This window comes from Lepus europaeus, chromosome 18 (assembly GCF_033115175.1).
Source record: "Lepus europaeus isolate LE1 chromosome 18, mLepTim1.pri, whole genome shotgun sequence".
NCBI lineage: Eukaryota > Metazoa > Chordata > Mammalia > Lagomorpha > Leporidae > Lepus > Lepus europaeus.
In genome coordinates this window covers 17,341,167-17,409,822 of record NC_084844.1, presented here as the reverse complement: position 1 = coordinate 17,409,822, position 68,656 = coordinate 17,341,167, and the positions used below count along the sequence as shown (strand labels likewise).

The 68,656-nt window shown below is 61.8% G+C and overlaps 1 protein-coding gene across 1 annotated transcript; it reads left to right on the top strand.

Annotated features, from left to right (window-relative positions):
* The first annotated feature begins 31,304 nt into the window (after window positions 1–31,304).
* On the top strand, window positions 31,305–65,496 carry CRHR1 (corticotropin releasing hormone receptor 1). Its single transcript, XM_062175044.1, has 14 exons — window positions 31,305–31,337; window positions 31,653–32,129; window positions 46,442–46,529; window positions 53,087–53,206; window positions 56,150–56,235; window positions 60,867–60,973; window positions 61,589–61,709; window positions 61,893–62,046; window positions 62,120–62,180; window positions 64,269–64,341; window positions 64,535–64,620; window positions 64,703–64,838; window positions 64,926–64,967; window positions 65,356–65,496. Exons 1-14 carry the CDS (start codon window positions 31,305–31,307, stop codon window positions 65,494–65,496), a joined length of 1,725 nt encoding a protein of 574 aa, XP_062031028.1.
* The last annotated feature ends 3,160 nt before the right edge of the window (window positions 65,497–68,656 follow it).

Sequence of the window (68,656 nt, the reverse complement as noted above, 5' to 3'; positions counted from 1 at the left end):
TGGGAGTGGGAAAGGTTCACCGAGGGCCCAGAGGAGGCCCTGCTGCCCACGGAGCCTCCCTCACCCTCCCAAGCCTCCCAGACATTCCCAGAGCCGCCTGCACTCTCTAGGGATGCCTGCAGGCCAAGGGAGGGGAGAATGGCCTGGGAACCAGAGCCTGGCCCGGAGCCCAGCTGTGTGGCACCTGACTCTTGGGGAGGGTGACAGAGAGGCCAGGTCCCTGGGGCCTCCCAGGACAGGTGGGGACAAGGAGGAGCAGCTCAGGTTTCGCCACTGCTTGGCTTATGGCCTGGGCTCCAACTGGCCAGGCCCTAGCCCCTGTGGGTGGCGCCTCCCACCAAGAAACGGCCAACCTTGCCCTGCTCCAGGGGCCAGCCTGGGCTGGACCGTGGGCCCTGGGGCCTAGCGGCAAAGGGCCCAGATGTTGGTCTTGGGAACGGGGACGCTCGGAGGCCTAGATGAGGAAAAGAAGGCAGGCGAGGGAAGTGTGCACCTGTGGGTGTCTGCGGGGGTGAGGGGCACCCTGGGAGACTTGGAGCCTCCCAGCTGGGCCTTGGTTTATTGTTTTTTTTTTTTAACTCCAAATTGTATTGAACAACCCCAGCATTACCAGGGTTTTGTTTTTAAAAACTGTGAATGCCCGGGCCCTGCCACAGAGGGCTGAATTAGCATCTCGGCCTGGGTCCCTGCATCTGGGTGTGGAACCGTCGCAGACTGGTTTCCGTGTGGCTGGGCTGGCGCCGGCACCTGGAGAACCCTGTCCCGAGTCCGGCAGCCTGGGGCAGTCTAGGTTAGAAGACAGGGCGGCTGGTTCAAGGAGGTGGGAGGAGCCAGAGGGGGGACCCAATCAGGAGCAGCAGGTGCGGTAGGGTGGGGGTCGTCTGGAGGGAGAGGGAGCTTCAGCGGGGCGGATGGAGCGCTGGGGCTGGGTCCTGGGAGAGAGCGGCCTGCACTTGGGCTGCAGGACCTCCCAGCACCGCAAGTATGGCGGGTGGTTCAGAAGGGTTGGCACACCCCGTTCTACTTGGAAGCCCGCAGGGGCTCTGGTAGCCCCCTCTGCCTGCGAACCCAGAGCAGCCCTGGGCCCCCGCCGGTCCACCTCCCTGTCTGACGGGGCTTGGAGGGCGAGAGCCCCAGCTGCTGCCTGCTGACTGTGCCACGTGCAAGTCACTGAACCTCTGACGGTGCTGCTGCCTCTGTAAAGCGGGGGTGACAGTGACACAGCCCCCCCCCCCCCGGCGTTCCAAAGAGAGGCCGCAGAGGTGACAAGTGTTATGTGAATTTGGTGTGACCCTTGACTTTTTTTACATATAAAATAATGTGCCCACAGAAAAAAAATATAATATAGTGTGAGTGTGTGTGTGTATGAATATGTGTGTGTGGCTGATTTTACACAAAGTGTCACAGCTCCGTGTCATGCAGAAAATGCTTCTTTGAAACCCAAGGCTGTATGTTTGAGGTCTAATTAGGGCATTCCTCTTATCTGCCAGGTAGCAGATAAAAGTCCCGTCTCTCCCACCCATCATCTGTGTTTGCCTGACATTAAAATTGAGGTTTATGGCACCTTTGTTGTTTTGCCTGGGCCTTGCCAGATGGGCTGCCTTCGGCCACAAGCCTAGTAGACTTGGGAGAAGCCAGAGGCTGCTGGGGAGGCGGAAGGGTGAATGTTGCCTCTGAGCCTGGAGACATGCTGCCCACCCCGGGGCTGCTGCCTGGTTATTCCACGTCCTCCAGGAAGGAGACAGAGAGGGAGCGAGGGAAACTGGAGTGGAGAGAAGAGGGATCACCGTGATCCCAGAGAGGGGGCCGGGGTCACAGGGTGGTTGTGCCACCACCGCCCCCTGCAGGTGAGCCGGCATTTAGCCCAGTGGTTAAGATGCTGCGTCCCACCTGCACTGCTTGGCTTCTGGTCCTGGGTTCAAATCCTGCCTCCAGCTTCCTGCTAATGCAGACCCTGGGAGGCAGCAGTGATGGCTCCAGCGATGGGGTCCCTGCCACCCTCATGGGAGACCTGCGCGGAGTCTCTGGCCGCCTGCTTCAGCCCAGCTCAGCCTCAGCTGTTGCAGGCATTTGGGGGAAGGAACCAGCAGGTGGGGGCGCGCTCTGTCTCTCAAATAAAAATGAATAAAATGTTTTCAAAATCAAGATGGGCTACATAATTTGCAAGGACCGAGTTGAACTAGAAATGCAGGGCTCGTGTTCAGAAAGAAGGTCTTCAGCCGAAGCAGGCGCCTTCTAGGCTCTGGGTGACTACACAGGCTGCATCTCCACGAATCGGCCTTGCCTGAGACTCCCCCAGGGGGTCCTACTGGGTGCGGAGGAGGGCGCAAAGCTCTGTAAAGGGAGTGTTGTAGGGAAGCGCTGGGGGCTTTGTGTGCTGCAGCAGAGCTGGGGAGCTCACTGCCCTGGACGGGTTGTGGAGCTCTGGTCCGCCCACTGTGGGCTGGGATCTGGCCCTGGGAATGGGTTCAGGGGCCCAAGCACTTGGGCCATCTTCCACTGCTTTCCCAGACCACAGCAGAGAGCTGGATCGGAAGTGGAGCAGCCGGGACTTGAACCAGCACCCATGTGGGATGCTGGCACTGCAGGCAGCAGCTTTTCCCCACTACGCCACAGTGCCGGCTCCCTGGGTGTCTTGTTAAGATGCAGATTCTCATCCAGTGGGCCAGGGGTGGAGCCTGAGTTCCTGGTTGGAGACACTGCATGCCACCAGCCACAGTCTGAGTGGCACGGGTACTCTGTGTTGTCCCTTTAATGGGTGCTGAAGTCTGGAAGAGAACTGGCAGTGACGGCCATGGCTTATCCAAAGGCGTGACTACCTAACAGTGAGCCCTGGGGTGGTGCTGGTGCTGGGGGTGGGCTCTTCAGGGCAGTGGGGACTGGGGACCGGCCTTTTGGGAGGCTGGTTTGTCTATCTGTGCAGCAGGCTCAGCCTTCCAGCCCTGGCTCCTTAGCTCCCTACTGCGCCTGCCCAGCTGGGCCATGGGTGAGAACATCTGGAAGGGATTTCCTGGAACTGGAGGGAATTTCCAGGCAAATGAGGCTCTGTCGGCGCTGCCGGGAGCACCCACCCCTGCCATCTGCTCCAGACGTCAGTGCAGTCTCTGTGAGAAGTGGCAGTTCCCAGCTCCCGCCTCTGCGCCTGGTGGCCCAGGGTCCCCAGCGCTCCTCCCAGCGGGAAGCAGGCCCCTCCCTTTTCCCTGCAAGGCGAGGTGCCTCCAGATTCCAAAAACCATGGTCCTGGGACGGTGTTGGCACTCAGGATTTTCTCATCCGCACCCGGTCAGCCTGGCTGCGTGAGGTGTGCGAGCTCTGCCCTGCGGGGCGTCCCCCCCTACATGCCCACCTCCGTGCCTGAAGGCCTGGGGGCCAGGGGCTTTCCTATCTGGCCTTGTGTGACCCCCATGGGAGCTCTGAAAACTGCTCCTCTTCCAGAGGCCAGGTCACTGCAGCGAGGGCAGAGCCAGGATTTCAAACAAAGCCACTTGCCACCAAAGCCCAGGGTGAAGCCCTCGGTCACTGCCTCGCTGCGTCCTCTAAGAGCAGGTGGTGGCCAAGGGGACAGCAGGATGCCTGGGAACCCATTCAGCCAAAAGCTCCCCCCCTACTCCCCTCCAGCCCCGAGGGACCTGTGGGCACCGGGTTTTGGGTGAGCATCGGGTTTCGAGTGGGCGTGTCCCGCCCCGTGTGTGCCCCTTGCTGTGTGTACAACCAGGAAGGACATCAAGTCAGGGAGGTGCCCAGCCCCGAGGCTGGGGCCGCCAGAGGCCCAGTGCCAGTGCGGGAACTCCCCAGGGACTGCTGGGAAGGGCTTGCTCTGTGCCAGGGCAGCAGGTGGGAGAGCCAGGGCCTGGGACAGCCGCGGGTCCACCTGCCATCCCCTACCACAGGGACTGGGAGGGGTCATCAGATGCTAAGCCCAGGTTACCCCTCTGTTATTCGTACCTTTCCCCACCCCATCTGCCTTGCCCCTTCCCCCTGGCCTGCGTGCCCCTGGCCCCGGAGTCCTGTGCTTATGGGCAGGTGGGTGAACACGTGTTGGTGTGTGGACCTCGGGCCAGCTGCTGCGAGATACACCCCGCGGGTTCCCAACATCCGACCTGTATCCCAGCCTCTCCCTGCAGGCAGGCTGGGGCTGCGAGGCCACACAGGCACCACAGCAGCTCCGTCTGCACCTGCCCTGCTGGCCTCTCTGTCGGCTCTGCCCCCGGCTTTAAACCTGAGCTGGGCAGGTGTGCCGGGGAAAGAGGGCCCCTGGCCACGATTGCCAAGAGACTGAGGGCCCCTGAGGATCAGCCTTTATTCCCGTCCTCTGGTTTCACAGCTTGGGGAGATTAGAGACAGCTCGCATTCCCCTGAGGCTGTGGTTCTGCAAAAGGTGGCCAGCAGGGCCCCTGCCCTTAAATGGGAGGACAGACATGGTCACTTTACAGGGACGGCACCATCTCAGCCCTGGGAGAGAACAAAGGGGCGGTGGTCACTGTGTCAGGCTGCCCAGGGACAGGGCAGCCAGTGGGCCACCTCCCTGGGCCCCAGAGCCCATCTGGAGGAGGGAGGGGGGCAGTTCAGAAGCTCTGAGCGTGGACACGAGGGGTGAGGGTCGGGGTGCAGTGAGGAAGAACAGGCGCCAGGTTGCTTAGCAGTGGCCGGGAGATGGCACAGGCCGGAGTGAGCAGCCCCGGAGGCTGAAGGGCCCTGTCAGTTCTTTTTCTGTTGCTGTTACAAGAACCTGAGACTAGGGACCTTACAGAGAAAGAGGTTTATTTTGGGCTATGTTCCTGGAGGCCCAAGAGCATGGGCGTGTGCAAAGGGAACCGTGTGTGCGGCAGCGGGGGGTGTGGAGTCAGCCTCGCCCCCACCACGGCCACCTGCTCCTTCCTCCTGGCCAGGGTGCCCCTTGTGCCGGCAGCTGGCACTGAGCTGGTGCTGAGCTGGCAGATGGGTCTCCAGGTCTTGATGGAGAAGTCACAGCAGCCGCAGCGACGCGGCCCTGGCCCAGGGCTGCTGGACATCCAGCTGCAGGGTCGGTGCTGCCCCCGGCTCCGCTCCCAGGTTTCCCGGGTTTGGTGAGAGCTGCGGAGTCACCTTGCATCTTCCTGGTTCTAACCTTCACCCCGGGCCCAGCTGCACAGTTTTCCCCACACCCATCTGTGCCCGGAGTCCCAGCTGCCGCCTTATAAAGTGAACCCAATCACAGTGCCTGCGGCCCGGGCGTCTCAGGGTTGCAAGAGCTCCCCGGGGCTGCGAGCAGCGCACCTGCCGCGGTCGGCGCTCCTGCTGTGTTATGGCACTCCCTTGTCCCTTGTCGTGGCCTCCCTGCCTTGTTTACAATGGCCTGGTCCCATCTGTCCGTAACTGAGGGGTGTGGGGTGACTGCCTGCCACCCTGTCGGCGGCACAGGGGCGGAGCGACTGGAGCTGTCATGTAGTGAGTGCTTTGGGAGGACGGACCCTCTGCGTACACAGTCACATTGTGTTCACAGCGAACCTGCCAGGAGGCCTTGCTTACGCCTGTGTCAGAGCTGAGGGCACAGAAGTGCAAGATTCTCAAATACGCTATCTGCGTCCCACAGCCAGTGAGTGGTGGAGCCTGGATTCAAATCCAGCCCTGATTCCCAAGCCAGCTGGGCTCTTTGAAGCACCCCACCGTGTGAGAAAGGGTCACCCAGCAGGCGGGTGGCTGCAAGCAAAGTCCCCCGAATCCCAAAGCCAGGACAGCCAGACGAGCTCAGGTGAGCCCAGAGACCAGGAGCAGGGCAAAGCAAATGGCCCTGAAGACCCCAGGGCTGCCAGAGTGGGCAGCAGGCCCACAGAGGTTCCGCCTCTACAGAGGCCTGGACACAGCCGCGGCTGGTGCAGGGGGAGAAGTCTGGGCCGTGGTGGCCGGTGTGCAGACAGAGGGGGGCCTGTGCGATGACCCCGGGCCGCCCGTTCTCCCCAGTCTGGCAGTAGCTGAGAGGATAAACTCTTGGCCCCCAGTCACCATCGTATTTCTAAACCAATCTATTTCTCCCAGAGCCCGAGAAAGGGCCAGGCGACATGCAGACTCACCTAAGGTCAAAGACACTATTCCAGGTATGACTGCTATGGTAACCAGGTGACAGGTGAAGTGGCTCAGGAATCGGGTGAGAGAAGTCCCTGCTTGCTACTACGTAGCACAGCCTGCAAGGAAGAAAGGGCTCTTTGTGCGGCTGTGAAAGGCGTCCAAGCCCTGCCCTCCCCACCAGACACATCTTCCCGGGCAGCGGGCGCTGCCCTGTGCGGCCTGGTCCCGAGCCACCTGGGCCCCACCGTGTGAGAATGTCGCCCAGGAGCTGGGTAGGTAGGAGCCTCCCGGGTAGGTCGGGGAAGAGCCGGGGTGTGTGTGTGGGGGTGCCTAGTGAGGCTGAAGCAGCCGCAGGTGGGAAGGCGTGAAAGCCCACATGCGCGTGACACTGCTAGGCAACTTCCTCTGTGCAGGGGCTCCCTCCACCCAGCCCCCTCTGCTGCTCAGGGCCAGCATGTCCGGCTGCCTGCTGGACTCTCCCCTCCTGAACCAAAGCCTTCTCCACCCTTAAGGCCATCGCTGGCCTCCCTTATGTCTGCCGGGGGTGGGGGCTGCAGAGTCACCAGGGTCCCCTCAGGTGTGGGCATCCAAGCCTCCAGGGATGCAGCCTGCCCAGCTGGAGCCCGGGCCTGGAAGAGCCTGCCCAGAGGGCCGGAGGTTGAGGCTAGGGGCTGGTAAGTGCAGGTGGGGGTCCTCTGGGCAGGGTCCGAGAAGGGAAGACTGGCGGCCAAGGTCACAGGCCCCCCCAGGCATCCCTCCTGGGGAATGAGGGCCACGTAGCGGGGAGCAAGGAAAGGCCCACCGGAGCCCCCAGTACCATCTCCAAGTTAACAGTCACCCTGCCTCTCCACCACCTCCCACATCTGCCACTCCCAGCTGCACGCCCAGGGCCTCACTCTCTGCCTTTCCTCTCGGTTCCCTGGGCTGGGCCGGCTTGTGCGGGCCCCACTCCACCCCCACTCCCCTCCAGCCCATGCCTGCACCCCCTGCACTGCTCTTCTGATGCCTTCTTCGCCACGGCCTCCATGTGCTCACAGTCCTCCCGCTGTCTCTGGGGTAGAGCCCGACCCACCCGTAGCCCAGTGGCCTCCGACCCTGGACCCTGCCTGTCTACAGTGTGGCCCCTGCGTGACCTTCTGCCTCCTGCACTCTGGCCTCCCCGTCGGGCCCAGCCCTCCTCTGCATGGCCCCACTGCTCCGCCCTCACACCCCTTTGCCCCCTAGTCTGCCCGGCCTGCACCTGCTGAGGCTCCAAGCCTGCTGCCTACTCCCCCCAACCCCGCCCTGGGACGGAGCACTTGGACTATGGCTGGTGCCACCGAGGAGCGAGATTCTGAATTTCATTTACATTCCTCTAAATTTATCACTGTGGTCTCAGTCTAGTCACTGGAAAATGTTAAACATGTTTGGAGCAATATGGGTAAGTGTTTAAACTGGAAGTCTAATGAAACCTCAGCACAAGGCCCGTCAACCCACGAAATGCTCGCGTCTCGATTTGCCATCCGTGGAGGTGCACTCGCGACTGTGACACACACTGGGTTTTCAAGACTGAGCACTCAAGAAGAGACCTCACAGTGGAGTTAATCGTGTCCACTGCCTACAAGTCGAATGATCACATGATGGTACATTGAATTAACTCAAAGAGCAAGCAGCAAAAATGTAGCTTAAAATTAGTTCCATCTGTTTGCTATGTACTCCTATATTAAAGATTTATTCACTCATTTGCCAGAGTGAAGGAGAGAGAGAGAGAGAGAGAGAGAGAGGTCCTACATATGTTGGTTCACTCCCCAATGGCCACAAGAGCCAGGGCCAGGCCCGACTGGATCGAGGAGCCTAGAGCTCCATCAGGGTCTCCTCTGTGGGTGGTGAGGGACCACAGCATCTGCTGCCTTCCCAGGACCTGGGTCAGAAGCAGAGCTGCTGGGACTTGAGCCGGTGCTCTAACAGGATGGGATGCTGCTATTCCAGGAGGTTGCTGAACCCACTGCATCACAATGCCAGCCCCTCTATATACTTTTTAAAAAAATATTGTGGGGCTGGTGCTGTGGCATAGCAGGTGAAGCCCCCACTTGCAGTGCCAACATCCCATATGGATGCCAATTCAAACCCCTACTACTCCACTTCTGATCCAGCTCTCTGCTAATGACCTGGGAAAGCAGTAGGAGATGGCTCAAGTCCTTGGACCCCTGCACCCACATGGGAGACCCGGAAGAAGCTCCTGGCTCCTGGCTTCAGATCGGCACAGCTCTGGCTATTGCAGCCAGTCGGGGAGCGAACCAGCGGATGGAAGACCTCTCTTTCTCTCTCTCTCTCTCTCTCTCTCTCTCTCTCTCTCTCTCTCTCTCTCCCTCTCCCTCTCCCTCTCTCTCTCCCTCTCCTTCTCTCTTTGTGTAACTCTTTTAAGTAAATAAATAAGTAAATCTTTAAAAAAATTTATTGTATTTGAAAGGCAGATTGACAGAGGGGGGAGGATTTTCCATCTACTGGTTCACTTCCCAAATGCCCACAACAGCTGGGCTGGGCCAAGTGGAAGGCAGGAGCCAGGAGCCAGGAGCCAGGAGCTCCATCTGGGTCTCCCACATGCGTGGCAGCAACCCAAGTACTTGGGCCATCCCCCGCTGCCCCCCAGGCCCATCAACAGAAAGCTGGATTGTAAGTACTGAGTAGCTGGGACTCGAACCAGCACCTGGTATGGGATGCTGGCATTGAAAGCGGCAGTTTTGGGTACTGGACCACATGGCTCGCCCCTCTCTGTGCTTTTAATGTGGCTGCTTCCTGAGGCTTAGTCCCCGGCCGCATGTGGTGCGCCAGCCTCAGTAGGACACACATGGTTGCAAGTGCACATGTGTATTTATGTGGCCTTGGGTCCACACATGTGTGTGCACAGCTGGCGTGAGCACACAAGGAGGCATGCAGGCACGCCCAGGCAAGGGTCTGCAGCAGAGCCCAGTGCTCACGGGGAGTTGACGTGGGGACAGGGCCTAGGCGTGGAGCCGGAACAGACAGTGTATCCTTGGCGAGTTGATGAGAATGTCATGTAGGACAGAGCCAACGCTGCCCTGGAATCAAGACGGATGACAGCCCCTGCCCAGCGCTCGCCGATGAGCCCTGTCACTCTATCACTGAGCGGAAATTAAATTGGCCTGGCACAGTTTGCTGCTCCCAAAGCCAATTTGGCCGCGGCTGTGTGGTGTGTTACATTCTTCGGGGTGGTGTCTAATTGATCATAAATGACAGAGGTGTGGCCTGCAGCGCTAACCTCGCCGCAGGAAATCCGGAGGAAGTATTTGTTCCTTCTCGAAAGATGTGGCAGCCGAGCCATCCGCCCATCCGTGGGCCACCGAGCCAGCCACCCGTCCACCGGTCCATCCACCTGCCTGTCCATCCTTCCGTCCGTTCACCTACCTGTCCACCACTCCATCCCTCCGCCCACTGAGTCACCCACTGACTCAGCCATGAAGCAGATCGCCTGCAGCGTCCCGGGCAGTGTGCGGAAGAGCAGGCACTAGGGAATGGGTCAGAAAAGCCAGATTCCAGCACCCACGCCCGGGCAGGTCTCTGGCCTCAGTTTCTCTCTGGAAATGAGGGAGTTGGACTGACGCTCTGGAAACCCTTCTGGGTTCCGGGCCACTTTCTGGAGAGACAGTTCATATCCCAGGCTCCAGGGTCCTGGGCATCGCTAACCACTAACCCCCCGCAGGTGGAGAGCTGGGTCGGCAGGAATGGGGGGGCGCTGAAATGTCCAGGGTGCAACTCGGGGGTCTTGTGTGCGTTTGGTGACACCGCAGGCACCGGGGGACCAGGTCAGTGAGCCGAATCTGACATTAGGGTTTTGGGGGGTGCATCTTCCTCACCATCTCCACCAGCAGTGTCTCTGTTGGGGCAATTCCCTTCCGAGGTCCATCAAATGAGCTCCCACCCTTCCTATCCCTACCCCCTGCCCTCTGCCCTCTTCCTCTCTGTGCCTGGCCTCGTCCCTCGCCCCTGAGACTCTGGCCATCTCCCCTCCCGCTGGCATCTCAGACCCCAGCACCAACCCCAGGCCCTGGCTGATGGGCACAGAGTCGCAAAGCTGTGATGATCTGGGCACGGAAGGCTCCACACGGCACGGCGAACAGCAGGCAGAGAGAAAGCTCCCCAGGATCCCAGTCGGGGGAACATCAGTCTTCGTAATGGAGGTGCCGGGTTGTGGCTGTCTAGATTGTGGGTGGGCGGAGACAGAGGCGAGGGGAGACGGCTGCCTGCTTTGATGCTGCCAGCCAGAGCAATTTCCGCTGACTCCTCCTCCTACCTTCCCACCCCGGTCTGCAAACCCAGGAAACTCAAACACCAACCACAGCGATGATGGCGCATTGCAAAATCCTGGCATGCCGGGGAGAGGCTGGAGGAAGAGAGCTTTGAGAGTCCCTCTCCGACTTGATCTCCCCTCTGCCATTCAGCCCACGAGCGGACCTTGCTTCTGCACCCCGGAGCCTGGCCCAGAGCCTGGTCTGCAGTTGTTGGCCGCTGAACCCCGTGCACAAATGGGAGTCTAACTCAAGGATCGCTCTATGAAGATTTCTCCGTGATGAGCCGACGCCGGAGCTGTCAAGGCACGATTCAGTCATTCCTGAAGAATTTGCTAAGCATCATTCATTCCTGGTACCGTGCTGGGTGCTAAGGTGCGAGATAACCAGGAAATTCAACCATTCAAAAACAGGCATTGAGCTCCCAGTGCTGTGCTGGGCCGGGGAGACAGACAATAAGCAAATAAACACCCAAACGAACGTGATGGCTTTGGGTTGTGGAGATGCTGTGAAGGGAGTGTGTGTGTGCGGCGGGGGGGGGGGGGGGGGGGGAGGCTGTGACAGGGAGCAGCTGGGTGGCCCAGTGTGGACAGGGGCAGTTAAGGGAGAGCCCTCTGGGGCTTGAAGTCTAAAGAGGCAGTGCCAGCACATGCAAAGGCCCTGGGGCAGTTCTCAGTGGGTTTGAGGAACAGAGACCAGTGCAACAGGAGTGCAGGACATGAGGATGGACAGGTCACTCCCTCCAGGGGGGCAGCAGACAAGCCAAGGGTCAGTGCGGAGAGGTGAGTGCCTCCGTGAGGGTGGGAACACTCAGGGAAGCCCTGAGCTCAGCCTGGAGGAGGCAGCCTTGGCACGAAGTGCTGACACTGTGTTCAGTACTTGCCTCCAGCCCAGTGGGGCCTCCTCCTCCCATCCCCAAAGACCTACCTTCAGGGACGCCCTCCCTTGCCAGGCCAGGAGGGCAGCGCAGGGGTGGGACCAGCTGCACCTGCTGAGGCCCTGAGGGACTTCCCTGCCCGGAAGTTTCTGGAGGCCTCTTCCGAAGCTGCAGACAGCGGCTGGAGCTGCCGGGGTGAGCGGGCTTGGCGGACGCCTCCTTTCATCTCCCCGGTCTCCCCGGAGCTTTCATATTCTGGAGCACAGCTCCAGCAAATAGCCCCCGTGCTGCCTTTAATCTGCTGGCTTTCAACTGGAGCCGTCCTCTCCGAGGGCCTTGCCCGGCGACAGCAGCACCAGAGCCGTCTGAAACGCCGATCGCAGAGCGGGCCACCCAGGCCTTTGAGTGATGATGAAAAGTGACCATGCAGCGGCAGCAGCAACATCAGCGCTGCCCCTATTAGGGCCCGGGCAGGCAAGGCGCTGGGCGAAACATTTTCCATGTACCATTGCCCCCACGTCCCACTACCACATTACAAGGCTGTGGTAGGAGGCTCAGAGGGGCTAAGTAGCTTGGCCAAGCTTGCACAGCAAGTAAGTTCGCCTGAGGGCTGTCCACTTCCCCTCTCTTTCCTCGACAGCCCCTTGGTTCCCGAGGCCAGCCCAGCTGCACCTACATCGTCCGGGAGCCTTGTTAGAGACGACAGTGTCGAGTCGCTGCTTCCTCATTCTGTAGTTTGGACGAGGCCCGGGAACATCTGCTTTGGGTTGGTTGGTTTCTGTCCCAGCAGGTTCCCACAGCAGATCTGGCTAGAGCCAGGTGCACCTGGGTGCAGGTGCAGTTAGGTGAGCGCAGGTGTACGCTGGCCCCGGGAGAGCAGAAGGCAGCGAGGGGAGCTGGGCTGGGGGCAGGGAGGTCTCTGTGACCTCTGACTGCCCGGCCCCTCCCCTGCCTCTCCTCTCCTCCCCGCCTCAGTCAAGAGCCAGGAAATCCTGGCGGTGGGGAAGCCATGCTGAGAATGCGAGTACAGGGGTCTCAGGGCACACAGGAGGGGCCGGGGAGAGGGGCTCTGAAGCTGAAAGCCAGCCGGGCAAAGGGCAGAGGGAAAGTGGGATGGGGCTCTCTGGGGTCCTGGCCCAGGGTGCCCGAATGGAGACTCTGAAGAACCACACCCGCAGACCACGGGACTGTCCACTGAGCGAATATTCCCGGGGCCCGACACGTGTACCTGTTCCACCCAGAGAGGGACCACGGGGCAGAGGGGGGTGCACACACTGCCCGGGGCCGGGGCCTCCGTACTGGTTGGCACAGGTCAGTCCTTTGACACAGTTTTGTGGAAGGAGCGAGGGTCTTCAATCCCAGTGGGAAGGCGCATCCCAGGACGTAGAAATGAAGTGTGTGAGCACCACAGCTAAGTGAAGCGAGCCAGGCCCAGGAAGGCCACTGCCATGCGATTCTGATTCCGCGTAGCTGGGGTGCCTAGCGCTCCAGGGCGTGGAGACAGGCAGTAGAATGGTGGGCGCCTGGGGCTAGGGTGGGGCAGGGGAGCTGCTGTTTCACGGGCTCGAAGTTTCAGTCCTGCAAGATGCAAAGATTTCCGGAGACCATTGTTCCACAGTGGATTGTTGGCACTACTGAACTGTGCACTTGAAAATGGCTAAGAAGGGGGCTGGTGCTGTGGCGTAGTGGGCTAAGCCTCCACCTGCGGCGCCAACATCCCACGTGGACACCTGTTGAGTCCCGGCTGCTCCACTTCCGATCCAGCTCCCTGCTAATGGCCTGGGAGAAGAAGCAGAAGATGCTTGGGCCCCATCACCCACATGGGGGACCCAGATGAAGCTCCCGGTTCCTGGCTCCGTCCTGGCCGTTGCAGCCACTTGAGAAATGAACCAGCAGATGGAAGATCTCTCTCCCACTCCCTCTCCCTCTCTCCCCCATCTCTGTAACTCTGACTTTCAAATACAAAAATAAAACTTTAAAAAGAAAGAAGGAAAAGCTGGGCCCGCAGGAGGTGGCGCCCTGGGTGACAGGTGCATTATTTTAATTGCCCAAAGGAGAGGAGGAGAAATTTTCCTTGGGCAGACGGAATCGCCGTGTCCAGAGAGGGAAGCAGGTAGTTCCTGCCTAGGTAATTAGTAGTGCTGGCTCAGTCAGCTTGGCCGAGGGAGGCCTGCAGGAAGGCTTTGAATAAAAATAAGAAATTGTAAACCGCTGGCAAATGGTCCTGAGTAGGTTCGGAGCCACGGGTTTTGACAACCAAAGGGTTTCCCGAGTGGGCAGGGGAGAAGCTGGCTTCGAGCAGGACCTGGGACCTGTCGGTAGTGGAAGGCACTCGTCCGTGTGCAGCAGCGGGGTTAGGCTGCATCCCAGCCCAGCCGAGAGATCTCACTTGAGCTAGCAGAAGGGCTGGGCGTGTCTGTGTAATCAGAAAACAAATCCCTCTGAGGATGGAAGTGCATCCCACGTCACAGGTTGGTGACCCCAAGGATAAATCGTTCCTCTGGTTTATGCTTGGTGGTGGCGCCTGCTGGATTTGCAGACAGGTGGCCAAGGAGAAAGCAGTGGCCCCTCTGTGGCACTGTCCTCCGTGGTGCCCCCCCCACACACTGTGTCAAAAACAGCAAGTGCACAGGAGCCGGCACCAGCAAGCAAGTGAGGGGGCCTGAGACTGGGCAAGGCCCGCCCTGAGGGGGGGAGGGGCAGTCAGAATCCCTCCCCCTCCCTTGCCCCTCAGGAAGACTTTATTTATTTATTTATTTATTTTTAAATACTGGGCCATCCCCTTGATAAACACTGCCTTGTCCACAGTCAGCCATGTTTCTTTTAAACATTTATTTATGTATTTGAAAGGCAGGGTTACAGAGAGAGAGAGGTCTTCGACCTGCTAGTTCACTCCCCAAATGGTCCCAACAGCCAGGGCTGGGTCAGGTGGAAGCCAGGAGCCTAGGACCCCATTGGTTCTCCCATGTGGGTGTTAGGGCCCTAGGACTTGGACCACTTCCCCTGCTCTCCCAGCTCAACCGCTGCACAGCCATGCGGCTGGCCCCCTGGGGACACATTTAGGTTCTGCTGTCGTCACAGCATTCCCATGTCTTGGACAGAGCACACGAGGGCGGTGTCAGCCCTCAGAGGGGGACCTGGGTCCCCAGCTGGCACAGCTGCCAGGTGGCACGGGGCAGGCGCCAGCACCAGGCAGGCTAGGGTGGGTAACGGGGTGGGGGGGCTGCCTGGGGCGTGGCAGGTGTCTGCGCAGAGGCAAGACCGAGGGAAGCCGTGCCTGCTCCAATCCGGAGGGCTGTGTTGTAGGAGGGAGGGCGCGGGCAAGGACAAAGCCTGGTGTCTTGTGCCCACTCACCCGCTCTAGCACCCCTGTGCATCCGGTGGGGAGAGACCACCTCCCTCCTCCAGGGAGCGGCACCCCATCCCAAGCCGTTGGAGCCGAGTGTCCTGTCTCCATGGGCATCCACCTCATTTTTCTTTTTCAAAAAATCAGAATGAATTCCATTAAGAGAAAGTCGATACACACAGCATGACCAGCAGCAAATGAGGCTCTCGTGTGCCTTTGGCAGGCTCTGTGCCTTTTGCAAGGATTCTTTGGAGCTTCTTCCCCTTCCCCTGGCCAGAACCTCCATCAAGGGGTCTTCCAGGAGCCGGCTCCATCCTCTCCTCCTGGGGACCTCTTTGCTCTGAAGCCCCTACCCACAGCCTGGCTGCTCCCCAGGCAGGCCCCACCCAGGCCAGCCTCCCACACACCTGCTCAGTTCAGCTCCCCGCTCCCTGCTTGAGCCCCTCCTCCAAGAAGCAGGCTCTGGCCTCCACTCACTGCCGGCGTGACCCTGGGCCCATGGCCAGCCTCTCTGAGCTTTGGGTTCCTCCAGGTGTTCTTCCTCCAACACCACTTTGAGTGCATTTAGGATCAGGGCCGTGAACTGATAATCCCATGTAACAGCCTTCAGACTGCTCAGCATACGGGGTCTCTTGGTAATATGCTCCCTTCTCTGGGCCCCCAGTGCCCCTGCTCCTTCCTCCCACCTTGGGCACTTAACTGCCAGAGGATTTATCCTTAGCAGCGGAGCCCTGGCTCCTCTGTATTCCCCTCCCACAAGGCCCCTGTGCTTGGAATCGCCGTCAGGGGACCAGCCTGGTGGGGACAGGTTTGGGAGTGCAGGTGTAGGGAGCAGTGGCAAGAGTCCCGGGGCGCTTGGGGGTTAACAGCAGCCCTTGGAGCCAGCCCTGCCATCTGTGGAGCCCTGGGCTTCGGGGCTTCAGCCTGGGCTGACCCCCGGTGTCCTGAGCTGTGGTCTCTCTGCAAGGGTTCCCATGCAGGGTGTGGCTGCCGGGGACAAGGGCGAACAACCTTGGAGTAGCTGCGTTTTGTGCTGGTACCTGGTGGGTGCGTGGGACAGGGGGAGGCTGAGAGGCCATTTCACTTCAGAGAGCTTAGGGTCTCACCTGTGCCTGCCTCGTACCTTCCCCCAGGGCTCTGCAGCCCCAAGGGAACTTGCCAGGGCACACTCACCCGTGTCAGCGTGGACCCACTTCTTAGGTGTCTGTGCTCGGCCCAGGAAGGGAGTCAGAATAGCCGTGTGTCGCTATGATAGGTGTGGGCTGACAGGCGCTTTGCACTCTGGAGAGCCAGGTGTCCCTATCCCTCAGTGGGGTTAAGCTCCAGTCACCCGTGGAGGTAACCGCTTGGCTCCCTTCCTCCCCGGTCTCCCCTCTGCACTCCCCAGCTGGGACTGCCTGGGATCATCCCCTAAATAAACCTCTCGCCTTTGAGTCCTTACCCCAGGGGCTGCTTCGGGGAAAACTCAACCCCAGACAGTGGATATGGGTGCAACCTGTCTGGGGCCAGATCCAGAGGTAAGTATCAAAGGTAGCAACGTTCGTGTTGACGGCCCAGCAGGTGCACTTCTGGGGATTTATCTATTGACACTCTTTCTTGTGCCAAGTGATCTAAGAATAAGGTTACCTATCATGGCAGTGCTTGTAAGAGCCAAAAGTGATCAACACCCAAGTGCCTGTCACTGGGGATGACTTGGCTAACAGCTCCAATTGGTGGAATAATATACAGCCATTAAAAAGGAATGCAAGGGGGACCAGCGCTGTGGTGTAGCAGGTAAAGCAGCCCCCTGTAATGCTGGCATCCCTTATGGGAACCGGTTCAAGTCTTGGCTGCTCCACTTCTGATCCAGCTCTCTGCTATGGCCTGGGAAAGCAGTAGAAGATGGGCCAAGTCCTTGGGCCTCTGAATCCACATGGGAGACCTGGAAGAAGCTCCAGGCTCCTGGCTTTGGATTGGTCCAGTTCCGACCATCACGGCCATCTGGGGAGTGAATCAGTGGATGGAAGACCTCTCTCTGTCTCTCTCTCTTTCTGCCTCTGTAACTCCATCTTTCAAATAAACAAACAAGCCTTAAAAAAAAAAGGAGGGGGGAATGCAAGGAACATTCTTTATGGATGGATTTGTAACAAACTCCAGGGTAAACTGTCAAATGAAAGGAAAACCAAGGTGTAAAACAGAAAGATATGGAGCCGCACACACAGGCATCTCTGGGGACAAGAGGCGCCAGGAAATGGATAACCGTAGGGCCTCGGGAGAGAATGAAGAAGCTGGGGCAGGGGAGGGAGAGAGTTTCAGGATATGTTCTGTGCCTTTGGATTTTCCTATCACATGCAAGTTTAGTGGAAGGTGACCCAAGTGCTTGGGCCCCAGCCACCCACATGGGAGACCCAGATGGAGTTCCTGGCTCCTGGCTTTGGCCTCCTCCAGTACGGGCTGTTTGGGGAGTGAACCAGTGGATGGAAGATTTATCAATCTATCATCTGTCTCTCCCTTTCTCTCTCTCTCTGGTGCTCTGCCTTTCAAATAAATAAATGGTAAATCTTTTAAAAATATGCACACACAGCTCGGGAATAATGAAGATAATGGGTGCCCACCATGCTGTTCTCTGCAGATCTAGCCTGTCTCAGGCAAGAGGAACTGTGGCCCGCGGCCCTCCTTTCTCTCCCCCAGCGAGCGTCCCCAGGAGCTGGGTCCAGGGGCTTCCATTTTAGGGAAGGAGGCCCGAGTCCGGCCTTCCCCCAAGTCCACACCGGCCTCCCCGGGACAGCGGCAGCTCCAGCCCTGCCTTTCCCGGGTGCTGTGGATGACAGCACACCAACGGTGGAGAGGATGAGACTGGGGCGGGGCAGGGGGATGCAATCGCCCTCCCGGGCGAGCTCCTGGATGAGCTCCTGGGCGGCCCCACCTGCTGCTGTGGTTCCCAGGACCTGGCACAGTGCCTGTACGTTTGCATACAGCAGGCAGCTGGCTGGAGGCATGTCTCTGCCCCAGGGTTCCAGGCATGCCCCTCTTTCCACCAGCAGAGCCCTGGCATTGGACACATTCAGTTCATACTCCCAGCTCTGCCCTCCTCACCGCCAGGTGAGCTTAGGTGGGTCTCGTCACCTGAGCTTCAGGGCCCTTACCTGTGTGATGGGTGCAAAGTCTGCACAGAGGACTACCTAAGATGCCAGCAAGGTGGGTGACACTCACTGGGCTGTGCTGGACTGGGTGTGTGCCTTACCCCCTGCCATCCTTGGGCAAGTAGACATAGCCCGCTTGCCTCCATCACCCTCACCTCCCACTGCGACCGAAGCCTGCGCCACAGGCAGGGGGAAAAGCTGCCCCCCTCACCAGACCCAGGGTCCCCAGAAAGTCAGGCCCGAGTCCCGACAGCCATGAGCCCTGCGCCCCCAGTCCCTCCTGCTGGGCACCCAGACCCCCACCGCTCCCCTCCTTTCTGCCCCCCGCCCCCGCGGCCCAGAGACTCCCCTGTGCAACCTCAGCTGCAGCCGTCCGGGGTCAAGGGCACCAAGGGCACCATCCTGCCTTGCCCTGCCGCCCAGGGAGTCAGGAAACAGTTCCAGTGACAAGAAGCGGGGGCCCAGGCGGGCAGGGATGACAAGATGCACCTCCCAATCAATCCCCGCAATTAGACCCTGCACACAGCGCCGCGGTCGCTCCTTGATCTACGGCGGGGAAGTAGCTTAATATTCCTGGCAACCAATTCTTGGACTAAAAATAGTTGGCGTGTAGCTTCGCCTCTCCCTCTTCAGCATCTGGTGTCTGTCGCTGTCAGGCAGGGCCAGCCCTGGTGCCCAGCTCCTGTCCTAGGGCTGGGGGGCGGGGCATCAAGGGTTAACCCAGCCTCCGCTACAGCGGTGTGGGGGAGGGGAGCCAGCCTGAGCTGTTTTGTTTTAAGTGTGGAGGCTCTGGGTGGAGGCAGCCTGCCTCCCCCACCTCCCCTGCCCCACCCAGCCACTCACGCCCTCGCCTTCGCCCTCGTCTGGACCTGAGGAGGGGCTAAGTGAGTTGATGTCTTGGGTGCAGCTTGAGTTCTTGCACGTCGTGAGCCCTGGCAGCTGCCAAGTCTTCTGTCCCCAAAGCATCAACATCTCAAATGCCAACCCCTCCTGGAGCCACCGCCCTCTGTCCGCATGTACGCAGACACTCACAAGCACAAAACACACCCAAGGAGACACACGAGCAGCCATGCAGACACAGGTGCACACACACAGCCGTGTAGACACACGCGCACACACACAGCCATGCAGACACACGCGCACACACACAGCCGTGCAGACACACGCGCACACAGCCGTGCAGACACACGCGCACACACACAGCCGTGCAGACACACACGCACACGCACAGCCGTGCAGACACACGCGCACACACACAGCCGTGCAGACACACGCGCACACGCACAGCCATGCAGACACAGGTGTGCGCACAGCCGTGCAGACACACGCGCACACACACAGCCGTGCAGACACACGCGCACACAGCCGTGCAGACACAGGTGCGCACACAGCCGTGCAGACACACGCGCACACGCACAGCCGTGCAGACACACGCGCACACAGCCGTGCAGACACACGCGCACACGCACAGCCATGCAGACACAGGTGTGCGCACAGCCGTGCAGACACACGCGCACACACACAGCCGTGCAGACACACGCGCACACGCACAGCCGTGCAGACACAGGTGTGCGCACAGCCGTGCAGACACACGCGCACACGCACAGCCGTGCAGACACACGCGCACACAGCCGTACAGACACACGCGCACACACACAGCCGTGCAGACACACGCGCACACACACAGCCGTGCAGACACAGGTGCGCGCACAGCCGTGCAGACACACGCGCACACGCACAGCCGTACAGACACACGCGCACACGCACAGCCGTGCAGACACAGGTGTGCACACAGCCATACAGACACACGCACACGCACAGCCGTGCAGACACAGGTGTGCGCACAGCCGCGGCCACAGGAGGTTGCTGCACTCCAGAGAAGCCTCTTCTGTGCTTCCTTCTTTACATTTTTATTTATAAAATAAACTTACCTTCTAACTCCATTTTTCTGTGAAAAATCATTCATTCGTTCTTTGAAAGGCAGAGACGGGGTGGGGGTGGGGGGGCGCCCCCCAAATACTTGAAACAGCCTGGACTGGGCTGGGCCAAAGCCAGGAACTGGCTGCAAGTCTCTCAGGAGCCCAGTGAGCTGAGCCATCACTGCCGCTGCCTCCCTGGGCCCGCACTTGCAGGAAGCTGGAGTCTGGAGCCAGAGCCAGGAGTTAAACCCAAGCAGTCCAGTGTGGGGCCATGGTTCCCCAACTGCTCCGCTTCTTGTTTTGAACCCTGGCTTGGACGGACAGGAAACTTGTTTCCCAAACTGCAGGTGGGAAAGCATTAACCTTAGTGCAACCCCTTGGCTACAAACTGATGCCAAGTCCAGAGAGAGGCGGGTCCAGCCCAGGCTGAGCGGCGGGCGCGTGGCCAATCCCAGGCTGGGCCCTGCTGGCGCTGGCTTCACAGTGGTTGCCCTCTCCCACGCCGCCCGTGGTCCCTCCTGCAGGGCTGGAGCTTGCTCAGCAGGTGCCTGCTCCCTGGGCTGGCGGATGGCACGCTGATGGGGCCAGAGTGAGCCGTTAATGGCCCCAGCGCTGCTGAAGCCTGGGACAAGATCAGCTTTAGCTCATTAGCGGCCGAGCGTCCCCCGAGCTTAGGAACCTGGCATTGACCATGGAGCAGAAATGCGGCCGCTGGCAGGGTGGGCAGGGGGCGCAGGAGAGGAGGCAGGCCAAGCTCCCATGACAGTCTGAGCAAGCTATGAAGAGAGCGTGGCCTCTCCCTCCCCCTCTCCCCCCTGTCTCTCTCTCTGAGAAGCAGCTGAGGAGGCCAGCAAGGCGAGGCCCTGATGTGCAGAGAGGAGAGAGGGAGCCGCAGGAATGAGTAATTTTGACATAGCTCCACCAAGTTAACCTCAGAGGCAGCGCTGCTCGGAGGCGGCCAAGGAGCCACTTGAAGCCTCTGTACCCCCTCTCCCCCAACTCCCCACCCCTCTGGGAGCTGCATCTCAGTATGGGGGCTAGCAGCTCGTGGGCCCCCCAGAGCTCCGCCTCAGGTCCCAGAGCCTTGTGGGAAAGACAGCTAGGGAGCTAGGCAGGCTGGGCGGGACAAACATGCACTCCTGGACAGAGGGGCATGTGCTGGACTGGGGAGAAGCTGGGAGCTGCAAGCCAGCTGGGAGTTGGGGGTGGGGGTGGGTGGGTGAGGAGGATCTGGTCCCCTCCCCTGCGGCTGCTCCCCCGGGAGGCGGTGTGATTGTATAAGATGTGGAAGAGGAGACCCGGGCTGTCTGGGCTGGGTCCAGGGCTGGGGGTGCCAGAGCAGGCCTGGGACAAGGAGAAGCCCACAACGCCAGCCTGGGTGCAAGGCTGGGGGGCTGGGATGTGCCCCTGGTGAGGGAGGCCCCTCCCATGGCTTGCTGAGTCTGGGAGGAGTTCTATTGTTTCCGCAGGCTCCAATGGGAATCTGACTCACAATAAACAAAGCTTCCAGAGCCTGAGTCACACGTCAAAATGCCAGTTTGTTTTTCTGTACTGTCTGCTTGGCCGCCTGTGTCAGCAGCCTGCTTCAGGAGCAGAAGCCCAGCGTGAGTCTCCACGCCACATCATCCAGCTAAGAAACTCACGGCAAAGCTGTGATGTTCTCCGGACTCCCGTTTCCCCTTCCGAACAGGGCAGTAGCGAAGGCTGCTCACCCGGGATGCAGGGAGCGTGCACACAGAAAAGCGCTCCGTCCACCTGCGCGAACCACAGGCCCGCTAGTGCTTCTTCGCCTTGCATTTATTTTGGGCTGGTGATGAATGCCCACGGCACAAAGTTCCAAAGGCAGCGAAGGGAATTAAGCTGACCCGTGGATCTCCTCCTGCCCCACACCCCCACAGCACTCGCGCCACCCAGACCCCTCCTTATCAGCGTCTGCTGTGTGACTGTCCTTTCACTGTGGTGCTGATATATATAAGTCACTGTTTAAAGAATAATCTAGGGGTGAGACTCTGGCACAGCCAAGGTGCCGCTGGGGATGCCCGCACCCCACGTCAGGGTAGCTGGCTGGAGTCCCGGCTACTCTACTTCCAATCCAGCTTCTTGTGAACGCGCACCCTGGGAGGCGACAGGTGATGGGTGAGTCCCTGCCACCCACGTGGCAGATCCAGGCTGAGCTCTGGGCTCCTGGCTTCCACATGGGCCGGCCCAGGCTGTGGCAGGCAACTGGGAAGTAAATCGACAGATGGAAGATTTCCTTCTGTCTTCCTCTCTGTCCCTCTGCCTTGCAAACAAAAATGAAAATAAATAAATAAATAAATAATTTGAAATAAATTCGGAGAAAACCCAGGGGAATACAAGGGACGTGACCTTTCGCCCTAGCCCCCTTGGCTGCCGCCCCAGAGGGAGCCTCGGTCGGTGGTCCCTGCAGGTTCTGGTTGCAAAGGAGAACATTCTGGATTAGCCTGGCACTGGTGATTCCCGGGGGGGGTCTCTGCAACAAGCCGGGACCCTGGGATGGACTGCCCTTGGCACTCCGGAGAGACGTATCACCCACCCATCCAGCCTCTGCTGGGCCGTGGGAGTCGGGGTGACCGAGTGACACCTGCACTCTCCCATCATCTATTAGTGACACAAGGGACGCAGATCCATGGATTTATCCACGTCTGACGGGGACAGGAGTGGTCCCCTGATCGGCCTCTCACCACCACTCCGAGTTCTCAGGCAAGGAAACCGAGATCCAGAGAGGAGACTTTTGCCCAAAGTCACACAGCAAGGGCATGGCTGGGCCAGGGCTGGCAGGCAGGGGAGGAGTCCCCCCCAATACAAGGCAGGAACCGATGCCCGAGAGAGGGACCGGGGCTGCCCTAGAGGGGAGGGCCGCTCCAGGCAGACAGCAGAACTGGACAGGAAGCTCCCAGGATGGGAGCTGGGGTGGGGGTGGGGGGACGGGAAGGGGCCCTCAGGCTTCACTGTGGCTCCAGGCAGGAAGTTTATGGCAGGGAAGGTCCAGAGGCAGGAGACTGTGGCCCTGCCAGTGGGCGTCATCCTTGGGAATTCAGCAGCCAAAATGGTGCTGGGCTCCAGGGCACATGTTCCCACACCCCCAAGTTGTGCAGTGCACATGGACAGAGCCTCACCTTTGCCACTGCCTGCTCTCCCGGGACCCCTCCCCTTCCTGCCTCCCCAGTCCCTGCACCGCTTCCTTCCTGGGAGGTTCCTCGAGATTCCACCAACCACCATCCCCTCTGCCCCCACCCCCACTTCTCCCCCCACCCCCCTGCCCCACTGGACCTCTCCCCTGGGTCTCTGAACTTTTGTTCGGGGTTGATGCCCATCCTGCCTTCAGCCTTTGGCCTTGTCTGTCTGGCCAGGCCCCTGGGAGGCCTCCCATCCTCCGCTCAGTGGGGTCCCGTGGAAGGACAGCCTCACTGTGCACTCACTTCCAACCCAGGTCTCCACAGGAAGGGGTGGCTGAGACGTCTCCAGATCATTCGAGGGACTTATTCAAGGGACTGGCTCTAGATCCAAGCATGGGATGGGGAGACCATGGTGACCACGTCTCCAGTCCAAGGGGAATGGAGCTGCTGCCAGCCTCAGGTCCCAGGGGGCAAGGAGAAGAGGTTCTCCCTGGAGGAGAGTCCCAGAGAGAGGCTGCCGGGAGAGTATCAGGGACCCTCTGGCAACAGCCAGCCAGTCACCACCAGGCAGAGAGGTGAGGGGAGAATCCCCGCCCTCACACTCTTCCTCCAAACGGGGCTTCCTATTGGCTGAACCCATCGGGATGGGGGCAGGGGAGAAAGCCCAGGACACAAAGCAGATGGGAAAGGGGAGGGGGTGGAGGAGAGGCAAACCGGAAGTCCCAAGCTCAGCACCTGACCTTCTTGCATCACCCACTGACCCCTGTTCTCCTAGCACCCCCCCAAGTCTACAAGGCTAGCCCCTAGCCAGTCCTCCCATGCAGGCCTTTCTCTTCTGGAATGTACTGCTGCTGTGTGGCTGGGGGACTGCGCCCCGGTCAGCACTTCTCTGGCATAGGCTTGCCTGGGAGGTGCTGGCCCCCGTCCAGCCAGGCTGCAGGGGCCTGGCCAGATGGCGAGCAGCAGAGCGCAGGCTGGCTTGGAGCCACAGGCAGCAGGAGGCCTGAAGGAGGCAGCGAGCCCTCTGCCACCTGGGGGCAGGAGCGGCAGGGCCCAGCCCCCATCCCCGCCCTGTTACAGGACCTCGGCTCCACTGAGACTTGCAGGGGTTGTGGCGTAGCGGCCATGCCTGAGGAAGGCAGTGTGGTGCAGTGCGGGGTGCAGGAAGCCAGGCTCAGGGGCCCAGGCGTGGCCCAGCTCTGCCCCAACACACCTGGGCATGGGCAAATGGCTCCATCCTCTCCGTGGATCCCTTCTCCCCAGAGTGATCCCTTCTCCCATAGATACCACCCTAGACAACAGGGCGAGGGGCCAGAGCTGTGGTGCAGCGAGTTAAGCCACTGCTTGAGATACCCACATCCCAGGGACTGGAACCGGTTCCAGTCCCTGCTGCTCCACTTCTAATCCAGCTCCCTGCTATTGAGCCTGGGAAAGTAGCGGAAGGTGGCCCAAGTGCTTGGGCCCCTGCACCCATGTGAGAGACCCAGATGGAATCTCAGGCACCTGGCTCCAGGCTGGCCCAGCCCTGGCCATTGCAGCCATTCGGGGAGTGAACCAGAGGATGGACGCGTGCTCTCTCTCTCTCTCACCTGCTCTGTGTCACTCTGCCTTTCAAATAAATACATAAATTCTCTCAAAATCAATAAAATGGGTAAAAATGGAAATGCGATCTCACCCCCAGTCTGTTCTCCTCTTCCTCCCCCCCCCCCCCCAGCATCAGTCCCAGAGGCGTCTCTTGACTCTTGGGATCCTGGGGAAAGTGACTTGGAAACCTGGCCCAGGAGCTCCCTCAGTGGCTCTAGGCAGCTCTCACATGCTGTACATTTTTAAATGTGTATAAAAATAGATGAACTATTATCACAGATCCCCATGCAGCTACCCACCTCCCCAGAGCCCACAATTAACACCTGGCGGCACGTCTTGTTTCATTAATAACCACATGTACTTCCTCCCTTACCGTGTCAGTCAAAGCAAACCTGGCGCATCGGGTCACTTCATCTGTACACACTCCAGTCTGTATCTCTAACAGGTGACGACTCGTTCTCAATACATAAGCACAGTGCCATCATCACACTTTTTAAAATTAACAGTCATGCCCGAAAACGTCAGATGTCTAATCAGACTTCGTGTTTCTAGTTGTCTATTTATAGGGCTGGGTGGTGGTAGTGGTGGGGTTATTCATTAGACTCGGAGTCCAGATGAGGCCACGACCCGCAGTGTGTCTGCTGAGAAGTTGCTTGGGCCTCTCGGTCTTGTTCTGTGGATCTGAAGTGGCCAGTGAAGGTCAGAGTGGTCATTTGTGTGGGCTTTTCTGGGGACGGCAAGGACATTTCCAGGAGACCTGTCCTGCCTTTGAGCAGTTTGTAAGGCCAGAGAGGAGGGGAGGGAGGCAGCGAAGAGGAGGGGCTGAGGTCCTGAGCATCCTGCAGGTGTAACCAGCCACCTGCCGGGGTGGGGGTGCGTCCCCATCCGGGGCTGGGGTGACTCTAGAAGAGGGGCTGCCTCCCAGGTGTAGAGAAGGACCCAGAAGAGAAAGGGAACAAAGATCGCCCTCCCTGGAAACAGGAGCTGGGGCCCAGTCAGCTGACAACAGTGCCCGTGGACTGCAGTCGTCCCATCCTGCGTCTGCTGAGACACGACTTTGTGGGAAGCTGCAGGAGCTCACAGAGAAACGGCCCGCTGCGTACTTAACCTCTAGACTTCTGTAGGACAGAAATGGTGGCCCCTTCCCGCCAGCCCAGCTGGCTCCTGGGAGAGCTCTTCTCACTGTAAAATGCAGTTTCATGAACAGGAAAAAAGAGACAAGGTATCACATAAAGGAGGTAAGGGGGCAGGGCTGGGTACCAATCTGGGGGAGGGGAAGAGCTTTGCCAATGGCCCCAGAGTCATAAGTCCTGGTTCCACTAGCTGCCATGGGGTGGCTTTAAGCAGGACCCCCCAGCGCTATTTGTGGGGTACCAGTGTATTAGGGATTATGGGGTTCAGGAAGTATAAGGGAGGGGGTTACTCTGGCCTTTCTGATTCTGATTCAAAGTCTTTCAGACTCTCACCAGTCTGATTTTCAGACTGAATAGGAGGTCTAGGTTTGGAGTAGGAACTTGTCGGGAGCTGTCCATGGTACTAGGCTGTGGCCCAAGCCAGGTTTCCTGGGCACTGTGGATAATATGAGCCAGATGATCCTCGGTCATACAGGGTCTGTCCCGTGCTTGTAGGGTGTTACGCAGCACCCTGGGCCTCTACTCACCAGACGCGGGTAACACTCCCCAAGTCAACAAAAAAGTCTTGGGGTGTTGTCAGGTGTCCCCCCACAGGGGGACAAAAGCCTGACCACCCAGCAGGACAAGTGGATCTGGGCCCTTCCTTTGATGCTGTCTTTCTAGCCACCACCTCTGATGTTTCCAGTTCCAGAATATTCCCAAAGTGCCATCTCATTCCCCAAGCCTTCTTACTTCAATGAGTCTGAATTTTAAAAGTTTTGTTGCAAACGCACACACCCCAACACCACCACCCCCAACAAATTTCAATAGTCCTTTTGACCACACTTAATAAATGCAAAAATATGGTAATCGTGCCCAGGGTGAGACACTTGCCCTTGGCAGATAACTGACAGCACTGAGACTTGGGGACAGGAAGGGAGGAGTTTGCAGGTCACCTGGGGAGTCCTCTGGCTGAGCCGCGCTTTCTCCTGCTACCATTGCCAAACTCTGCCCCCCCTCCCACCGGCACTGTCTCTGTTCTTCATTTGTGCCCATCCCTGGGGGAAGGGGGAGACTCGTCCTGCCCACTGTCTTCCTGGAACAGGACCTCCTCCGGGTGAGGTCCTGTACCAGAGCCAGCTATGTGAAGTCGTGATGTCGTGCATGGTTTCCCCTCTGAGCTCAGCTTTCTCATGCGAATGGTGAGGCTGTGAAAGAAAGCCTGAGACACAAGGTGTGTGATGGGGGCGGGGTGTTCTTACAAGGATTGAACCGGAAAGAGCCGCGTCATCCCAGCGACCCAGAAAATCCACAGCCCACCTTCCCTATGATTCTGTCCGGCCTTGCCCAGTCTCCTCCCCTGCCCTGCACCTGTTCCTTGGGCTGTGCCTGCCTCGAGTGTCCTGCTCTCATCTTCACCTGTCCACATCAGCTTCCTTCACTATCCAACTCCAGATCCACCTCTTCTAGACAAATCTTGCCCCTGACACAGCGGTGGGGTCCCTTTCCTCCACTAAGCTCCTGTGGCGATGCCTACAACCCCATGCCACAGTAGAGCACGGTGCAGGGTAGAGCTAAGCAGTTGATACTGATGACAAGGATGATCACTGATAATGTTTAATAATGCAAGGAGCTAGTGCCAGGCATGGTGCAAAGCATCTGATACATTTTAGTTCACTTAGTGAGAGCGGCCCCACAGCTGCCTGCCTGCAGACCCCAGAGCGAGCATCGCCCCCTTGACAGAACCTTTCCCCCTGGCCCCGGGCAGAATGCATCCTGCTGCCTCCATGCTCACAGTGCCTGCTCTGTTTTTGACCTAATTTCTCACCAGCTTTTAATTATTTATCAAAGCAACTGTTTCCCCTCCCGGGCTGTGAACATCTTGAGGGCTAGAAGTCTGTTACATTCATCTTCATTAACCACGGGGTCCAACAGTGACTGGCATGTAGTTGCTACTCACTCAGTGTTTGTTGAATGGCTGCACAAACCAATGAAGCAATTAACACCGTATCCTCCCAAGGTGGAGGGATTTTAAAAGCTGCTCCCTACACAGGGTCATTTCCCTAGCCTCATCCTCCAGAAGCGTTGTAGCTCAGTGCTATCCCAAGCCCAGTCTACGCACGGGCCTGTGTCTGCACACCATCTGCTGTCAGTCTGGGTGACAAGGTGCAGAAATTGAGAGTGAGCATTTAGGACACTTCGAGCAATTTGGCAGAGTAGTTTTATGTCCATTGGCTCTACCAGGGTTTTTGCACTGGGCTTTTTTTGGTCTTCTATGTCTTTATTATTTCATTTTTCTAGTAATTCATTCCCACTGTATTTTGCAGTTGTATCACTCTGCAGCAGATTAGAAATTTAAGAATGAGGGCCAGTGCTATGGCGTAGCAGGTAAAGCCACCACCTGCAATGCCGGCATCCCCATATGGGTGCTAGTTCAAGTCCTGGCTGCTCCACTTTGGATCCAGCTCTCTGCTATGGCCTGGGAAAGCAGTGGAGGATGGCCCAGGTGCTTGGGCCCCTGTACCCACATGGAAGACCCAGAAGAAGCTCCTGGCTCCTGATCAGCACAGCTCCAGCCGTTGCGGCCAAGTGAGGAGTGAACCAATAGATGGAAGACCTCTCTCTCTCTCTCTCTCTCTCTCTCTCTCTGCCTCTCTTTTCTCTGTGTAACTCTGACTCTCAAATAAATAAATAAATCTTTAAAAAAAAGAAGAAGAAACAGATATCACAGGTCACAGCACTTTTAAAAAAGATTTCAGAATAAAGAGCAGCTTCTGTGTCCCTAGTAGCCTGAGAAGCCCAGTTCCCGAGTATCAGTCAGCACCAGCCAACAGAACCCGGCCCAGCCAACAGAACCCGGCCCAGCCAACAGAACCCGGAGCAGGTACGCACGCAGCCCTGCTCCTGGGGCCCGGCCACCGCGATCTCTCCAGTCTTCTCTCCGGCTGTCTGGAGAGATGTGAGGGCCTCTCTCATTCTGGTTTGGATTCCTCACATGTCTCCGTTCTTCCCAAGCTGATGGGTTAAATGAAAGGCGGCTGACTGTGGCCTGGGTCCAGGCAGGAAGAGACCACAAAGGAGGGGTGGGGTCAGGAAAGAGCTGGGGAGGGTGGGGCTGGAAGAGCTGCTCAGGTCAGGGCTGCTGGGGGTGCAGGGGCGGATGCTGGCATCCTCAGGCCCCAGCGGGGTCCTTGAAGGGGAAAGGAGATGGTTTCAGGACAAATGCAAGGGGATATTGAAGCTTTTCCGGAGGCGGTGTGAAACAGGAGGCTCCCCTGACTCCCCAGGGGCGGTCAAGGCCAAAGCTATACAGAAGCAGGTTGTGGAGCGAGGCAGAAGCCCCCTCCCCCCACCTCCCTCCCCTCCACCCCTGGGTGCCGTGGTGGAGGCCTCCACCGCTGAAATCAACAGGATAAAATGCACTCTCTGTTGACACCACTTCAGGAGGAGAGAAGGGCGGGCTCCCAGGCCAAAAAGGCAGGAAGAGCAAGACTTGATTACAGCCGAATCGATGGCATTAGCATATTTAAAGATCAAGTCAAGGGGAGGACGATGGAGCTCGAGGAGGCAAAATCTGCTGGTGTTTATGAAGCAGAGAGAAACACAGAATCCAAGAGAAATTCAGCTCCTGGGGCCGTCTGGTCCCTGGGGACGGGGCTCCAAGGTGGGGCTGGGGGACCAGGCTCTCTCTCCCCTGATTCCACTATCCACCTGCTCATCACAAATTCTCCTTGGGAGACCACCACGCTGCCCCCCGCCCGGTAGCGTGTGACACCACCCCCCCCCCCCCCCCCCGTGATAACGATGGTGAGGGTGAGTGCACAGATTCTGCCTGAAGCTCTTGCTCTGAGCTCTACAAATATCAGCTCACAGCCAGCATCGTGGTGCATAGGCGGAAGCTGCCGCCGCCGGCTGTGCTGACAGCCCAAATCAGGACGCCAGTTGGAGTCCTGAGTCCCAGCTACTCCACTTCCAAACCAACTTCCCGCTAATGTGTCTGAGGAGGGTAGAGGAAGGTAGCCCAAGTGGGAAACCAGGATGGAGTTCCTGGTTCCTGGCTTCAGCCGGACCTGGGCATTGTGGCTATTCGGGGAGTGAACCATGGATGGAAAAACTCTTTCTCCCTCTCTCCCTCTCCCTCCCTCCCTTTCAAGTATATAAATAAATAAATAAATCTCATGGGGGGCTTAGTCAACTCACTTAAACTCATTCAAAACCCCAATGAACCCCCATTTTACAGATGAGAAAATTGAGGCACTGTCAGATGCTCTTCCAGAGAGCTGAGACCCAGATCCAGGCGTCTGACTCCAGCCGGCTCCCTTGCCTCTGTTTTTGGCTGAGAACAGTCAGCTGGCATTCTGGCAGGTACGGGCACCTGTTCTGGGATGGCTGGTGGTGACTCAGCACCTGACTCAGCGCGACCAGCTCTGGGGCACTAACCTAAGGGGGTTTGGCCAGATCCCGGACTGTGGGCTTCGCCTGGAAAGTGCGGGCTGTGTGGTTGGGCAGTGCCCCGAACGCCCGGGGAAGACTAGGAATGGCAGCTGTGGGGCTGTGGACGGTCACCCTTCTGGGCGCTCGGTTTCCGGCCCGTGAACCGTGTGCGTGGGATCACACGGCCTCCTGCGAGAACTCCAGCCCCACGCCAACGCAGTCGGACCCCTGAACGCTGCGGCGACGCCACGCTGTGCTGAGAAGGGAGAGGGAGGGAGCCGGCTCAGGCCGACAGTCCCCTGCGGCGGTCTCTGGAGCGATCGGGGGGCTGCCCGGGGCGCCGGGGGCCTGGGGCTCTGCAGCCCGGAGAGGTTTCCTCATTTCTGCCTTTCCAGCTCTGGCGGGAGGAGGAAGAGCGACGAGGAAGTCGGGAGTTCTGACCTCCTAGGGAGCTGACCCTGAGCTGAGCTGGGCTGCGAACTGCTGAGCCAACCGGAGCAAGACCCCGGGCTCCGGCTCGGCAGCCGACCCCTACCCTGGGGCCGCGGCCGACAGGGGGCGCTGTGGCCTCCTCTGCGCCGGGACGCGGGGTGCCCAGCTGCCTTCCCGCGGCCCCACGGCCGCGCTCTGATGCCCGCCAGTCCTGCCTGGCACCACCACCTCCCCTTCCTCTTAGGCTTCCTAGGTCCAGGCGAGGGGCGAAGTTTGTAAAATGACTGAGCGAGCGAGAGAACGAATGAATACATAAGGGCTCCTTCTGCAGGACTTGCTGTCAAAGCAGAACGCTGGCCGGGGTCCGGGGCGGCTGAGTGGGGGGGGGGGGGGGCGCGAGGACCTCCGGGCCGGCCGCCGGGCGGGAACTGCCCGAACGCAGACCTCGGCTTCTCCCGGCTCCCGCGGCGGCTGCGCTCAGTCCGATCGCCCCAGCCCCCACCAGCCTCGCTCGCGTGAATTCACCTGGGCCCCTCGGATTCCCCCCCCCCCCGATTCCTTGGACTCCCTTGGACCGGACCCCAGGCCGGGCGGGAGGCAGAGGCCGCCCCCTCTCCCGCCGCCTCCCACCCCCTCCCGGCTCCCCCGGGCTGCGGCGGCCGCCACCGCTGCCCGCGCGCCCCGCGGACTGCCGCAACCCGGGGCGCGGGGAAAGGGGGCCGGCGGGGCTGGGGAGGCGGGGCGCGGAGGAGGGGCCGCGGGGAGGGGAGGGGGCGGGGAGCCGCCGGGCGGGCGGCGGGGGCGGGAAGGAGACGGCGGCCAGACCGGCCCGGGGAAGGGGCGAGCGAGAGCCCGCCGCGCCGGGCCGGGCTGCGGGGCCGGGAGCGCCGGCGGCGCCCGAGAAGCCCCGCCGCCCACCCCGAGCCGCACGAGCCCGCCACCCCCGGCCGGCGCCTCGGGGATGCCCGTGGGACCCAGGCAGCCAGGACGGTGACGGAGCGAGCCCGAGGATGGGACGGCGCCCGCAGCTCCCGCTGGTCAAGGTAAGAGCGGGCCGGCGCGGGACGGGCCCGGGCTGCGGGGCCGCGGGTCGGGGGTCTAAGGGGGCAGCCCGGCCCTGGACCTTTGGAGCCGGGGCTGGGGGTTGGGGTAAGGAGAGAACTCGGGCGACAGAAAGCGAGTATGTGGCGGAGCTGCAGGCGCGCTGGGGAGGAGGGGTCCGCCCACCCGGGAAACGGGGAACCGGCTCCGGGGCCGAAGCGGGGTACATCCCCGCCGCTGCCCTGCAGACCCCTGCCCAGGTTCCCCGCCCGCCCCAGCGCTCTCTTGGCTGCTGCCGGTCTGGTCCCTTCCTCCAGTCCGGGGACGTGACTGCCGCCTTCCCCCCTCCCCTGGCCCCACCGCGCGATCCGGGAGAAGGCGATGCGCCCGGCGGCGATGGTGGCAGCGCCCGCGCTCTGAGCCTCGGCCCGAGCAGTGCTCGCCTGCGCGGCCGGTCGCCCCTGCTCGGGGTCTGGGGCGCGGCTCGGCGCCCGGAGTTTTGGAAGTCGCCGGGCCACACGCCTGGCGTGTACCGGATGAAGTTCGGGGGTGGCCGGGGGCCGCTGCGTGGTGGAGGTCGCCGCCGGCCCCAGCCTAGCGCTTCCCGGCTTGCTGGGTGTCCGTGCGTCCGCGGTAGCCTGCCGGAGGGCTGGGTGGGCCTCGCCGGGGTCGCAGGAATCCCCCGCAGCGCCGGCGTGGACAGCCTGAGCCGCCCACGGAGACGCCACCTGGGCTGGGCACAGGGCGTGCAGAAGCATTTCCATCCAAAAGCCTGGAGTGGATTTGGGGGGAGGGTACAGACAGACTGAATTTCTCTTCCATCAGTTATTAAACCGACTGTGCATAAGCCCACTCGAGGCCGCGTGGCTTGAGTTAAGCCACCCGGATTGAGCATGGCAACCGCGCCGCCGGTTCCCCTGAGAGGCTCCCCATAAGTTGTTTGCAAAGTGGCTGAGGGTCTTCTCGAGCCCTGTTGGCCCCCACACCCATTTGCCGAGAGCCAGGATTGTTTTCTGGGTGATCAGAGGCCTGAGGGAGGAGACAGAGGGAGAACCACCCAAGAGCCTGAATAAATGTCACAGACGGAGAACATTTTCCAAAAGGCTTGTGTGTGTGGAGCCCCGGTCTAAATGCACAAACCAGTTAGACCAAGTTCATTCTTTCAAATGAATTCAAAGCATCGCTTGGTTTTGTTGACGTGGAAATACACCCAATGTTCCTTCTGCTCTGGCCTTTCAGGGAACTGTGTGTGAACCTTTGTTTAGGATTATTGTGTTGATCCTAAGAGATAATGAGCCTTTTCCTTTTGTGGTGGTGTGGCTCACCGGTGGGCTGTGTACCCTGTGTGTGGCGTGGTAGGTCGGGGTGCTCGGTAATCACCCCATGATGAGGGGCTCTGAGTGAGCAGCTCATGCTGGTTTCTGTTAAACAATTGCTTGTTTTCTTGTATTTCTAGAGCAGGTACAATTTGCTGGGCACTGTTGTACCTGCTTTGCAAATATTAAGTCATTTGTCCTCATAACGGGCTAGGAAGTAGCAATTATGCCAGAGGAACAGAAAGGCCAAGTTCAAGGTCGAGGTCCAAGGGCCAGTGAGTGGAGGAGATGAAATCCCACCCCTAGCATGCGAGCTGAGGCTGTGTTTTGTTTGCTTTTACCAGGAAAGATTCCGAGCTGCTTAGCTCTCACCCTAGACGTCCTCGGCCAGGCCCCCAGGAAATTTGCTCAGAGCGGAAGTTCGAATCCAGCGTTAGCGTGAACTCCAGAGGTCAGCCAGTGTTGGGAAAGGGTCTACCCCGTCCCACCCCATGGACCTGGCTCTGCCCTGGTTACAGAACACTGGGGGAGCACGTGTGACAGCCATGGGAGTATGGGTGTGTGAGAGAGTGGACAAGGGAGAGATGTGTGCGTTCCTATTCGCAGGTGAGGAGGGGACTGGGGAGAAGTTGGCCGCCCTCACCCCCAGGAGAGGGCCAGGAGATTGAGCGCCTCTGGTTGTCCTCCCACCAGCCACAGCCTCCCTGGGGGATGCCCAGGTGGCTCCAGCAGTGACAGGAGGGGTGGCCAGGGTCAGGCCCAGGTGACTTCGGAGTGAGTTCTGAGGAGGGAGCTCGTTTTGTTGCCCTCGTTATTATTAGAAAGAATTTTCCAGCATTAGGCGGAGTCAGGAAACTGAGGGGCCCCTGGACCCCTACCCTCCACTCAGCTGCTGGCAGCATGTTGAGGACAGCCCCTCAGGGCCTCTTCCCAGGCAGGAGGTCTGGGCCAGGTCGGTGGACAGCCCTCCTCCCCCCACGTCACACCGGAGGCTGTTGTGCCCATGCCTCGAGTGGGACCGTCCACCTCTGCACCTTGCTGTGAACCCGTGCACTTGGCCTTCCCTCTGTGAGTGTTCCTTGGACCATTTCCAGGTCGTTTCTTTGATTAAAGAATTCGGAGCCAGGTTTTCGAGGGGAGCATTGGCAGGAGGACAAAGAAGTGAGCTCAGGATGGGGCTGTGGGCTGCTGGGGGCCATGGGGACAACTGGCCTGGCCACAGACCCGGGGCACAGTGGCAGGAGGTAGCAGGGCAAAGCCAGGCCACACAGCTGACTTGACATGAGCAGCCCCAGGCAGGGGTACAGGTGCGGCCAGTCCAGTTCCCAAGGAATATGCAGACGACGGACGAGCAGGGCTGTCCCAGAGCCCAAGGGCAACATCCGTCCTCGCCTTCTCTTGTTCTGGGTCCCTTGGACAGCCTCAGCAGCCAGCTGAGTTCAACTGCACAGCAGAGGGTTGCTTGCCAAGCCGGGGGTCTGAGTCTGGCCATGGTGTGGCTGAGGGGTTTGGGTGCAGGGCCTGGTGAGTTGGGAAGACCATCGGCCTGGGAGTCAGGGAACCTGACCTTGGTCCAATCAGCACTTCCCCTAGGGCATTTGCTGTGTCTGGATGCAAGAGTACTGGGCTCTAGTCCCCAGCACCTTCGGGTCTTCACGGAAGCCCCTTAGAGCCACGGCCCCACAAGGAAGGTCAATGTGGCCACTTCAGCTCCCAGCTCTCTCCCTGTCCAGCTGAAGGACATTGGTATGTGGGAGCTGGATCTACCCACTCTGTCTGAACCTCCGTGTTCCCAGCTGTGAAGTGGGGGGAGTACCTAAGCTGTGAGGTTGCGATCAGGACGAGATGAATTAGTTCAGGGGACAGTGTCTGGAACAGCATCTTGTTCCCAGAAAGGCTGTAAGGTGGCTGCTCCTTGGAGAAATGAGATAATGCCAGGGCCGCAGCACTCGGCCCCTGGACACCTGCCGCGTGGCAGGTCTGCGTCTTTCACCCTTAGCAGCACTGGGCCCAGCAGTGCTCCACACACGGTAGGTGTTTTGCAAAGGTTTGTGCACCCAGTGGGTCACCGTTTGTTGCTTCCTCCAGCTGGCATGGAGACCCCATTGCTGCCGGCATGGGATGCAGGCGTCGTGTCAAAACCGACAAGGTGGGGAGATGCCCGCCGCCCAGAAAAGCCATCTCGAATGCAGCAAAGACCAGCTGTCTCCCTTGAGCCCGCTGTGGTTATTTAAAAAAGAAAAAAGAGCACAACACACTGGCAAGGCGGCAGCCAGTGATGTGCGGGGTGGGGGTGGGGGACGACTCGGGAGCAGGGGAGCTGGGACAAGAGGGGCTGACGTGATCTCTCCCAGCTCAGACTCCGCCCTGACCGGTGGTGGTGCCATCAGAAGGAAGCTGGAGCACTGGTCGGGTAAGGCCAGGTGCAGGCTTTGGCTCTTTCTTCTTTTTTAACAACCACAGCAGGTTTCCGGGGGAGTTCTACTCTTGCAGTTCAAAGAATGAATTTGCTAACGACACATGACTTCTGTCTACTTAGATCCCTGGAGGCCCCTGTCGGCAGAGTTCCTGGGAACCTGGGAAGTAGCCCCGCAGGGTCCTTTGCCAACGCTTTGGGGGCCAGCTGCTTGGCAGTCAGGGCCCCGTGTGGCCGTGAGCATCTTGTGTGGGTGGGCACAGCAGGTGAAGCACAGGTGGAGTTGAATCCCGGCTCTGCTGTGGCGCCCTGGGCAAGTTAGGTTGTCACAGTGATCTTCAGATTCTCCATCCGCAAAAGGGGGCAAGGGAGAGCATGGAGCCCACTGATGGCACAATTATAGGGGCTTCCTGGGATGTCAGGGTCTGGCACATCGTAGGTACTTCATCCACGCTGGTCAGCACGGTCACTGAGGCAGCCTTGCCATCAGGAGGAGCAGCACTGGGCACTCAGACTAGCCACGGCCGGCAGCCGAGCCCCGAGGTCAAAGGGCAGAGGCGCCTGCAGTTTGCCCCCCCCCCCCCCCGACCTGTGTGGACCTGTGTGGCGTGGAGACGTTTGATGGTGATAACAGACCTGGAGGGGGAGGCTAATACATCGTTAACTCACAGGTGCAAATGCTTGTTTTCCATGCAACTGGTTGGGTTCTGTCAGGCAGCCAAGCTCAGCCGCTTGTTCCCAGAGTAAATGGAGGGAAGGGGGGAGGAGGCGGCAGAGCCCCGGAGGGAGGACAAGCACTCCCTTTCTGTGAAATGGGCGCATTGCGATCCGGCGCTGGCACACGGGCGCCCTGCACACAGCGCCATTGATTGGACTCAAATCCTTGGCCAGACGTGTTGGGCAGCTGTCTGCCCACCAGCCAGAACCATGCATTCCAGGACAGATGAAGGCGCGGGGTGCCTCTGTGTCCCGTCAACACGGGCCATTTCACCATGGTCCTCGGCCCTGCTGGGCGAGGGCGGCAGCCTCCCGTAGGTATGTTTTGCCACACCTACGCCTGCCCCGCTCACCCCCACCTCCAGCCAGGCTGGTCCCGAGCCAGTGTGCCTAGGTCAGCGCTCAGGAGAGAAACTGGCCAGACTGGCCCAGCTGCTTTCCCTCTGCAGAAGCCAGGCGGGGTGGGGGTGGGGGGTTCTGAGCTGAGCGGCTGCAGCCCGGAGTCTCCCACCAGCTTTTTTGGGGGGGCAGTGATGAGATGGCTGCCACGGTGCCACTACAACGAGGACCCCCGCCCGATACATCCATGCTCCCCTCTTTCCCCAGTACACCCCACAGAGGGTGGGGGAGAAGCAGAGCGCAGGGGTGCCAGGCCTTCCTGGAGCAGCCCCTCCCTCTGTGTGGCGGCGGGGTGGTGGGGGCAGCCTGTGGGCAGAGCCAGGGACACAGCGAGGGCTGGGCAGGGCAGGGGGATTCTGGCTCCCTGAGGATGGGCTATGGAAAGGCGGGGCCATCTGAGGCCCAGGCCCCCCAGGGCCGGGCTCCCCCTACACTGGGAGCTGTGACCCCTGTGACTGTCAGAAGCAGAGGCCTGGCCCGGTGCCCGTGGGGGTGGGGGTGGTTATTACAGAACATTCAGACAGGTACACGCACACGCACACGTACACGCTGGCTCAAGTCAGCCTGGGAGAGGGAGGGGCCTGTGGGGCCCTGCGGCGGGGGGGGGGGTGGGCTGCGAGAGGTGACCTGCGCGCCTTCTTGCTCTCACTGTCCCCTTGGAGAGCAGAAGTGCCCCTGAGTTCCAGGACCAGAGCTGGCATTGCCCGGGAGCCTCCTGAGGCGTCCCTAGCGCCCTGGCCATCCCTGCTTCAGCTCTGTGAGGCTGAGGATGGTGTGGGAGGAGGGAGGAGGGAGCTCCCCTTGCCATCCCACGCTCTCCCCACCCCAGCCCCTGCAGCAGAGTACAGAAGAAACAGCCATGGCCTTTGTGGTCCAACTGTCGCCCAGCAGGCATTCTCTCTCTGTCTCTAATGTGCACACGCACACGCACACACCACACCCTAGGGGAATGAGCCACGTCACGCCCCGCGCCTCCGCCATCCTCTCTGGGTTGCAGGTGCGTCCCCAGCTCCCCTCTCCTCTACGCAGGTGTGTAACACCTGCCAGCTCCAGGCCAGGCCGGAGGACTGACCCCCAGAGGTGCAGCTGGACCCCAGGAGCTGTGGGGCTGGCAGTGGCAGTGGATGACAGCTTAGACGGCCTCTGCGGTCAGTGTTTGGCCACACACACCTGCCCAGGGACCTGAGAGGCTCGGCCACGCCCCTTGTCGTTCAAGAGGGGCAGCGTGCAGCTGGGCCTCCGAGGGAGACTGGCCCTGGCTCCCGGGCTTGGTCTGAGCCCGCTGCCCCTCCCTTCCACTCAGTCCCGCTGCACGGCTCAGCTTCCCTGGCCCGGGTGCAGCCATCACCGAGCTGGCCCCGCGCCAGGGCCCACACACATGGCCTGAGTGAGCCCCCAGGGCCATGGAGTGAAAGAACCAGGCACCCCCGAGTCCCTCCAACCATCTGAAAACTCATGCCTGCCCCCCTGCTGGGGCTTCTGTGCCCTGGTCCCACTGCACCCATTCCTGTCTGTCGTGTGCACCAGAGCCCTCCACCTCCTCCTCCAGGAAGCCCTCCGTTAAGACCTCACGTTTTCCCTCATCCCAGAGTCTAGCTTCTCGCCGTGCCCACTGTGGGTCGGCCTTACTGACCAGTCCCTGTTCCCACCTTGCCTCCTGAGCTCTGCCTGGGCAGGAGGAGCCCTTTAAAAGACTCTGTGCGCCTGGACCGCACACAGGCAGTGCCCCGCAGCTGGGGAGTGTATTGGCAGTGCTCTCCCTGCCCCCACTTCCTGCTGGACTTAACCTGTGCAGAGGTGACAAGCCAGATGGATGGCCGAGCTAGCTGCCTCCACGTGGGCACGTAGGGCCCTGCTGCCAGCCCTGCCTCGTGGTTCACTCCCAGGCCCCCAGCACTGGGCATGGCTCCCCACGCAAGAGCAGCGTTTTGCTTCCTGGGGGTCTGGGCAGGGCTGGTGGGAGATGGAGCCAGAGGAAGGTGGGGGGCTTGAGTGTGGGTCCAGGGCATGTCTGTCTCCCAGCTGGAAGAGGCGAGGGTCTCAATGGCAGCCTGGGGCTCCCTTCCCACCACCGCCCTGGCTGTGCTGGGGGCAAGGCAGAGGCCCAGAGCCCCAGCAGCTGCCCGGCCTTCCTGCCTGCTCGCAGGGTTGGGCAGCCACTGGCTTCTGTCTCCCCTAGGGTTTGACCCCCGTGCTGCAGCCAGGCGCTGCTACGTGGGGCTGGGCTTGGGTGCGACTCCCGCCCTGAAGCTGACAGGGCAGGAGGCCTGGGGGTGGAGTCAGCTCTGCCGCTTCCCGGCTGGGTGACCTTGGGCAAGTCACACGCCTGCTCTGGGCTTCTGTGACCTCCCTACTGGGCCATGGTGTAGTATGAAGGAGAATACGGCTGTGCAGCGCGGGGCCTGCTGCCTTCACCACTGGGGTCCCTCCCTCCCGTCACTCAGGACTCACCTCCTCCTCCTGGAGGCCCTCCTGGAGGAGCCAGCCCTGTGCCCTGCTCTGAGCTGGGCAGACCGGCACATGGTCCCGCCGGTGCAGGCTACGTCTGACAGCGTCTGGCCCGGTCTGGAGCCTGGCCTGGGAGACAACTGTGTTGACAGCGATCAGATGTTCCAGCCAGGACACATCCTCATGGACGTTGCCCGGCCTCTCGGGGATGCCGGTTGGCACCCTTGCCAACGCACACACACACACACACCCACCCATGAGCCAGCAGGTGCCTCTCTTCCCAGCCCAGCTCGGTGACATGCACTGGCCTGGGTGGTTTAGATGCTGAGCCACATCCCAGGGCTTCCCCACGAACGCCAGCAGCCTCCAGTTGTGGCTGCCATGGTCTCAGACAGGGGACAGGGGCGGCGCCCACCTCCTGGGTGGCTGCAGGCTGTTCCTGATCTCCACCCTCCCCCTCCCAGCCCAGCAGCTCCGAATCAGCCTTCCCTACAGGAACAACCTCACACCCTTGAGTCTTTGCCAATCAAACAGGAGCCCACTTCTAGCCGGCAGCCTGCAGCCGACAGCCGGGTCACTCTCCCTCCCGCGCTCTTCACGTTTCGGATGAAGCTCCTTCCAGGGCCGCCTGTTCTGCAGACACCCAAGCCCCCTCCCCCCCCACTTTGCACTTCCTGGAGAGCACAGCCGAGATGTCACCTGCGTGGCTGGTGTCTCCACAGCTGTCCCAACACCTCCTCCTGCTCCCTCCCCCACAGGGACCGTGTCCAGGGCCTGGGAGTCCCCACTCACGGCTCAGTGCTGTGCGCAGGCTCCCGAGCCCGGCTCCCCCCCCCTCAGCCCCTTCCTGCCCCACCCGCAGGGCGCAGGTGCACAGCCCCGTTCCGCCGCCAGCTCTGGGGGGGCAGAGGCAGAGGAGACCTGTACCCAAGTGGTCATGAGGATGCAGGCGTGTGACGAGGAGGAAGAGGCAGGCGGACGGGACAGCAGAGAAGCAGGGTGGGTGGGGTGCGGGGCTCCAGCCCCAGCCCCTCCAGGCCACACCCTGGGGTGTCACCTTCTCTGTAAGGGCCAGGTTAGACCAGGGAGAGAGGAAGGGAGGGAGGATGGGGCAGGGAGGCTGAGCAGGCAGGAGCTGTGAGCCTGCTAAGAGGGGGCCGAATGAAATGCATGAGGTAGCGGCAGGGTTCTGGGGTGCTCCACACCCACCCCGTGTCTGCAAATCATGTCATCCCTGGGGCCACCTGGGCAGGGGGCCACTGGCTCCCAGGAGCAGAACACCTGGGAAGGGGGTGCCTGCGCCCTGGCTGGGCAGGGGACCACAGGTGCATTTCTGGGCCCAGCCGGGAAGGAAGCAGTGGGCTCGGAGAGGAGCAACAGCGAGGGCTTCCAGCCCGGGCCGTCAGTGCGCCACACCGCTCTCAGGCCCATTGACAGAGGGAAGCTGAGGCACAGAGAAGTTAAGTGACTCACACAGGGACGGAGGGGCAGGTGGAAGATTCCAGCGTGGATCTCTCTGGTCCCACTATGAGAGCCGGCCCTCTGCTCTCCTGTAAGGCCTGGGGCCAGAGCGTGTTCAGATCTGCCCATTTCACAGATGGGAAAACTGAGGCCGGGAGGGCACAGGTGTGTCAGAGTCAGAACGGGATCCCAGCCCTGCACGGCCCAGCCCTAAGTGCTTTTTCTTCAGCGCAACTTTGTGGTGTCCAAGGAGGGCCACAGATGGACGCAGGGAGGACCAAGGACCCAGCGGAGGGAGGCAGCTGCTCCCGGGCAAGAGGCAAATGGGGAGAAGGGGCGAGGGGGTGGGAGTCACATCTGCACCCCACCAGCAAAGCGAAGCAGCAGAATGGAGACCTGTCTGTTCGTTCATTCTCTTTGATGTTCGTTGATGCATTCAACGGGTTGGGGCCTACTCTGTGCCAGCCCCTCCCCTTCAGGAAGCCCCTGGGTGTTGGCTGTGAGCTCAGTGGGCAGGCACTGTGGGAGGGCAGGGGCTGGGCTCAGTAGGGGGCGGGGCCAGGCAAGACACACCCTGAGCCCAGGCCTGGCAGAAGGCCTGGGAGGCGGGGACACCTGGGCGGCCTCTCCCTGAACTGTAGGCAGGAGATTTTGCGATACACAACAGCAGTGTAAGCTAATTAGATGTAACAAGAAATTATTTCTCCTCTGCAGTGAGCTCACTGCTTACCCACTTTGTGGGGGGTGGGGGCACAGGCTCTTTGCCTTGAGGTAGGGACCAGGCTAGGGTCCACCATGGAGGGAGGAGGGGAGAGGCCGCACTGGGTGCAGGGCCCGGCCTGGTCCTTTCCTGGCCAATCTGTCAGGGCCTCTGGCCCCAGGAGCGGGGGGGTCTCAGCTCCGCCCTTGGTCAGCCCGCACTGCCAGTCTCCGGGCTCGGCCCCTCAGCAAGCCCATGTTCACGGCCCACAGATGCATCCCTTGGAGCCCTGGACAGGCTTCTGAAAGGCTCGTTACAGGCGTGTTTTATTTCTGCAAAGCAGATTCTAGTTTCTAAATGCAACCAGGGAGCCAGCTTCGTGAACAATCTGGATTCATGACCCCTCCCATTCTCCACATTTAGCTCCTCTGCTCTTGGCTTTGCTTAAAACAGGCTGCACCTGGGCAGCCGGCGCAGCGCGGGCTGGGGGCAGGGCCGGCAGATGCTGGGGCGCTGTGCACCTGAGGGCCCGCGAGGGCGGCCAGCAGGTGCAGTGTGGGCTGGAGGCCTAGCCTGGGGTCAGCAGCCAGGGCTGCCATTTGGGCCTCCCTAGGGAATCAGGCCCCACAGCCGCCCCCCTCCCCGCCCCAGGCTGGGGAGGGCAGCAAGGTCCAGCCTGGCCCTGACGCGGCCTCCTGGGAGCAGGTGTTTCCACTCTGCTGCCCCTCGCAAGCCTCACTTTCCGCCGCAGCCACTGAGAGGCATGGAGCGAGCGGCTCAGGGCCACCTGGGTGCGGGCCTGCTGGCTCCTTCACAGGCCCCCGGCCCACCCAGCAGCCTGGAAGCCCCCGCTCGCCTGCTCACAGCCGCGTCCACTCGGCTCAGCCCCGCAGGAAGCCTGTGCTGTGCTCCAGGCCCGGCTCCGCCCCCGCTGTTCTCACCGTCCTGTGTGGGGTGCTTCTGACCCTCGGCTCTTCTGAGTTCTTGTCTCTTTTCCCCAGATCACAGACCCCAGCCTGGGGCTTGCAGAGCCCCTGAAATCTGGTGGTCTCAAACGAAAAATCCCCAGCTTTCCTTTCAAGCCAAAAAGCCCCCTCCCCACAGGAACGCTTGGGGCTGCAGCCTGCCCGGGCGGGAGCGCTGTGGGAGGGGGAGGACTGCAGGAGGGGGCCTGCTCCCCTCCGGCCTCGCTCTAGCAGCTCCCGCCCCGTGGAGCCCCACCGACACCTGTCTGCCAGGGACTGTCACTCTTGGAGGCGTCTCTTTCCTCCGCCCCCCCAGCTGGTCCCCATCCCTGTGACTCCAGCATCCCCACTTCACAGATGAGAAAGTTGAGTCCCGGAGGGGCACAACTGGGTGGGGAATCAGACTGTGGCCTGGCTCTGTCAGGCCAGCCTGCTCCTGGCCCCTGGGGGCTATTATGAGAGGAGAGGGGAAAGGCTGGCCCCCCCCTGGTCCTCAGGAACTTCTGGGGGGGCAGCCCCAGCTGCTTCCAGGGCTCCCCCCCCCCCAGCTTCTGGTGGCCCTTCAGGATCCTCCCGAAAGGTTAGTCACCGAATCTTCCCATCAAAGGAAATGGCACTCCTGTGACCAACCCAAGCCCCAGCAACGCAGTTATTTATGGTCGCTAATAAGCATTTTCTGCGTGTGATTAACCTTTATGCCAGAGTCACACTGGGAATTGGGATGGCAGCTTGGGTGGCCTGGGGGGGGGGGGCCGCGGGCGTGGGCGTGGGCAGGCAGCTGTCAGGCTCAGCCCCGCAGCTGCCCCATTCCGCTCCCCTCCCCTTGCCCGTCCCTCTCGTGTCTGAGCCTGGGCCTGGCCACATCCCGTGTCCTTCCTCGGCTTTAAGGGCAGACGTGGCTTCCCGCTTACCAGATCCTAGCTCGGAACAGGTCGTGACCTTGGCCATGTCCGTCACCCCAGCTGTAAAGTGCAGCCTGCCCCGTCTGCTTCCGGCGGCGCAGTGCCCTCCTGTGCCAGGAGCCCCCGCCTCCGGGGACAATCCTGCAAGCCGTGCTGGAACCCAGCTGCCGCGCGCCTGTGGCCTGCTCAGATCTCGCCTGCAAGGTGCGGTTCTGCAGGGCTGTAGAGGAGACGCGGGATTGGTTTTGGAGATGTGTTTATTTGGGGTTGGCCCTGTGGCGCAGTAGTTGGAGCTCCCTCCTGTGGCACCTGCTCCACTTCCCATCCAGCTCTCTGCTGATGGCCTGGGGAAGCAGTGGAAGACACTGCCTTAGAGTGCTTGGGCCCCTGCACCCACGTGGGGGATCGGAAGAAGCTCCTGGCTCCTGGCTTCGGATCAGCGCAGCTCCAGCCATTGTGGCCATTTGGGGAGTGAACCAGCAGGTGCAAAACCTCTCTGTCTCTTCCTCTCTCTCCTTGTAGCTCTGCCTTTTGAGTAAATAAATAAATAAATAAATCCTTAAAAAAAAGATTTATTTGAAAGGCAAAGTGACAGAGAGAGAGAGAGAGAGAGAGAGAGAGAGAATATCTTCCATTCCTGGTTCATTCCCCAAATTCTTGCCACAGCTGGGACTGGGCCAGGCCAAAGCCAGGAGCTGGAATTCCATCCAAGTCCCCCTCGTGGGTGGCAGGAACCCAGGTATTTGGGCCATCATCTGCTGCCTCCCAAGCACATTAGCAGGGGGCTGAACCGGAAGCCGAGGCAAAGGCAGGACACCATCCCAGGCACTCTGCTAAAGGCAGGATGCAGGAGCCCCAAGCCGTGGCTCACCCCACTGTGCCACAGCACCCACCCCCAGGCACAGGCTTTAATTGGGGCCTGCCCAGCTGGGGCACAGCAAGACGTAGTGTGTGAGTGCCCCAGATGCAGGAGAGAGCACAGTGCCCTGGCCGTCACCCGGGGACACGCAGGAGCAGCCCGGACTTCCCGTGGAAGGACAGCCACTCAGGAATGAGCTGGACGCCTTTGCGGTCCGTGGGCAGTGTGAGAGGCGCGTGGCCCAACCTCTGCTGCGGGGCCGCCCTTTCCAGGGGGGGAGGGCTGGTGTGGGGACTTTCAGCAGCCGGGGGCTTGACCTCCGCTGGGGGACAGTGGCCTTGGGAGCCGCCCCCCCCGAGCAGTGTCAGGGACCCGGGCTGCCGGGCTGCCTCAGCCCCAGCTCTGCGGCTTCGTCTTGGTTTTCCCTCTGCCGCACGGTGGCCCCTGGGACGCTGAGATGCCCTGGGGACCCCTGTGTGTCTGCCATCTCTGTCCAGCCTGGACACATGAGGGCTCTGTGCTCAGGTGGCTTTTGTGCGCGATCAGGACAAGTCCAAGGCCTCCACTGGGAGCCTCGAGGGCACAGGGCCCAGGGCATGTCCTGTGCACTGGGGACGGGGCTGGGAGCCGTTTGCTTTGAGGGGCTTCTTGGGGGGTGCGCCCTGGGACCTCAGAGTTCACGAGGTGAGGAGGGGGCTGAGAACAGCAGGGGCAGGGGTGTGGAGACCCGGGAGGAGCCAGCGTGCAGGGGAGGTGACCTGGTGGTTGTGTGTGCATAGAGTGAGGTGGAGCAGGCCACAGGGTAGAACCACGGGTAGCAGGGTCCTGTGCGCCTTTGCTAACTCGCCTATGGCTGGGCTGCCTTTGCTTCTGGGTGCACGAGGTGGGCAGTGGGCAGGGGTCGGGTGAGACGCTGTGGGCAGGGCTTCCGAGTCCTTCTAGCAGGGCCCCTGGCCACAGCAGCTGGGCTGCCTGCCTCTGGGGAGCGAGCAGAGCCTGGCGTCCGCAGAGTGATTCTTCTGTATGAATTTTTGTTTTCATTTGGGAGAGAGAGCGCTCCCACCACTGGTTCACCCCCGAAACACCCGCAGCGGGTGAGCCGAGGCCACAGTGCAGGCCCCAGGGTCCGCCTCAGCAGGCCGCCGGAGCAGGAGCAGGTGTGGGCCCGGCACTCCGCCAGCCACCCAGGCATCCTATCCAGGGCTCCTCCTGTCTCCACGTGCGCACTTTGGCGTGGAAGTCGGGAGTAAAGCTATTTCCCGTCTCTCTGGAGACTCTGAAGTTTAATTTCTGCTTAATAAAGTGTGGGAGTTCCTTGGGGCTGGGGAGATGGACGCCTTTGTTACGAGATGGACGCCTTTGTTACAATCACTGCGGAGCCCGCGGAGCCATCGCCGGGAGGGATCCGGCTGCTCAGCACGGGGGAGGGGGCGATGCAGGGCTGGGGGTGCTTGGGAGACCAGGGCTTGGTGCCCTGAGAGCAGAGACCCCCACAACAGGACAGGGCTGCAGTAAGCAAGCCACGAAACGCTCAGGCAGGCTCTGAGGGGGGCAGTGCGGCTGGTATCGGGGTCCAGGCGCGTCTTCGTACAGGAGGTGGAGGGGGCCAGGCTCTGACTAGGAGAGGCACCTGGGCAGGCCCAGGGCAGAGCGAGGGGCAGAGCGTGCCTGCACCATGGGGTGGGGTGGGATGCGGTCTCCCGCCAGAAGGGAGGTGGGCAGTGTGCTTCTCAGGACCGCGGTGAGGTCCTGGGGTGCAGGGAGGGGCTGGGTGGAGGAGCCCCCCTGGGAGGGGGGGAGGGGAGCGAGGCCTCCTCCTCCTCTTCCTCCTCCTCCAGTGCAGCGTGGGAGGCAGCACTCACCAGAAATGACTTTGGTATTTAAAAAAAAGGTTTTTTAAATTTATGTGAAAGGCAGAGTTAGAGAGAGAGAGAGAGATCTTCCATCCACTCATTCACTCCCCAAATGGCTGCAATGGCTGGGCTGGGTCAGCCCAAAGCTTTGAGCCTAGAACTCCATCTGGGTCTCCCACGTGGGTGCAGGAGCCCAAGCACTTGGGGCATCTTCAGCTGCTTTCCCAAGCGCATTAGCAGGGAGCTGGATTGGAAGTGGAGCAGCCGGGACTCAGACACCCACGTGGCACGCTGGCACAGCACCACAGCACCGGCCCCACGACTTCCGTATCCTGACTGTTCCTTCTGCCCAAGTTTCAGGTGGCCCAGCTCTTTACTGAATAGTCTGTTTTTTTCGGGGGGGGGGGGGAGGTGTGGATATGGGCGCTCCTGAAGAGGGGCCCCTCCTGGTACAGGGCCTGTGCCACTGGCCTCCCAGCGGGGCTCAATTCCAGAATGAGAGTGCCTCGGAGCCCTGGGGGCGGTTCAACAGTGAAAGTTCTCCGAGGAATAGGGTGGCCTTTTTTGCAGGCACTTTCATCCCCTCACCTGCAAATTAGCTGCACCTGCCCCAGGGAGGCACAATTGTAGTGACAGGGAATAACCGGCCCGGGGAGCAGCTCATTAAGCAAGAGGCCAGAGCACCTGCAGCTCCAGGGTGTGGGGGAGGAGGCTGATGAGGGTCTGGGCACCCGGTGCTCGGCGGGCGGGTGGGAGACAGCTTGGGGGAGGGGGCATGCGCACGTGCCTTGGTGGTGGCCCCAGTCTGCAGGCAGAAAACTCACTTCTCTCCCAGTGGAGGTTGGGACGCCTTCCCTTGCCCGCCTCCCTGCGACTGGGGCAGCTCCAGACCCTCCAGGCAGAGAGGCCACAGAGGCTGAGGCCACAGAGGCTGAGGCCACGGAGGCCGAGGCCACGGAGACTGGGTGTCTGGGAAGAATCTGCCGTGGCAGGGGTGGGGCAGGAAGCTGCAGGCCCGACTGCCCCTGGCACCAGCCTGACCGTGTCCCCTTGCCTCTCTGTGCCCACAGGCCCTCCTGCTCCTGGGGCTGAACCCCGTCTCTGCCTCCCTCCAGGACCAGCACTGCGAGAGCCTGTCCCCGGCCAGCAACGTCTCCGGTGAGCCTCCCGCCAGCCCCTGCGAGATCCCGGGTGGCTGCAGTACGGCACGGGTCTCCCAGGACCCGCACACACGCACACACACACTCTCTCTCCCAAGGCAGGCAGCGCACCTCTCCAGGGCGCCCGGGGGTTCTCCAGGGAGTGAGGAGGATGCTGACTGGGTGCCGGGGAGGGGGGGAAGCCCACTGTGATGGTTAGCAGTTTCTGCCGCCGCCCGGGAGGGGCGTGCAGCAGGTGCAGCCGGGTGAGGTAGGAAGGCCGCTGTTCCCTGCCGCTTGAGCGGCCCCACGTGTGGCACCAGTGCAGGAAGCTGAGGCGGACTAGGCTGAGACAGGCTGTTTTTCCTCGAAACCTAGGCACAGAGCACCGCGGGTGCTGGGGCCTCCGCAGCGCCCTGCTCCACGCCTCCGGGGCAGAGGGCGCTGCGCCACTGCGGGACTGCTGACGCCCCGCGTAGCCCGACTGTTTCCAGGGCTCTCTTTATTCGTCCCCACGAGAGTCAAAACCCAGCATCTCTACAGACAGGGAAGCCGGGGCACAGAGAGCTCTACCCATGGCCCAGCACCACACAGCCAGCACCGGGGGCCTGCCGTCTGGCGTGTGGGCTCCAGAGGCCAAGACTGTCCTAGCTTTGGGTGTGGCCCTGGCCACAGCTGCCACTGGCACCCAGGGGTCTCTGCTGGTTCATTTCCTCTTCCGGTCTCTGCTCCGTGCATTCACGGAGCACCTGCTACGCAGCAGCACCCCCGCCCCGGCCTTGTAAGTCACCGGGGAGCAGAAAGGGGTCAAGTGCTCAAGCACAAGTCCTGTGAGGCAGTGGCTAGGGAGGAGGACGCCGTGCGTCAGCAGAGAGGCATGAGGCGGGCGTTCCAGAAGCTGGGCCTGCGGGGAGAGAGGCCCCCACGCCTCAGAGCTGCTGTTTCCCCATCCCGGCTGACGGGGCGAGCGCTGGACTTGGAGAAGGCAGGCGTGGTCCCTGTGAGGCTCCTAGCAGGTGTTCGGTGTGGCCCTGGCTTGGAGCCAGGGGCATGGTAGCCACAGGAATGAGCAGCCCTGAGTCCCTTGAGCCTCACCACACACTGTAAATTGGGGGTGGCGGTGACACCTGTCTCAAGCGACTGTTAGGGGAACAATTGCACCGAGTTCTATGCAGTATCCCACCAGCTGTGGCGTGGGGTGTTACCGTTGTTGGTAACTTCAGCAGGCTTTGCACACTGCTTCCTGTGTGGCTGGATGAAGGCCAGTTGCTCACCACAGTGCAGGTGGTAGGGAGGCAAGGACAGGAGTGGGTGCAAACCCGGGAAGGCTTCCTGATGGAAGAGGTTTCAAGGTGCGTGTTGTTGAGAGAGCCTCTTTTTTTTTGACAGGGCAGAGTGGACAGTGAGAGAGAGACAGAGAGAAAGGTCTCCTTTTTGCCGTTGGTTCACCCTCCAATGGCCAAGAGCGAGCCTCTTATATGTGACTGGCAGAGGAGCCAAAGCCAGGGCTGACTGAGGACGAGTGGGTGGGTTTGGCGGGGGGGCGGGGAGGGGGGAGGAGGTGCTGGAGCCTGGAACACCTGGCTGTGGAGCTGGTCAAGCTGGGCCATGGGGAAGGGGGAAGTTAAGTTCCTGAAGGAGGGTCTGACATTCTAGCAGGGGGCGGGGGTGGGGGAGGCTGGGCCCCGCCCCCAGCTGCTCCGGGCCAGGTCAGGCTCCCGTGTGCTCCAGGAGAGTGACATCTCTGAGCCACACGGGTGTCACCCGTGCTGGAGGCCACCGGCCAGGACGAATGCATTCCTGCATTGTACTCAGAGCCACAGGCCCTGCCCGCCCGGCCCCCGGCAGGCGAGCCATCACCCTCACCTCGGCCTCTGGGAGCTGCCATTTGTCTTCTGACGCCAAGACCTACCCCGATGGGTGTTGGTGGAGACAGATGGTGGGGTGGGCAGAGGGGCCAGGACAGATGGACGGGCGTCTGGCCAGGGCAGCTGGCACCGAGCCACGGCCTTAGGGGCTGGTGCCAGGAGCAGGGAGAGAGCAGGTCCCCCCGCCGGAGGCCTCATCCCGTCTCAGCTCACAGCTACAGAGCTCATAAACCCAGAGGGCGAGCAGGACGAGGCCAGACGCTCCGGGGTGTCGCCCCACGGCGGCTGAGCATTGGCCCCAAGATGCTGAGCGTTGGCCCCAAGATTCCAGCCAAGTGGGCCTCATTACACCCGCGCCACGTTATGTGGCCACCCAGAGGGCCACGGGGCCCAGGGCGGTATGGCCGGCCGGCTGGGGGTGCAGGGTCACCACGTGGGGTAGGCCGAGTCGGGCTCCACTTTTCCTCAGCTCCTGCTGCACGCCTGGCACTGCGCCGGCTGTTGGCAGAGCCCCCGAGCTCCCACCCGCCTGTCCCAGTGCACCGCACACTCTGCACAGGCATCTTCCTCCTCTCCCCCCACCCCGGGGAGGAGGCGGCCCCACCCCCAGCCAGCCAGGCCAAGAGCAGGCTCCCCACGTCCCCTTGCCTTCGCTCCATGCCCGGCACAGCGCCTGCCCCTCAGCCCAGCGGCACAGTCCTCTGAGCGGGCAACAGCGGCTGCCGGGGCTGCTGGCTGCTTCCCGTGGGCAGCCTTGGCTGAGCCCCTCTCCTGGGTTGAGACCAAATGGGGGACGGGTGGGCTTCACAGCTGCAGGGGACCGCCGAGCGCCCACCTGCCCTGTGGCTCGTTCGGAAGCCCCTGCCGGAGACTCCATGTCACTGGGGCAGGGTCCAGGGCCCAGGGCCCCGCTGGAGTTTGCCCCCTTGGAAGCACCTGCAGAGGATGCTGGGACCCTAAGCATGGTGGGAAGGGGACGGAGGGACCGGCGTGGGGGGAGAAGCCAGAGCCCAGTGTGCGCGAGCACCACACAGAGGCTTCCTGCTGTCTGTTAAGCAGCCTCCAGGACCCTGGCACAGAGGGGCAGGGGGCTCAGAGATGACGGGCGCCCTCCACACTGCTGCCTGCTCCCCTTCTTTCGCTTCTGAGCCCAGGGCGCCCAGGAGCTGTGCTCTGTGCACGCGTGGGCGAGGAGGAAGCTGCAGGACCCATGCTAGGCGTGACTTAGCCCCTCGCTGTTCTCACACAAGGGCTTGTATTGACCACTGCTGCTGAGCGGGCCGATCCCTGAGAGGATCTAGCTGGCCGTGAACGAGCCGGCACGCCGTGGGGTGGTAGCAGCGTCAGCACCTCGGTCACACCAAGAGCGTGCTTGCCTCAGGGCCTCCGTACTTGCTGTTCCCTCTGCCTGAAACACTTTTCCTGCAGGTGTGCACACGGCTCCTCTGTTGCATCCTTTGGATCTCTGCTGAAATGTAGCATTTTAGAGGCCGTCAAATTAACCCAGCACCTCCTTGACCGCCCTACGCGTCGTCTCACTGTCCTTCTTGCAGGCTGATCGATGGCTTGCTTGCTGTCTTTCCCGGGAAATGCAAGCGCCCGATGGCAGGGCTTTTATTTGATTCTTGACTGTATCCCCAGCACCTGGAGCATCCCTTAGTGCTTCTGAACACAGAGAAATTATTCCTCCCCATCAGTACCTTAAGTGACCAGGAGGGTGCGCTGTGGGGAGGCTGTGGCTCCTAACCACTCAGCCTTCCAGTGCCGGGCCGTCCGGTGGGCGTGGTTATCTGCAAGACCCTCTTGTGGACGTGGTTATCTGCAAGACGCTCTTGTTCTAGTCCCAACTGCTCCTCATTCCCCAGGTGGGAAAGCACCCCCAGGACAGCAGAAGGGGTGGGGCTTTGTGGTGGTGGGCCCTGCAGGGGACGGTGGTCCAGGAATCTGGCCAGCAGCCCGAGTGACAGGGAGACTCTGCCTTGTCCTCACCGTCCCCAACCCCAGCTCCTCTGACGGGTGCTTCTCTCCACCCGCTGACGTCTCTCTCTCCCTGTTTCAGCCTCAGTGTGTGTGTGTGTGTGTGTGTGTTTTAAGTGCTTATTATTTGAAAGACACACAGAGAAACAGGGAGACAGATCTCGCACCTGCTGGTTCTCACACGCAGCCGGGCCTGGGCCAGGCCAGAGGCGGGAGCAAGAACTCCATCCTGGTCTCCCTCCTGGGTGGCAGGCGCCCACATGCTTGAGCAGCCAGTGTCTTGCTCCGCTCCGTCGGACCGCGGCGTCTTTGTTGTCTGTGTTTCCTCTGTGTGAAGCACTTGGCGCCCCGTCAGCCCTCAGCAAATGCTGCTGCCTCCTGCCCCGCCCCCACCTGTCACCTTTGAGACACACGGTGTCAGACACCAGAAAGGGCTCTTGACTCGAGAGTCAAATCTGCCTGGCCACCAGTCTCTGTTGCTTCTCACTTTGGCTGTGGCCATGGACAAGTCAGTTAGCTCCCCCCGGCCCCATTGTCTCATCCGTGAGAGGGGAGCAGTGACCTTGGAGGTGGGGGTTGGGGGGCCGGGGAGCAGACCCTCCCCAGCACTGACCTGTGGCCTCACGTCCTCCGTGCTCTGGAGCCCAGACCCCGATTTCTTTCTCTGAAGCCCACTGCCCTGAGCCCTGCTTTGCACCGGCTCCCTCTGAGTAGCTTTGATTAGGAGGAGAAGCCGGTGCTGCCTAGCACTGCCGATCCAGCAAGGGAGAGGAGCCAGGTTAACCAGGTGCTGTTTTCTGAGCAACAGGGGCCATGCTCATGTGGGGAGGCGAGGGCAGGTGGGCCCCGGCGAGGGCTTGGCAGCTGCCAGTGCCCGGCCCTGGAGAGGCTGCCTCCCCACATTGCTCCCTGGCTCTCCTGGGCTGGTGTGCACGTTCCTGTGCCAGCGCCAGGTTATTTGTTTTTTTTTTTTTTAATTTACTTATTTATTTATTTGAAAGGCAGAGCTACAGAGAGGCAGGGAGAGAAAGAGAGAGGTCTTCCATCCACTGGTTCACTCCCCAAATGGCTGCTGAAGCCAGGAGCCAGGAACTTCTTCCAGGTCTCCCACGCAGGTGCAGGGGCCCAAGGACTTGGGCCATCTTCTACTGCTTTCTCAGGCCACAGCAGGGAGCTGGATCAGAAGTGGAGCAGCTGGGACTCGAACTGGTACCCACATGGGATGCCGGCACTGTAGGCAGCGGCTGAACCCGCTACGCCACATTGCCAGCCCCCAGTGCCAGGTTATTAGCCCCTCCCACCATGACGGGGACCCTGGGTCTCAACAGCCCTGTGCCAAGAGGAAGGCAGGGAAGGAAGGGGCAGCATCGCGACAGGTCCCAGGACGGTGCTGGCCTCAGAGCCCATGCCTGGGGGACCACGTTCCCCACCCAACTGATGCGTCATGAGAGCCTCTCCAAAACGTGCCTTAATGAAGGGTGAGCGTTGGAAAGGGCCTTTGCCATCGTCTTCCTGGTTCAGCTGTTCACATCTCTCATCACCGAACTCTGAGAATCTCACAAAAGCCGTAGGCCCTTCTGCCCATTGAAACGCAGGTGCACGCCCCGTTTTTCCTTATATTCTGGGTCTCTGTGAACCCATGAAACTTTAAGATTTTATTTATTATTTATTTGAGAGGTAGAGTTACAGACAGTGAGTGGGAGAGACAGAGAGAAAGGGCTTCCACCCACTGGTTCACTTCCCAAATGGCCACAACAGCCGGAGCTGTGCCGATCCAGGAGCCAGGAGCTTCTTCCCGGTCTTTCTTGTGGGTACAGGGCCCAAGCGCTTGGGCCATCCTCCACTGCTTTCCCAGCCACAGCAGGGAGCTCGATTGGAAGAGGAGCAGCCAGGACTTGAACTGGTACCCATACAGGATGCTGGTGCTGCAGGTGGGGGATTAACCTACTGCCCCACAGTGCCAGGCCCCCCATGAAGCCTTTAATGGGATGAGATTAAGGATGTCTGATCTAGTCCCATTTCATTTTACTACAGATGAAGCATTAAGGCCTAGAGAGGGCAAGTGACTTATCTAGGGCCACACAGCAAATGAGTAACAGAGCCCATGCTGAAGGCTTTTCCACTCCCCGGGTGGGGTCTCCCTGCCCTGCGCCTGTGACCCCCTCCTCAGTCAGTCCTCCCCTAAGGCCCAGCGTAGAGCACAGTGCAAACTAGGTTTGCTCAGTAACAGTAGATGCAGGACTGGCTGGAAGCCCGCCTGCAGCATTGGCTGGGTCTCCCCTGTGGGACCAGGGCTCGCTCGTGTGGTTTGGTTCCAGAGTGGGGCTGGGGACTGGGCCAGGGATCGGCAGGGCCTGTTCCGGTGCGTTCCTGGGGAGCTCCAGGCTGTCCTAAGTGAGGGGCCAAGGGAAGCGTCCTCAGGCTACAGAGCGGGGGACCCGGGGCACGCCCAGTCCTCCACGTGCCAGCCAGGACCTCAGCCTTCAGCCCCACCTGCAGCCGTCTGTGTTCTTCCTCTGCTCTGGAGCCCACCCTGGCTCCCTAGTGCCATAGCATCAGGTTCAAACTCTGCGCTGGGGTCATTGCTCTCGACCTGCCCTCAGCTGGTGTGTGAGTGTGGGCCACCGAGGCGGTGGGCAGGACCCTGCGCGTGGCGGGGGGGGTTGTCTGTGCCTGCCTGCAGCCTTGGGTGGGGACCGTGCTCTGCCTCACCTGTTGTCTCTGACCCCAGGACTGCAGTGCAATGCGTCTGTGGACCTCATTGGCACCTGCTGGCCCCGGAGCCCCGCGGGACAGCTCGTGGTTCGGCCCTGCCCTGCCTTTTTCTACGGCGTCCGCTACAACACCACAAGTAAGGGGGGGAGTGGCTGGAGGTGGGGGGAGCGGCTGGAGGTGGGGGCAGCGGCTGGAGGTGGGGGAAGTGATAAGGATAAGAGCCATAGTGACAGCCCCTGTCTGCCCAAGGCCAGCTCTGTGCTCTGCTGAGCTCATTCCTGATGGTTCTCCCCACGCCCCCACAGCCTCAACCGTTATGTCACTCCGAGAGCTCAGGCAACTGGCCCGAGGTCGCGAGAATTCACACTTGGGTCTGGCGGGCACGGCAGCGGCGGCGGACTGGGTTAGCCCGTCTGCGCCTGCGCACGCCCACAAGGAGAAAGGACCTGTCGGAGCGGCCCCCACGCTGTGGCTGAGAACCCCGAGCCTGCCCAGGGCCCTCCAGCCAGCGGGCGAGGGGACCAGGGTTTTAGATCCAGGGCCCTGACTAGCATCCCAGGCCCACGCGTCGGGTGGGAGCCGGGGTCTGTCCCAGTGCGTGATTACCACATACGCCTCTCTCGCTCCTGAGGCCCCGAAGCCCTACGCCGGGCTTTGCAGCTCCCTGCTATGCCACCTGCCACCCCCGGAACTCATTCGCTCTCCCCTGTTAGTGACTCAGGCCCTGGCTTATCAGGATGGCGACAGTGCAGGCCAGCGAGGGAGGAGGCCCACAGCCCTGGGGGCCCTGAGTTCACAGCACCCAAGGGTGGCCGCGGAGCCCTGTGTCCCCTCCCAGGTGCTCTGGGCTCCCTCTAGGAACAGAGAGGACCACGTGGACGGCCTTTCCGACTTCTTCCAGCTCGGATTGGCTGAGTTCCTTCTCCTGCCCGTCCTTACCACGTGGATTAAGGGGGTTAAGGTTGGGGGCTGGAGCCAAGGAGAGGTGGGGGTCCACCGGGAAAGAGGCTGTGGCCCTCCCTGGGGAGGCACGAGGGCAGGACAGGAGGCTGGGGGCAGCCATGTCTGCCAGCTTTGTGTGTCCCGCAGGAGTCCCGGCCATGGGAGGAGCCAGGGGAGAGGGAAGCCGGGAGCGGAGGGGCACTAAAGGGGGACATCCCCGGCAGGGAAAGGGGCCAAGAGCAGCTCCAGGGGAGGGTGGGGGTGCACAGCGCAGCCTCCGAGTTAGTGGGGCTGTTTTACAGCGAGAAGGCTGCTCACTTCCGAGCCTGGGTTGAGGTCAGAACTGGGAACCGGAGCCCCCACTCTCCCAGGGTGCTTGCACCACCGGGGTAGGTGCATCAGGGGGTGCTTCCAGGAGGAGGTGGCTCTCCTTCATGGCAGCCTCTGCCCTCAGAGGGGCTACCGTGTCAGAGCCCGCCTGCCTCCTCCCTCCGTACCCCTGCCCCAGCCCGAGGCACCCTCCTGCCTGACCCTGTCCCATCCTCTCTCGGAGCCCACCCTCCAGTGGCTCCCTGGGGACAAGTCTGTGCCCCTAGCTGGGCCTGCCAGGATCCTGTGGGCCCGGCCTGGCCAGCCCGGGTAAGCGCGCTCCACTCCGGACCCCTCCAGCTACTCAGCCAGCCCCAGCCCCAGCATTTGCAGGCTTTGGTGCCTGGGCGTGAGCCGCTGGATCTGGGTTCCAGTTCTGCCTCCAGCTGCATCGCTTGGCACTGGCCATCTCGGGCAGGGTGGGTGGGGCGTGGGGCCAGGTGCTCCCTCTACAGGCCCAGGAAAGGCACTGGGAGGGGTGTGTGGGGCCCCTCGGCGTGGGGCCCGCCTCCTGAGGCGGGGCCATCACCCCTTCACTCACTGCCGTGGGACTCCCGGCTTCTCCTTCTGCCACCTCGGCTTCAAAGGCGGAGGACAAGGTTCCAAAAATACCCGTTTTCCCGTGAGCCTCCGGAGGACTGCTGGCTCAGCAGCTGAAGGCAAGGAGGTCGCTTCCTCCCCGTAGCCGCTCCCACCAGCCGGGCCGGGCCTGTGTCCTGCGGGAGCACCTCGGCTGCTGTGAGAAGGCTGGGCCGTGCCAGGGCAGGGGCTGCTCCCCTCATCCCCCCAGCAGCCCTGCGGGGAGGGGCCGAGGGACTGTCCCGATTCTTACGTAAGGCTGTGTCAGCGCAGCTCGCAGACGACCATCATACAAATACCAGCTCACGGCACACGCCAGGTGCCGTCCCCAGCACCCTGCCTGTTAACTAAAAATACCCGAGCACAGAGAGGGAGCCGTGCGTGAGACGCTGCGGCTACAGAGGACAAAGCTGCACGTTCAGTGACTTCCCCGAGTCGCTCGATGGCGCGGGCTGGTGCCAGGATTTGAACCCAGGCTTCCTGTCCATGGCAGAGACCCCAGACTCCCTGGCCCCTCAGCGGCCCCCTCCCCTGGGGGACCGGATCCCTGACCTGCAGCTCAAAGACCCAGCAGCCTCTTTGCCAGCTGCGCAGAGACACAGGCCTGCAGGCAGAGAGGGCGGGGGAGCTTGGCCCCATGTCCCCGCCCGCAAGCTTCCGGCAGAGGCCCGGCTGCCGGACTTTTTGGGGGTGGGGAACAGGCCTCCCACCCTCACTCTAGCACCTCCCTCTGGTCCTGTTTCTGCCAGCAGAGGCAGCCCCCAGGCTGACACAGTCCCAGGGAAGGGGACGACAGGAGAGGCATGTGGCCGGGGCCACTCACACAGCATGGCCGGCCTCTGGCAGGGCTGCAGGCCCAGGGACCTGGGGCTTGGGCCTGCAGGGAGGGAGGCCCCGTGGGGCTGGCTCTGGCCTCCACTTCTCCCCCGGCGCTGGAGCCGGAGTGGACTCACGGAGCGTGTCATCCCTCGGTCTCCTCCCTGTGGAGGAGGGCCTGGTTCACCCCCCAGACGGCAGGGACCGCGTGCTCCAGGAAGCTGGACCCGAAGTGGCCCTGGGATAGGGGATGCTCTCTTCCGCAGCTGCACTGTGGACACCCAGGCCAGGCGGCCCTGCGCCGTCCCAGGGGGAGGGGCGGACACACAGACGCCCAGCCGCTCTTCCGTCACTGACCGCCCTCTCTTTCCAGACAACGGCTACCGGGAGTGCCTGGCCAATGGCAGCTGGGCCGCCCGCGTGAATTACTCGGCCTGCCAGGAGATTCTCAACGAGGAGGTGAGGCTGAGCCCGGAGGGGCTGTCCTGGTGACGGGTGGGTGGGTCAGAGCTGTTTGCCTGCGATGGGGCCGTTCGGGGCAGGGAGCCCCAGGCTGGGGCGGAGACCCCGCCGAGGAGAGCTGAGTGGGAGCCGGAGCTGTTGGCCGGGCCTGGCACTGTGGAGTGAGGGCTGCGCTTCGGGGGTGCCCGGCAAAGGCTGAGCCAGCCAGGTGCTGGGCGGACTCTGGGCGGGCCCTGGCTCACCCTCCGCAGGCTGCCCGACCTCCGGCCACTGGCTCAGTGCCAAGCCTCTTCCTGGTGCTGTTTAGCTGGGTGGGAAGGTTCCCTGCATGCACGGCCAAGGGCTTCCCGGCATCCCCGACCCCAGAGAGCAGACGTGTGGTCCACCTGCAGCTCCAGGCTCTGACCTAAGCAGGGACAGGCCTGGGCTGCTGAGCACCCACGCACTGAGCCAGCCTGGGCCGTCCTTGGCTGGGGGCTCTGGGCTTGGGTGGGGGCTGGGGCTCCTTCCCTGGCACAGAGCAGAGGAGGCAGGAGGAAAGGAATGGGGAGTGGGGCCCGCTCAGAGAGGCAGGGGGCTCCTGGCCAAGGGTGGGCCTGGCTAAGGCAGGAAGTGTTCAGCCTCCACTGTATCTGCCTGGTGCTGGGTCCCTGGAGCCGGAGGCAGACTCGGTGGCCTCCAGCTGAAGGCCAGGCCCCCGACCTCTGCCCCACCCCGGAGGGCAAGCGTCCACCCCTTCCTGGGACATCAGCAAAGCCGGAGATGCCACAGCTGCTCCCAGCCTCCCCGCTGCACTGAGCGGAGTCTCCTGATTGTCAGAGCCCAGGGCCTCGTGCGTCCTCATCTCTGCTCCCACCTAAGCCCCCTCCCCCAGAGGGCTGATGGGGGACACTCACAGCCCCCGTCTCCCCCAACATCCTTCAGGGACCCAGGGACAGGAGGTCAGCTGCCCTCAGCCCTCCCTTCCCCCTGCCCTGCCCAGGGCGGGGGTCTCTGCCTCTGGCCACCAGCAGGGCTGGGGCGAGCCGGGGTTGGGGGCGTCGCTCACTGCCCCATCTTCGGCAGTGCAGTGGGAACAGCAGGGACTTTGGGGACAGACAGTCTGGGGTTGGAGTCTGACCCGGTGCTTCCGTGCTGTGCGACCTTGACTAGGTAACTACGGCCCGGGCCCCCACGGGAGCTGACAGTAACTCAGGTCTCTGTCCTGGCAGGCCGGAGGGCGGCGCTGATGCGCATCTCGCCTGGGAGGGCAGGTGCGCATCTGTGACTCAGCCCATCGGCCCACCTCTGCCCACGAGGCTGCCCCGTGCTGGCCTGGCTGCCTACGCTCAGGGGTTACCTTATGGGCCAGGCGCCTGCGGGCTCCCTGGCCCTTCCAGAGCTGTAAGGAGGAACGCGCCCATGCCTGCCCTGAGTCCTAATTAGGCAGCAGTGCCCTGGGCTGTGACAGATGGAGGAGTCACAGACATCTACCCGTGAAATGGGACGTGTGAGGGCACCCGGAGGCCAGGTGCCCGCGGAGACCTGCGTGCAGCAGGCACCACCATGTGGTCCTCCTTGGGGACGGCACGCAGCCCCTGGCGCCACACTGCACCAGCCCTCACACACTGTCTCCCGTCACTGCAGTGACCTGCCATGCTGTCCCCAGCTCCCCCCCAACACTTACACACACCCTGCTCCCCTCCCCTCTCTGCTGGCACGTCCTGGGAGGACACATGCTGATGGCGCGTATAAGGGACTCTGGGTATCCAGGCTTGTGGCCTGGGTTCAAGGCTGGGGTGGGGGCAGGGAGGTTGGACCAGGGCCCGTGGAGCAGGAAGGCGCCCAGCAGTCACCCGGGCTGCTTGCTGACCTGCAGCACCTGCCCAAGAGCTGGCTTTGTTTTGGTTTTTAAGATTTATTTATTTATTTGAAAGGCAGAGTACAGGGGGCGGTGGCGGGCAGAGAGAGAAAGAGAGATCGGTCTTCCATCTGCTGGTTCACGCCCCAAATGGCCACAGTGACTGGGATGGCCCAGGCCGAAGCCAGGAGCCCAGAGCGTCTTCCAGGTCTCCCACATGGGTGCAGGGTCCAAGCACTTGAGCCGTCCTTTGTTGCTTTCCCAGGCGCATTAGCAGGGAGCTGGATCAGAAGTGGAGCAGCCGGCGGCTTTGCCAGCTGCACCCCAAGAGCCCGCTTTCCTCAGGACTCCCAGGCTCCTCGGTGTGGGAGTCACTGGGTCACGACCCCTGGAGGAGCGAGGGGCTGCGGTGTTGGCTGTGGGGTGCGGGTGAGCAGGGTGCAGTGGTGATCTCAGGCCGTCACTGCCACTCGGGACGAGGCTCCGGCCTTCAGGATCTGCCATTTGTCATGGCAGTGGAGATGCCCCATCCACGTTGGAGCACCCGGGTTTGACACCTGGCTCCGGCTCCTGACGGCTCCAGTAACCGAGTTCCTGCCACCTACATGGGTGCCCTGGGTTGAGTCTGCAGCTCCTGGCTTCAGCTCTGCCCAGTCCTTGGCACTGGCCACCTGCCAGGGCACGCCAGCTTCCTCTTGGCGGTCACGACCGCCTCTCGGGGTGCTGCTGTCTCTCCGATAATGGGCCAGGTCTCGAGTTGTCACTGGGAATTTCTCAGTGTCGCTGGATGCCTCTGTCCCTCGGGCTGAGTGTTGGTGCAGCTGTAACAGAGCACCAGGCACCGGGTGACGTACGACAAACAGAAGTGCACTGGCTCCCAGCTCTGGAGGCTGGAAAGTGCGAGGTCAAGGGGCCAGAAGCGAGGAGTGGGGAGAGCAAGCGAGAGAGCAAGTGAGAGAGAGAGTGTGCCCAGGAGCCACTGAGCACAGTTTCCCCCGGGCACCCACGCCCCCAGTAACCGCACCGGTCCATCCGGGAGCCCTCACCGCCTCAGCATCTCTGAGTGGTCCCAGCTGTCCACGCCTCCACGCTGGGGGTCAGGTTTCCAGTGCACACACTGAGCCCCTGGTGGTGGCCACCTCTCAGGGTGACGCTCCCCGGCAGTCTCCACGGGGTCTCGGCCTCTCAGCTCACCTCGGGCTGATGCGGGCAGGCGAGAGACAGCTGGACCCCAGCCCAGACCCGGCAACTTTGAGCCTCCCCTTTGGCCTGCATGGAAACAGGCCCCATGAGACCCCCCTGTCTCCTCCTCCCCCACCCTGAGCTCTCCAGAGATCCTGGGCTCCGTGTGGAGCCAGAGCTGCCCAGAGGGCGCCTTGGTTTTCACTCCCTGCTCATCACCCATGGGTGTCCCAGCGGCCTGGCCAGTTACCCAGCCTCTTCACGGGAGGTCCAGGGGTGAGGGCCAAGTCTCCCATGTCACTACAGCACCTGGTGCAGTGCTCAGCATTCAGTAGGTGCCTAATAAATACACACACACACACACAAACGAAGAGCCTGATATGCAGCTGGGGCGCCGCGCTGTTCTCAGCTCCACAGCTGCGATCACCCAAGGGCTTCTCAGCACGGCTTTGTGGGAAATTTAATAAAAGGAAATGAAGCCCCAGCCGCAGACAGGCTGCGCTTGTGCCGTCTTCCCAGGCTCCGGCCTGTGGCGTCTGCCGCCGCCCGCCGCGTCTCACACCTGCCTCCGTTTACACCTCACCGGGCCTGGAAGCCGCTGTCCCCAAACCCAGGGGCTGGACCCGGGCTCCCCGGGGGAAGGGGTGCGTCAGGGTGGGGAGCGCAGATGAGGGGTGCTGGCCTTGTTCCCGGGTGAGCGTGGGCCTCCATTCCCCAGGCGGAATCAGGGAGGGCTGGGCCCGACCTGTGTGGCCAGCCGCGACAGCTGCAGGGTCTGTCAGCGCGCGGAAGGTCCCTGGGGGCAGGAGCTCCGTGGCGGCTCTGCAGGCCTGCACAGGGCCCTGCAGGGACCCGGACCTCTGCCTTGTCATCCCCATCCTCATCCCCACCCTGAGCCTGCGAAGCGCAAGGGAGGGAGGCGCCGCTGGGGGCCCCTCCTCACCGTGGCTGCCTGCCAGCCCTTATCTGGGCATCTAGAAAGGGGGTGGCGACTGCTTCGGGAGGTGGGCGTCTGCAGAGAGCTGGGGGCCAGTCCGTCCGGCGCTGGGGGACAGGGACCTGTTGTCAGCCTTGGAGTCCTGGGCCGTGCATGGGAGGAAGAGGCGGTTTTGGAATCGGGTGCCATCAAGTGGTCACCACAGCTTGGGGTCACTCTTCCTGCCCAGTGAGTCACCATCACCTTCGGGCTCCTGCCCCGGCTCGCGCTGCGACAGCAACAGACGGCAAACCTGTGCACGAGGGCCGCGGCGTCCTTCCTGGCACTGGAGGTGGCCGGGATTTGGGGGGTGACTCGGCTCAGAGTGTGTGGAGGGCAGAAGTCCACAGGTGGGTGCCTCTGCCCCCTGCGGTGCCACCTGGTGTTTGGGCTGCAAGGACACAGAGGCAGTTGCTTGTGTGGACGCGAAGCAGGCACGGGGGCTGCGAGGAGCTGCGGCTAAAAGCCCGGAGCATCCACAGAGGCAGCGCTGCTCTGGGCGTGACGCAGCAGGGGCTCAGGAAGGGGCGGTGACCATTGTGTGCCAACACCCCCACCCCATGCTGTCCTGGGGGAGCTGCCCCCGCCCACCAGTGCTGGGCCTCACCTCTGCTCCTCTCTCCGCCTTAGAAGAAGAGCAAGGTGCACTACCATGTGGCCGTCATCATCAACTACCTGGGCCACTGTGTCTCCCTGGTGGCCCTCCTGGTGGCCTTTGTCCTCTTTCTGCGGCTCAGGTGAGGAGGCCTGGGCATGCTCTCCTGCTCCCTGGGGGCCCTGAGCAGAGTGGGGAAGAGGCGGGGTGGCAGCGTCACAGGCGCCTCGGGTCTCCCAGATCCCCTGGCAGGACTACCTCTGCCCCCTCGGTGATGGCCACTGGTGTGGAGCTGGGGAGGGACAAGGCCCAGGCTCACCTCTGTCACCCACACCCAGGCTGGGCTGCTCCCATGTCGGGGGCCAGGCAGGTGGCGGCCCCCTCCAGGTTGAATGTGCCTGGGTCCCGGCCCTACTGCCAAGGGTGCAGGTGGCGGGGCCAGCCAGGGATGGGGACAGATGGGTGCTGGAGCTGAGCAGCAGGGCTGGGGAGGGACTTCCTGCGGGAGTCGTCTGACTCTCACTCCAGGAATGGCGTGGAGCGGCAGGACCGCTGCTGGGGGTGGGGCTCCCCAGGAAATGTTGGGCTCCGCCCCCAGGAGCTTCCATCTGGGTGGCGAGAGGGTGTCTTGAGGCCACCTCCCTGGGTGACCCGGCCCTGCTCCGAGCCTCAGTCTCCCCGACCGCGCCTCTGGGCGGAGCGATGCCGGAGCCCAGCCCTCACGCTGCCTCTCCCGCTGCCGGCGCCGGCGCCACAGGAGCATCCGGTGCCTGAGGAACATCATCCACTGGAACCTCATCTCGGCCTTCATCCTGCGCAACGCCACGTGGTTCGTGGTCCAGCTCACCATGAGCCCCGAGGTCCACCAGAGCAACGTGGTGCGTGCCGGGGGCCGAGCCCGCGTCAGAGGAAGGGCCGTGGGCAGGGCTGCCCTGCAGAGCAGGCTCCTGGGGAGAACCCCGTGCTGCCCGGGGCGGGACGAGGCCCGGGCCCAGGCTGTGGTGCTATCACTGGCCGCACTGCCCCCAGCTCATCACCGTCTTGGTGGGGGGGGCGGGCAGGGCTGGTGCAGATTGGTGACAGCCGCCTACAACTACTTCCACGTGACCAACTTCTTCTGGATGTTCGGCGAGGGCTGCTACCTGCACACAGCCATCGTGCTCACCTACTCCACCGACCGCCTGCGCAAGTGGATGTTCGTCTGCATCGGCTGGGGTGAGCCCTGCCCCCCCTGCCGGCCCCCGCAGCCCCAGCCGAGGGGCTCCCTGACGGCCCGTCTCTCCCCTAGGTGTGCCTTTCCCCATCATTGTGGCCTGGGCCATTGGCAAGCTGTACTACGACAATGAGAAGTAAGTTGCCACCTCCCCTTGCTGACCCCCGATTCAGGCAGCTCACCCAGCTCCACCCATCGCCCCAGGGCCAGGGGTGGGGGTTGGGGGTGGGGCTTTGCAGGCTCCCCTGCCGGGACCTCGGCTTCTGCAGCTATGGAGGGAGAGTGGGCAGCTGGACTCGCTCTCAGGCTCTCTCCCAGGACACTGCCTGAGGCAGGGCGGGGCGGGCAGGGTCCAGGCCCCTGTATCCGTGCGAAGCTTTACCAAGAGCAGTCGTGGAGCCAGCCTGCCCAGGATGGTGGCTGCATCACCGAATGGCAGTAGAGCATTGGGCTAATGACTGCCACCTGCCTCCGTTTGCACATCCATAAAAGGGGCATCTACTCGCGCCTGCCTACAAGGGTTGTTGTGGGGGTGACACTAATTAACATAAACAGCGTTTAGAACAGTGCTGGGAGACATGTTTCTGTTAATATGAAGACCGGTCTTACCAAGAGTCCATGGATTTCACGGGAAGTAACCCAGATGGCCTTGGGGCTCGTTCCAGCGCAGCAGCTCCACGGATCTTCATAAAGTAGGCGCCGGTGTCCCCACCCCCGACGGTGGGCTCCGACGCACCTGGCAAGCTTTGAAGAGCACCCATGGGGTGGGCGTTGGGTGCAGTGGTTAAGGCACCCTCGGGACACCGACGCCCGTGTCTGAGAGCCTGGAGTAGAGTCCCAGCTTCCTGTTACTGTGCACCCTGGAGGCAGCAGGTGATGGCTCAGTGGTTAGAGCCCCTGCCACCCACATGGGAGACCAGGATGGAGTTCCAGGCTCCTGGCTTCCGCCTGGCCATTGTCGGCATTCAGGGAGTGAACCAGCGGATGGGAGATCGCTGTCTCTGTGCCTGCCTGGGCTCCGCCCCAGAAAGTTAGACGTAACAGGTTGGGGGGTTGCGGGAGGCTGGGCGCTGGGATTTTTGGAAAACTGATGCCAGTGCACAGCCCAGGTTTGAGAACCACAGGGAGAGGTGGCCAAGGTGGACGAGCTGGCTCGGGGGGAGGGGGGGCAGATCTCTGCCGCAGGAGCACCTAGGTCCAGGTGGCCTCCATCCCCGGCCCCTCTGCTTCCCCACAGGGGTGGGGAGAAGGCAGCTCAGCCCCACTGGGCTCGACAAGGGGCCTGCAAAGTTACCTGCTGGTTTTGTGAGGATGATACCTCCCAACACAGGCTCAGTACCCACTGTGTCTGCGCAGCTGATGGGAGTGGGGGGGGGGGGGTCTCAGCCGGGAGCCAACTGCAGGGAGACACAGCCAGGGGCCTGCGTCCCAGGGCAGGAGCAGGGGGGAGTAAACAGCCCAGGAGGTGGTGCCAGTGCCTGCAGGTGAGCAGGGCGTGCGTGGTCTTCGCGGGCGGAGGAAGAGTGTCTGAGTGGCCCCACCTAGTGGTGGGATGCAGACACTGCAGCAGAAGGGATCTGGAGTGTGCAGGCTCAAAGGCCAGACCATTTGACCTACCCGGAGCTTTTTTGAAAACTTGAGTTTTGTAGCCAACTTTTAAAAAACCAGGCGCTTTCATGAAAAAAAAGCCCATTTGCGGTTTTTGGAAGCATCATGAGATGCCCATTGTGGATCTGCATGCGCACAAGGACACGGGAGCTCGTAGGAGGGAGATTTCGGGAAATGCAGAGCAGCTGTGCCTCTTGCCCAGGTGGTGCCTGTGGCGTGTCCCCTCTAGGTGGTTCAGGCCGCAGCCCCTTGGAGTCAGAGATTGCTGGGCGGGGCGGGGGGGAAGACGCCCTCCCTCCCTCCCCAGCAGCCCCCAGTGGGAGTGCTCAGCTACAGCAGGGGGCCACGGGGCAGAGCTGAGGAAGCCGGGGTGGTTGGGCCTCCCTGCTGTACTGCTTGTCTCCCGTTTGACTTCTGCCCATGGAGGGTGCTGTCCATTCTACAGACAGGATCACTGAGGCCCTGCAGTGGGATCAGGTGGCTTGACCTGCCGCCAGGGTTGAAATGGGGGCACCCCCCTCCTGGCTTTTAGCCCCAGCCCTGCCCTGGCCAAGCACCGTCCCTCCCTGTGCTACTGGAGTGAACTCAGGTGGCCCTGCCCTCTCTGGCCCTCTAGGTGCTGGTTTGGCAAAAGGCCGGGGGTGTACACCGACTACATCTACCAAGGGCCCATGATCTTGGTCCTGCTGGTAAGAGCCGGGGCGAGGGCAGGGGCCAGGGCACAGCAGGGAGGGGTGACCCCGCTCCCCGCCGACGGGAGAGGGGCTGCCCCAGGAGGGGAGGTGCCAGCATGAATGAGGTGGAAAGAGAACAGCAGGGAGGGGCCAAGGCCAGAGGGGCCGGCCAGCCCCCACCTCCCAGCCCCCCCCACTCCCACTGCAGATCAATTTCATCTTCCTCTTCAACATCGTCCGAATCCTCATGACCAAACTCCGGGCATCCACCACGTCTGAGACCATCCAGTACAGGTACGTGGTCCCCGCCTCCCCGCCCCCACGCCGGCCATCCTCCTGGGCGGGGCCTGACTCGGCCGCCCTCGCCCGACCCCAGGAAGGCTGTGAAGGCCACACTGGTGCTGCTGCCGCTGCTGGGCATCACCTACATGCTGTTCTTCGTCCACCCCGGCGAGGACGAGGTCTCCCGCGTCGTCTTCATCTATTTCAACTCCTTCCTGGAATCCTTCCAGGTACGGCCTCGGAGCCCTCGCTCAGGAAGCTGGGGACAGGAAGGGGGCGCCCCAGGGCCTTTGACCGGCCTTCCCTCTCCTCCCCAGGGCTTCTTCGTGTCCGTGTTCTACTGCTTCCTCAACAGTGAGGTGAGGACCAGCGCCCTGGCTCCGGATGGCTGAGGGTCCCTAATACTGCCCGCTCCGCCCCTGCTCTTGCTGTCAGCGGCAGTGGGCACAGGGGGCCGGAAGCTGGGGTTTCAGGCTCGCCCACAAGCCCTGGGCCAGGGGCCACGTGTGAGTTGAAGGTGGGCATTCTATGTGGCAAAGGCCAGATGGCGCCTTTGTAAGGATTAGAGGTGCCCCTTCCTTGGGACCCCTGGGAAAGCTGTCCCAACAAATATGGAAATCGGCAGTGGCGCCCCCGCCCATGGGCCCCTGTGTCCTGCACACCTGGACAGCTGCTCATGGCAACCCAGGGGAGGGTGGGGGTCCTGAGCTCTCGGCTCAGGTGTCATATGCTGCCCCCTGCCCACAGGTCCGCTCTGCCATCCGGAAGAGGTGGCACCGGTGGCAGGACAAGCACTCGATCCGTGCCCGCGTGGCCCGCGCCATGTCCATCCCCACCTCCCCCACCCGCGTCAGCTTCCACAGCATCAAGCAGTCCACAGCGCTCTGAGCTGCAGGGCCACCGAACGGCCCCCGGACATCTGTGGCTGGGAGTGTGATGGCCAGGCCTGCCGACCCCTGTCTGTGGAGCCACCAGCACATCCCTGCGGACAGCCTGGGAGGGCCCAGGACCACCCTGCCCCAGCCAGCAGCTCTAGGCTCACAATGGCAAATTGACCCATAGGACTGGGCTGGGCCCCGATCCTCCCTGTGGAATGGGAACAGGAATGGGGGCTGGAGACCCCACAGTGGGAGCTGCTTTCTCCCAGAGCACAGACTGGCCCCCGCCCACTGGAGGCCCAAGTATGTGGGTGGGTGGGGGCTTTGTTGCCCCAGGGCATCATGGGAAACTCTCAGGACAGCTCCAATGACCATGATGACAGCTCTCTGGGTCCCAGTGATGCCTCTGGACAGGGAACCAAGGCCACGAGGTCAGGAGCCCTGGAGACATCGTTAGAAGCTGGGTGACGTGGTCGGGCTGCATTGCCAGAAGTCCCTCCCAGGCCACCCAATGGTCACTGACACTGTGGCACTTTCTCCAGAAATGCCCTGCCCTGCTGCTCTAGGGCATTTGCTGCCCTGCAGGCCGTGGCACCCCCAGCTCCTGTCACCTCCCGGCCCTGGTGGCTCTCCTCTCATGAGATGATGGGGGACAGTCATGGTGGGCCCCAGCCAAGGCCAGCCCTCCTTTGAGGCAGGCAGAAGGCCCTGGGGGCCCTCGCAGCCACCCGCTCTGGGGCAGGCTTGTGAGCTGGGCAAAAGCAGGTGTGGGGCCCCTCTGCCGAGTGCCCTGGTACGCAGTGGCTCTGGGGACACCCAGAGACCAGTGCTGGCTTTCCCACCGCATGCGGGCTGGCCCAGCCTCTACCCACCCAAACGTGCCAAGGGGTTGGGCAGCCCGAGCAGGTCTCTGGGCAGGGGGCTCTTGGGGTGAAGATGTTGGCTCCGAGGAGGGAGCCGATGGGAATAATAACAGTTATCTTTGTAACCGGCATTTGTGGAGGCCTGGACTTTGCTGGGGCGGTGGGGGAGGGGGCCTCCCCTCCAGGGGTCTCTGGAGGCTGACACCATCACACCCCATAGAGAGCAGGTACGAGGTGAGCCCCAGGCTGTGGCAGGGCCCCGTGAGGAAGGGACAGCTCTGGGCAAGGAGGTGGCCATGGCTGGAGTAGCCATGCAGGATGCTATGGGTGAGGGGCCGGCTTCAGCCAAGGGGGGCGGTGGTGGTGGGCGGGAGTGGGCCTCGGCTCCAGGACAGGCGCTGAGTGAGGAGCAGACGTCAAGGATGCGTACACGAGCGTCGCATGGGCCGTGGCTGCTGGGTATGGCTGACAAGGCCTGTGTGTGTGAACGTATTGTGTGCGTGCATGTATGTGAGTGTATGTGTGTGTACATGCATGGGGGGGGGTGCTCCACAGCTCCTGCCAGGGGAGAGAACCCAGGTTGGAGCGGCGCTGGACCCAGGGAGGAGTCCCGGGTGGCTAAAGGCCCTGCTCTGCCGGTTCCCTAAGCTGCCCTTAGAGAGATGGGGTGGGGCCCAGAGCATGCCGGGATAGCGATGGGCCCATGGCTTCCAAAGGGCCTTGGAAGGAGTTTGGGGAAGGAGCGAAGCCTCACAAGGGTCCCTGCTGACCTCCGGGGAGACGTCTTACTCACCTCTGCCTTTCACCTGACAAGGCTGTCCCTGGGCGGTGCCACCTTTGCTGCGTGTGCCCAGCTGAGGGAAGGGCCCAGCCGTGACACTGGGGGAGGCCGGGGGAGGGCGCCCAGGGATGGCTGGCAGTGCTCAGAGAAGCGGAGGGGATGGGGAGCCCCAGACAAGCGGGAGGAGGCCGGGGGGGTTGGACTCCTCCCACCCAGAGCCTCTGAGGAGAGGCGGCCTCCTTCCAGCACATGTGGGGACAGTCTGAAAGCCAGAGCTCGCTGGGCACCTCGAGACCCTGCATCACCCGGAAGTATTCTCCACGCCAGAGCCCACGGCGCCCCCCACCTGCATCTATCTCCCCCCCACACCGAGACCCTCCTCCTGGGCACCAGACAGCAGCAGAAGAAAACCCAGCCCAGGCTCGGCTGTCCTGAGTGTCCCGGGACTCCCCTCCAGGCCACATCAGACCCCACTGCCTTTGGCCGGTCTGGGCACCAGGCCAGGGAGGGGAGGAGGGAAGTCTCGGAGCCCACACAACCCACCTGAACTGCGGGCATCTGCCCATGGCCTCACCACCCCCAGTCCTTCAGAGGGCGCACTGTCTCACGGTCAGCTGGCCCCCCGCCGCAGAACCCTGCCCACTGGGTCTGCTGAGGACCGGGCTGGTGGCTCCCGGGAGTCCAGGACTCCACCCTCTGCTGCCCAAGTCTCTGGGGCTCCAGCTTGTCAGAGGCCAGGGCTGCTGGGGTAGCCATGGGTCAGGAGGGCAGTGAGGAGGCCCCAGATTTCTGAGTGTCCCCAGGATGGCGGCGCCCCGCTGGGTGGGAGCGATGCGGGCTGTGCGTCCACACATCTTCTACCCTTGTGCCTGCAAACAGTGCAGCCGCGGCTGCCAGGAGCCGGCGTCACCACCCCGCACCCACGCAGGTGGTGAGGGGCCCCCAGCCCCGGGGTATCATCTCAGGGTCAGCTCACGCAGCGCCTGGCCTCAAACTCAGCTGCCTGCTCTCGGCCCAAACCGAAGAGGTGCTTTCGGCGGTGGACCGGCAGCAAAGCCCCTCCCATGTGGATCATCTGCACCATCGAACGCACCCAGAGAGGCTGAGAGACCTGCCCGAGGGCACCCAGCAGTGGCACGGCCCGCAGGGCCCCCAGCCCCCAGGGCATCTCCCCTTGATCCTACACCTCAGGAGCTCCAGCAAGGTTGCCCTCCCTGCCCCGCTATTTCCAATGCCCCCACCCAGGGAGATTCTGTTTACTGCATCCGTGGCCCTACAGCACTCAGAGCCTGGCTGCCAGGGTCTCAGGTGACCCACTCTTCGACCCCACCCCCAGCGTCCCCAGCCTGTCCCCACCTACCTTGAGCATCACCCCTCCCCCTACCCCAGCCGGCCAATCCCTGTAGGTCCTGCTGGGCCAAGTCTGTTTTCCAGAGCTCTCTGTATGGGGAACACCAATGACATCACTGGAGATGACTCCAGAGACCCCCGCTAGGCCGCCAGACTGCAACCCCATCCCTCTGTCC

Bases quoted from the DNA above. Each gene is read 5' to 3' on its own strand.
- CRHR1 (XM_062175044.1), top strand. From the start codon at position 31,305: ATGGGACGGCGCCCGCAGCTCCCGCTGGTCAAG. The intron at 46,530-53,086 runs GTGAGCCTCCCG...CTCTGACCCCAG, and splicing joins CCCGGCCAGCAACGTCTCCG to GACTGCAGTGCAATGCGTCT. The intron at 64,839-64,925 runs GTACGGCCTCGG...TCTCCTCCCCAG, and splicing joins CCTTCCTGGAATCCTTCCAG to GGCTTCTTCGTGTCCGTGTT.